Source organism: Papaver somniferum, chromosome 2 (genome assembly GCF_003573695.1).
Source record: "Papaver somniferum cultivar HN1 chromosome 2, ASM357369v1, whole genome shotgun sequence".
NCBI classification, from domain to species: domain Eukaryota; kingdom Viridiplantae; phylum Streptophyta; class Magnoliopsida; order Ranunculales; family Papaveraceae; genus Papaver; species Papaver somniferum.
The window spans coordinates 202,505,178-202,577,266 of record NC_039359.1 but is presented as its reverse complement, the minus strand read 5'-3'; the positions used below and the strand labels follow the sequence as shown (position 1 = coordinate 202,577,266).

Below are 72,089 nucleotides of genomic sequence, written 5' to 3'. Positions count from 1 at the left end.
TTCATGCAAAGCATATCTACGGCTAGGATTCATACCAACACAGAAGAACAATATTTCTACAAGTTCATGAAAAGGTACGACTACGGCTAGGGTTTGCACTAACACAAGAAAACAAGAAAAACGAGTTAAAAAGGAAGTGCTGGAAGACATACCTGGGATTCGCTCGTCCGCTTTAATACTACCACACTGCTAGAATAAAAAAAAACAACAAAGGTGTGAAATAAAAGGAGAGGCCGGCCCCTTTTATAGACGTAACACTTAGGAGTTTGAATAAGGAAAGGACTTCCTATTTGAGTCAAGTAAGGAAAAGAGGCAATCGGGCCCGTAGAGACAAATCACCACCATGCCAAGACGTCCGCGCATGCCTTGCCAAGCCGTCCGCGCCATTGCCTTGGCCCCACCATGCCAAGTCATCCGCGCAATTGCCTTGGCCCCACCATGCCAAGCCGTCCGCGCAATTGCCTTGGCCCCACCATGCCAAGTCGTCCGCGCCATTTCCTTGGCCTCACCATGCCATGCCGTCCGAGCCATGCCTGCCTCACCAAGCCGCGTCATGCCTAGCACCACCGTTCCGCGCCATGACTTGCCGCGCCAACACCAACAACTCGCCAAGCCAGCGTCACGATGTTCCCTAACCCGACCAAGGTGATGCATGGCCAGAATAAGCCGACAATCTTCACCGCACCACTTTACGGTCTACACCACAAATAGAATCTATGCAAGGCCGCCAGACACGAGGATCATGAACTCTCCTCGAAAAAGGTTAACCAGACCTTCCTGACCATCTTTTCACGACTTGTCGTTTCCGTTTTGTCCTAGCCTGTCATCATCTTATGCTTACCTCACAACAATGCTCCCGTTCCGAGCTAAGCAGGGGACTTAATATTGATGTTGGTTTTTAACTTAGGATTAAAATCGTAAAACCGCACATCTGACATGACGTCACTATGACCATTAGAACATTTATTGAATCGATCAGCATGCCTACGCAAGAATTACCAGGGTACCTTTTTTTTATGTGTCATGTTCCACGACAGAACCCTTAATATTGACCGACATAATCTATGCCAAATCCTAATTCCCATGCTACCGTGCCAAGGCATGCCAACCATGTCAGCCGCACCTCTGTGCCAATGGCATGCCATTCCAGCCACGTATACCGTGCCAAGGCATTACAACCATGTTAGACGCACCATGGTGCCAATGGCATGCCATGCCAGCCACGTCTACCGCGCTAAGGCATGCCAACCATGCCAGCCGCACCACTGTGCCAATGGCATGCCATGCCAGCCACGTCTACCGCGCCAAGGCATGCAAACCATGCCAGCCGCACCACTTTGTCAATGACATGCCATGCCAGCCACGTCTATCGTGCCAAGGCATGCCAACCATGTCAGCCGCACCATTGTGCCAATGGCATACCATGCCAGCCACGGTTATCGCGCCAAGGCATGCCAACCATGCCAGCCGCACCACTATGCCAATGCAATGCCATGCCAGCCACGTCTACCGCGCCAAGGCATGTCAACCATGTCAGCCGCACCACTGTGTCAATGGCATGACATGCCAGCCACGTTTACCGTGCTAAGGCATGCCAACGATGCCAGCCGCACCACTATGCCAATGGCATGCCATGCCAGCCACGTCTACCGCGCCAAGGCATACCAACCATGCCAGCGGCACCACTTTGTCAATGGCATGCCATGCCATCCACGCCTACCGTGCCAAGGAGTGCCAACCATGTCAGTTGCACCACTGTGCCAATGGAATGCCATGCCATCCACGGCTACCGCGCCAAGGCATTCCAACCATGCCAGCCGCACATCTATACCAATGGCATGCCATGCCAGCCACGTCTACCGCGCCAAGGAATGCCAACCATGCCAGCCGCACCACTATGCCAATGGCATGCCATGCCAGCCACGTCTATCGTGCCAAGGCATGCCAACCATGCCAGCCGCACCACTGTGCCAATGGCATGCCATGTCAGCCACGACGCACCATACCATGTCGGCCTTCCCTATGCGGATACAAAAACGAAGGCGTGCGACGATCAACTGCCACCCTTCGACCTTAGATGCAAATCTTAGCCGTCCAAGGTCGCCAACCAACGCATGGTAACCTTTGGCCCAAAACTCTAGTTTTGGCCACGCCAAACCGCGCCAAGGCATGCCATGCCACATGTGCCAATGGCATGCCAACCACCTTGCCGCACCATACCATGACGACATTCCCTATGCGGCTACCAAAACGAAGGCGTGTGACGATCAACGGCCACCCTTCCACCTTAGATGCAAACCTTAGCCGTCCAAGGTCGCCAACCAACGCATGGTAACCTTTGGCCCAAAACCCTAGTTTTGGCCACGCCAAACCGCGCCAAGGCATGCCATGCCACATGTTCCAATGGCATGCCATGCCACATGTTCCAATGGCATGCCAACCACCTTGCCGCACCATACCATGTCGGCCTTCCCTATGCGGCTACCAAAACGAAGGCGTGTGACGATCAACGACCACCCTTCCACCTTGGATTCAAATCTTAGCCGTCCAAGGTCGCCAACCAACGCATGGTAACCTTTGGCCCAAAACCCTAGTTTTGGCCACGCCAAACCGTGCCAATGGCATGCCAACCACCTCCTCGCGCCATACCATGCCGGCCTTCCCTATGCGGCTACCAAAACGAAGGCGTGCGACTATCAACGGCCACCCTTCCACCTTAGATGCAAATCTTAGCCGTCCGAGGTCGCTAACCAACACAGGGTAACCTTTGGCCCAAAACCCTAGTTTTGGCCACGCCAAACCACGCCAAGGCATGTCATGCCACATGTTCCAATGGCATGCCAACCACCTTGCCGCACTATACCATGCCGGCCTTCCCTCTGCGTCTGCCAAAACGAAGGCGTGCGACGATCAAAGACCACCCTTCCACCTTAGATACAAATCTTAGCCATCCAAAGGTCGCCAACCAACGCATGGTAACCTTTGGCCCAAAACCCTAGTTTTTTCCCGCGCCAAACAGCGTCAAGGCATGCCATGCCTAATCTTCCAATGGCATGCCAACCACCTTGCCGCACCATACCATGCCGGTATTACCTTTGCGGCTACAAAAACGAAGTCGTGCGACGATCAACGGCCACCCTTCCTCCTTAGATGCAAATCTTATCCGTCCAATGTCGTCAACCAACGCATGGTAACCTTTGGCCCAAAACCCTAGTTTTGGCCACGCCAAACCGTGCCAAGGAATGCCATGCCACATGTGCCAATGGCATGTCAACCATCTCGCCGCGCCATACCATGCTGGGATTCCCTATGCGGCTACCAAAACGAACGTGTGTGACGATCAACGACCACCCTTCCACCTTAAATGAAAATCTTAGTCGTCAGAGGTCGCCAACCAACACATGGTAACCTTTGGCCCAAAACCCTTGTTTTGGCCACGCCAAGGAATGACATGCCACATGTGCCAATGGCATGTAAACCACCTTGCCGCACCATACCATGTCGGCCTTCCCTATGCGGCTACCAAAATGAAGGCGTGCGATGATCAACAACCACCCTTCCACCTTATATGCAAATCTTAGCCGTCCAAGGTCGCCAACCAACGCATGGTAACCATTGGCCCAAAACCCTAGTTTTGGCCACGCCAAGGCATGCCATGCCACATGTGCCAATGACATGCCAACCACCTTTCCGCACCATACCATGACGGCCTTCCCTATGCGGCTACCAAAACGAAGGCGTGTGATGATCAACGGCCACCCTTCCACCTTAGAGGCAAATCTTAGCCGTCCAAGGTCGCCAACCAACGCATAGTAACCTTTGGCCCAAAACCCTAGTTTTGGCCACGCCAAACCGCGCCAAGGCATGCCTTTCCATATGTGCCAATGGCATGCCAACTACCTTGCCGCACCATACCATGCCGGCCTTCCCTATGCGGCTACCAAAACGAAAGCGTGCGACGATCAACGGTCACCCTTCCACCTTAGATGCAAATCTTACCCGTTCAAGGTTACCAGCTAATGCATGGAAACTTTTTGCCCTAGTTTGGTCGCGCCTAAAGTAAGCCAAAACCCTAACTTTTGGTTGCGCCTAAACCAGGCCATATTAAAGCCATACCGAGCATGATTTCATGCCACTGGCTACCAAGCGAAGGTTTGCAATAATAAACGACTACCTTTCCTCTTAAGATGCAAAATCTCGACCTTCGAAGGTCACCACCGAGCCGGCAAGTCTCACAACCTCAACTTTCCAGACAACAAGAACATGCTACATGTTTTCCACGAAAACACTCGAGACATCAGCACATGTCACAAACTGGGGGATGCTCATGGGGTATTGGTTTGGCGGTTTACAACGTGCGGCGTACACTATGCCCGTTATAAGACAGTGTCATAAGGATGAGGCGGTTAGTAAATACAGGGGGTAATGATGAAATGCTTTCTTTTACGGAACATCAATTCCAGGCGTTACCGGTTACCACCTCCTCCCATTTACTCATCTGTTTTCCATTTCTTAATGAGACCAGAGTACGTTTCACTTCGACTTGTATAAATAGGTCTTACCTATTTCCACCGAACAACAAGTTCAGGTCAGGAGGATACAACACTCAGAAAATATTTGCTAGCTTTCCATCTGTTAGCTTCCCACTTTCTGATACAAGTCATGAAACAACTACTCTTCCAAAATCAACTATTCTGGTCTCAACACTCTCTTCGCTTCCCTGCCCAAAACCAACCCTTCTCCTTCACTTTGTGACTGAAGCAAGTCTAGAACGGCCATTTCTTGGTTTAGGCCGGATATGTACATATTGATCTCTCGATTCTAAAGTAATCCCTTGCATTACATTATTTAGGGTTTAAACTCGTTTCTCACCCACACACCCGAAATTACCAAAATCAGCAGAAATCGTTTTCACCCTCAAACAAGCGGATATCTTTTATTTCACTGTATAACGACTACTTTAGACTATCTTAACGGCATATCTTTTGTTTACTGGTAATATTTACTGTATAACATTTTTTTTTTATCTTTTTTGAATTCTATATCCTCTCATCATATCTCTATATATAGCAAATCACTATCCAAAGTGAAGCTAACCAAACATTCTATCATACTTGTGTTTTATAAAAATGGTAAGATTCAGCAAAAAAAAAAGAAGATATTGCTCTTATGCAAGCATGGATTGAAGAAAAAAACAATATTCTTAATGTAGTTCAGGCCCAGGCAACCAATTCTGGAAGAATGTTTTTGAAATGTTTGATAACATATACGGAAATCCAAATGCCAGAGACAAAGGAGGTCTTAGAGATAGGTGGAGCAAGATGAACAAGGCGATCATCACTTATGTCACTATTCAGGCTGATGTTAACATACGCAGTCCTGGAATGTCATATGAACAAAGGGTAACAAAATTTTACAGATTTCCTTTATTTTGTGAAATTATAACTATATTAAGCTAAATTTTTTTTATAAATTTCATAAAAGTGATGCTCGTTTAGGCTATCTTAACCAGACAGGCGACAATTTTCCGCATGATGAATGTTATCAGCCATTGAAAGCAACTTACGATACCTACAATCCAGACGAAATGTAGCTATATCGCCCAGATGTTGTTGTATCATATGTTGATCAAGTTTTCAGAATACTAATCCTGTAGAATGATTAAATTTGGATGTTTTATCTTATATTTATGTAATTTTCCGTATTTGTGTGGGTGTTTCAACATCAGATGTTAATCAAGTCTTCGAAACAACAATCCTGAAGAATGATTATATTTGAATGTTTTATCTTATATATCTGCAATATTTTATCCTTAAGTCTTCTTGCAATCCATATATGATCTGATGTTCTAGTTTTAAATTAAGATAAGTTTAACATAAATAAAACTAAAATAAACAAAATAAACAAAAATTTCGATTGCACTTAGCACGTGCAACAAGCCTTTAAACCCCTAGGTGACCCCAGTGGACGAGTTATAGTCTCGTGAGGGTTTACACAGAGATTTACCCACAAAATCTACACAAACATTTATTAAAATTTCAATCTGAAGCAGAAGAATTGTCCGGAGATTGATACTCTGGGATTTTGTATACCATGAAATTATAACTTTCATCAAATGTGAAGGCTTCATCCTTTTCCTCAAAATAACGCGATTTAACGACTTCGTGCTATAATAACACAGGGCAATATACTTATTGTTTTAATTTCAAATCAATCAATTTAGCTTTGGATGGAAGCAATTCTAAAATACTTACAAATTGTTGAGAGACATGCTAATATGGCTGGCGTTGAAGATCCTTTGTTCAATGGTTATGTGGCTTTTTGGATAATCTGGTACCTATCATGAATTTTTTGAAGACTTCTTCTCTCTGGATTCCCATAATCTCGTCTATATTGGTTATATATCTTCGCCCAAAAGGTTTCGGGCTCTGGCATTACAGGAGAGATATTTGCTACTCGAGATTCTTTGTACCATGTTTTGGTGATTGCCAAATCTTAAATTTAATCAAATGATCCCATGGTTGTGTTCGTATAAAGAGTTATAAGAGGTATTGAAGTATTTTAGAAAATTTGCAAAGTGTATGAAAATAGGTGTTTGTTGTTTGGAGATAGATAACACATTTTATAATAACCGTCAAAAGTAGCCGTTATAAAGTATCCGTTATAAACTAGCCGTTGCGATAGAGTCGTTTGAAAATAGTCGTTATGAAGTTGCCGTTACGATATAGTCGTTTGAAAAAATAGGTGTTATAAAGTAGCCGTTATAAACTAGCCGTTGCGATTTCCTTTATAAAAGTACATTACAATTATTGAATAAAAACCTAGGTTACTTGTCGTAGTATTAGTGGACGAGTTATAGTCTCGTGAAGGTTTACACAAGATGTACCCACAAAATCTTAAAAAACAGACGCATATACTATTCGTCGGGTCCATCTTCTAGAGGACCGCCGACATTCATTTCCGGATTGTAATAATCCTTGTCAGCCAGCTTAGCTTTAAAGATTAAGTAGCAATCAAAACATGTAACTTTTGTACGAGTATTTATTTGGTACACAAATTTGTCCATTTCCTCCTGCGCAAAACAAACATAAAGCAATAGGTTAGTGTGTATAAGTAAACAACATTTCAAATATCATAAACATTGTAGATTAACGTACGGTAATCGCAACTGTCATGTGCTGTGGGGCGTAACCATGAATCTTTTTTTTGAACTTCGACGTACTTGCGAACCATTATATCAATCCGAGAAAGCCGTTGTTGAACTTGTTGTCTTGTTCGGTTATTAACGTTTCCAAATGCTTGTACAAAGCCTTCGAACACCAGCGTCCATTGTTCATGGTAAGAGAGGGATTGAATATCTTCAATAGGAAGATTAGCAGCATTTACAAACGCTGTTGTGATTGCAACATCTTCTTCTACGGTATACCCAACCATTACCATGTTATCTTCAAAACCCAAAAAGAAATAGAGACACTAAGGATACTAAGACAACTATTTTGGATTGTTTTTGTTGAGGAAGATTATGAAAATTTATAATAGGCATTGAAAGTAGTCGTTGGAATTTAGCCGTTACTAAAAATACGTTGGTATAACAAAATATAATTCAAATTTTCATGATTAGAAATATATAAATTAATGTTACTGAGAAACAGAAAACTACATTACCGGAACTGAAATGCGGCCTTACTTATAAAAAAACAACAATTAAACTAAGCTATTACAAATTGAACGGATTACCAGAACTGAAATACGACCTTACTTGGAAAAAAAATATTAAGCTAAGTTATTACAAACTGAACGGATTATCTTGTTGGCTCTGCATCTTCCTGGCCAATATGACATTCTGTTGAGATTCAAAGTACTTTCTTGCATTTGGAGGCATCTTTTCGAGATCCATTCGCATTATTTCTCTTTCTTCTTTCATTTGAGCAGCCAGAATTTGTTATTGTGTTGTCTCTATCAACTTTTCCATAATTTGGTTTTGTTGTAGCTGATGAGGTGGGACTACCGTTCGGGATTATTTTAGATAGTCAACAAGTTTACTGCCCGCGTCACTCATCTGGGAGTCTTGCGAAGATGGTGTGGCGGGTTTACTTGTCCCAGCCAATTTTTTATTAATTTGGGATTTTTTCGCTGCTCTCGAAATGCGTTTATCTCCTATAAATCCACCAGACGAGGTTCCAGGTATTGTGGTCGGGTTCGTACTAGGGGTATATCCTGATGGAAAAGGGATACCGCTAGGGACATTATAAGAGCTTGGAAATTGATTTGCAAATGGAGTCTCGAAGAATTGGCTTGAAGGTTGGGAACATGGGGTTGGAGAACTAAACATATTAGAGAAATTTACATGAATTTGAGATGACAAAGGATTGAAATCTTGGTCCATATCTTCAGTTATACCTACTTGTGCGATTAGAACATCTTTAATCATGTCATACTCAACATCTCGTTCAAACGGTGTTTTGTGTATATCAATGTGTAAGCTTTTCGCAATTACGATCTACATCAATGTAAACAAACCGTAAATAAAATACGCGTAAATTAAACTATTTACAAACAACATATACAACAACTATAATAAATATATTTAAATAACATACCCGGTTAATATAGTCAATGCCCGGATTAGCTATTACGACTTTTGCAACACAAGATGAAAAGTTATCCACTTCATTCTTGATTTTGCTAAACCGATTATGAACGCTTTTTAAAGTACGGTCGTTTCTATTCCCACCACAAGCTTCCACAATTTTTTTAAAAAACACATACAAAAACTCTTCCTTATCTTCATAACTGCTATAACCAACAGAAAGATACTGAGTAATAATGTGATGATCTTCCAAAGTACTAAATCTGGCTCTATGTTTCCTTTTTTGCCTTTGAGTCTCCGACATTGATGAGCAAAACAAAATTTAAAACTATTAATTAAACAAGAATAAAATTGGAAAGATTTTAACGAAGAAATCAATTGATGTAGGAAGAAGAAATTGATTTGGTGTGATTTGAGTAGAGAATTAGAGTGGTATTTATAGAGGATTTTGAAAAAATGGCCATTGGGATCCGACAGTCTGGAAAATAGAGCCGTTATTAGTGATGGATGGTTAGGATCGGGTGTGAGAGAGGTGTAAACCAAAAAAGGTCAAACAAATATAATTTCCGAAAGGGGTACTCAGTAGCCGTGTAAAAAGCTACGGCTACTGAGTAGTCGTATCAACGGTAATACGGCTACTCAGTACGCGTAAAGCGTAAAAATATACGGGTACTGAGTACCCGTGTGATTTCCCTTCCCTATAACTGGTATCAGATGTGATCCTCCTTCTAGGGAAAGGGGGTGATTTCCTACTCGTGTAGGGATTTAGGAGACCATAGTAGATGGATTTTTGGGGTTTTGAGGGATAAAGAGGGATAGGGAAGGGAAAACTAACACCATAGTGCTAGCTCTAAAATATCATCATCCATTAGACACTCACTCCTAAGAATAATGTTAGTAATATACATAAATATTAACGTTATTACAGGAAATTGGTAGGTAATATACAGTTTCCTATCTATTAGGGTTTAGTTTTTTCCTTTTCTCTTTAAAACTGCCTAGTAAATTTTAGTTCTTTTTGTACATATACAAAAGAGATTTTCATCTTTGCAGATGCATTGGAGGTCCTAAAAAAATATTTCAGAAGTATCAATCTTGAACTGATCAGAGGCTTACATATCGATAAATGTTTTAATTTGGCAGTTAGAAAGACATCTTGTTACTCTTGTTATCATGTAATTACTTAGATTTCACTAGTCCAAGTTTTAAAATTTACTAATCTAAGTCTTTAAACTAGGTTATATTCTCTTTTTGAATATGTACCTATTTTGTTTTTTTCCTTCTAAATATGCAAATCCATCTGCATCCAATCCGTTCATCCGCCGGTGTCCAATCTGACGGATAATGGATCGGACCGTGAAAATATCAAACCCGTTATTAAACGGACCGGACATGCGTGATACCAAATCCCCATCCATCCCTATGTTGTTCACTCCTAGCTAGGAGTGAGAAATTATCGTCATTCATGGTATTGATTGTTTTCCCATGCTCAGTTGATGCCATAATCTTCTCCGCTTGTTATGCCACACATTTGCATGAACTAAAGGAATCAAATCTCCGTTTGAAGCGGATGTTATTGCTTGTTTACATCCACAGACCAAAAAACTGCTAGTTGCTTAATTTACGTATTTGTAGTTTTATTTTATGTCATTCTTCTTTTGTAAGAAGAGATGATAACTAAGTTGCAGATGATATTCCTCGTTTAGTTAGAGATAATATGCTCAACATTGAAACTTATTGAAACTGTGCATCTGTTATTTGCAACTTGTTATCCATAGATCATAACTTAATTATCTTTTATCAAAAAACAAACAAACATGTTTTTAGTGTTAAATTCATACTTGTCTTTGTTATATTTCTTGCATTTTACCTTATATTACTCTTAGTTTCTATTTTATATCTCATGTTAGATGAATCATTATAAATCAATGGAAATAGATTAAAAAAACACTAGATAAATGAAGTATTATTCTCGTGGAATAAACCAAGACCAAGTTGAACGACGAGTTTGCGACAAAAGGAAAAAAAAAAGAAACAACTTTCTCGACCCACCTGGACCAAGCATATGAGGAATCGTTATTTGCATCTTGTAGAGAACGAAAAGACGATTCCAACGAGCCAAGAATTATTCAACTCAATATATAACGAAAATATTATGAGCAAAACACTGGAACCAGCTTAGAATTGGTTTTTGTAGGCTTTCGGGCCTTCTTTGGGCCCGCGAGAAGGAAATAAGGAGTAGTATATTGGGCTTGTCTTGGGAGAGTTTTTTTTTTTCCTATGTTTGAGTTTCCAGCGAGATTTCAGATATATACAATTATATACTTGGTACTAAGGTTGTATATGGTACAATTCAGTTTAGTTTTCTTTAAAACCATAATCGCAACCATGAGACTCAGTTTAGGGAGATTTGAAATTGTCTCACACCTTTACATTAACGAAAACGAACCATATCGTTTCGATTTTTAGCTGTCGGTTTTTCAAAAAAACGATACTTTTTTTAGTCACATAGATCTGACAGTTTAAACTTTTTTCTTTATATATATATTAAAAATTTGATAAACTTCGGTTTTCATTAACTAAGTTTCGGTCTCATATTGACTTGTCTTTTTATGATTTTGTGGCTTATCGATTTAGCGGATTTCATATTTAACCTTCTGCATTGCTTTATTAAAGAATCATAAAAAGATGATGTGGTTTAAATTATATGTGAGTTAGATAAATACTAATATTGAATTATGTTCTATAAGTTGTGTATTCGGTATACATATGAGTTTTTTCGGTTTTAGTTTTTCTGTTGTGGCAAGTGATGACTAAGATCATGTGATCTTTCTCTGGTAAAGGTTGTTTTTATGTTACTCTTTTTTTTACAGGGAATAACATACACAAGGTGTATTCTACTTTGAACTGGTGCTTAATAATATATCTTTGTAGGGAGTGTGGTTGTGAAAATCGGGGGGAAGAACTATTTATGATAATCTCTTTCCTGATAAGTAGCTAGATCGATTCTGAATCTAGTTTGGCTTATCGAGGTTAGGTAACGATTATTCTGGTTAATCGTTTTCCTAATAACAAAAAAAACTTAGTTAATTCTGATCTTAGTTTGCCTTATCAAAATAGATACAAATATTTGAGTATAATTGGTTCCTGGTAAGAAACTAGTTATCTAACCTAGTTTTCCTTATCGAAATAAGGTACAATTATTTTTTTTTTATAATTGGATCCCGATAAGTAACTTAGTTAGTTATGATCTTAGTTGGACTTATCAAAATAAGGAAAAATTACTTCGATAAGAGTCTAAGCTAATTACTTTGGTGGTTTTGCTTAGGGTTGATTATCAAAAGTGGTATATTAGACCTTGGATTTTCTTAAGCTCTTATAGGTTGTATCGAGTTCTTATGAAATTGAGGGAGAAATATATGGAGTATACGGTGATTTAACTATCGTTGAGAAAGGATATTGATAGACGCATTTATGTGTCTAAATTGTCCTCATTGTTTCGTATTGTTAGTACTCGTTTTCGTCCTTATTATGGTGTTTTGTGTGTTTGTAGGTATTTTTTGTAAATAAATAATTTTGGAAAAATCGGCTCGAAAAATTATGCGGAGCATCCCCAGAGGACATTTGTTATTCGGACTCTCATTTTGGTTAAGGGGCAACCCAATTACTAAGGGGCATCTCAGTTGGGCATTTGCTATTTGCACTCCAGAGACGGATAGGGGGCAGTCTTCTTCAAAATTCAAATTTTGATTTTTGGCGGGAAACTTGTTTTCGATCGAAGAAATGAAGCAGTTATACGTCGATTCAATGTCTGAATTTTGGCATACAGATGTGATATGGAATAGATAACATGTTTTGGGCATCAGGTTTGATCAAATTTGGCTAGAATTCCTGGTTCGATTCACCAAACCAAAACAGAGCAACACGCACTGTAAGCAAGAATAATTGGAGTTAGAGCGTGCATGGGGGAGTTCTGCTAGCTAAGGAAGAGTTCTGAGGCGTGGATAAGGCAATTGGGAGCGTTAAGGGAGAGAGTTGACGTGAAAATCTTCTAAAATTGGTAACTATCGTTTATTTTTGGACAGCGGGTTTAATGAGAATTATGTCGAGTTATGGCGAGATTAAACGCGCCTGTTGGGTATAAAAGTACCCCTTGGGTTTAGTAGAGAGGTTGTCGTGAGTTGGGAGTCGAAAGGAGGGCCAGAGGAGCAGAAATCAGAGTTTTCAGAACTCTGTTGCTGCTGCTGCTGCCCGTGAAGAACAAGGAATCGGCCACGGTTTCTTCATCCGAATCGCAACAGTTTCTTCATCCTCGCAATAGTTTCTTCAACCGATTTGCAACAGCATATTCAGCCACAGAACCTTATTTTCCGTCACCATTTGTTTCTCTGTAACAGTCCAACATCGTCTTCGCAACAGGAACTGCTGTTGCGATTTCTCTGTTGCATTGTTTACTCAATTGTAATCAACTTTGGAGCAATAATAAAACATTTTGAGATTATGATTAATATGAGGAGCTAAACCCAACATTGGGACGACGGAGGGAGTCTATTTTCGTCATTGTGGTAAATTTAATTTATTCTTTTTATGACTTTTGCACTGATTAAAAATTGAAAAATGATTTTAATTAATTAGTTATCATTTTATTTGATGCGGCATGCTTGCTTAAATGTTTGATTTCCCATGCTTACGATTTATAACTAATATTCTGAGAATCTATTTTGGCAAAATAAGAGTCCATATATTTATGTTTTGAGCAGTAATTGTTAAGAATAAATAAAATATACCACATGCATGAAGAATTGGCCAAGTCCTTAGTCCCAATACCTCTCGAACATCTTGTGACAAATTTGTACATATATTTTCGTTTTAAAATCTTTACAAGTCCGAGCAACGAACTTTTACTACCACTTTCAAAACTCCAACAAAATGGCGCCGCCGACGCGGACTTGTATATAGATTGATTTATTTTTTTAGGTTTATTATTTATTTTTTTTAGAATTGTTTGTTCCTTTTTACGTTTCTTTTTGTCTTTATTGTGCAGGTTCAAAGTGAAAACTAAGGACTTGGAGAGGAAAAATCTTAAAGCGAAAAGCGAAAAGAGAAGAAAAAAGGACAATTTTAGGATTTAATTTATAATTTTTTTTTTTAATTTTTTTTTAGAGTGTGTGAGGAAAACTGTAATTTTTTTTATTTTATTTTGGACTTTGGACTATAAACAATTGGACTTTATTTATTTTTTTTTAACCCTACGGAAGGGTATTATTATTAAAAAAAATAAATATATTATATAAACTGTGTGCAGGGAAGGACGACGATTACTATATCGTCTCGGCCCCTCGGGTTCGCACACGGCATAGGAGTCGTGGCCCGAGTCGACGACAACGGTTCATCGCCCGTCTGGTACAGGAGGTAAGTACAATCGAAACACCCGCAAATCTCCTGCAAGCGGGTTACTGTCTGCCTTAAGGTGATCATTGATTGAGGACGAATTTGGACTGTCTTTATTTTCCTAGTAAAGGGCAAGGCCTGGCCTAAACAAGATAAGGGTTCGGATTTTATCACCGCTCCCTTCTTGCCCGCCTTAGGAAAACAAAACCTAACCCGAACCCAAGCTTAAAATTTGGAATAGAACGAGACCGATAGGGTAACGAGCTTAATAGGAAACTCGTTCGAAAAAATATTGGTTGCTCTTTAAGCACACTCCAAAGTTCATGATGGTTTCTGTGAGTTGAATTCGTGACTGCGCCGCCTTGTGATAGAGGTGAGGCCTTGGGTATCAAAGCTCCACTGAGCTTCCCTCGCCTCAATTCAACTTACTTTGACTCGGATTGTTCCATAGGGGTTTTCTCAAATTGCAACGAATTCCCTTTCGAAAGATAGAAGCTGGTCTAGAAACAATCTAAGTGGAGCCATCATGCTTTTTGTTTGCTAGAAATCTTTAGGTTTGTTTTGGTGGAGTCGAGTCGGCCTTGTTTGTGGTTGTGTAGAATTCCCTTGCAATTAAGAATGTCGAATTGGTATGATAGAAGCCAATACAATGAGTATCGACCTGAATTTGAATATGGACATCATCATTTTTATGACCATGTTGGGAATAGTGGTTGGGAACGCCATCCTTTGGAAGGATATGGGTCATACCCTGGTGATCCCAATTACTATCCACACATGCATCAGTCTTACGAGCAAGAAGATTATAGTACTAGTTCTTCGTCTTTAGAGGATACAATCAAACTATTGAAAAGTAGTCCTTTTTATGATCTTTCTGATAATTCCTCTTTACTAGAGTCAACACGTAAATTAGCTGAGTCAACACGTAAGTTAGCAGAAATGAATAACTTAGTTTTTGACGAAAGAGAACTTTCTATAGTGGAATCCCTCAAGTTGATGGCTGAGACGAACGAAAGACTTGCTCGAAATAATCTAAATTTCCAAAATAGTGTTTCTAATTTTACCCTTGATATCAATAGTGAATATTTGCCTAATTTAGAGGACGAGGTTAGAATAAAAGACACTACTTATTTAGATAAGGTTCAATCATTTTCGTACTATGATGATGAGGATAGCAGTAATGAAGAATCTGAAATATGTAGGCATAGTGATCAGGAATCTAGTAATCCAATTGAGCTTTATAGTGATTATATTATTTCTACTTCAAATCCAAATAATTTTTATGATTATTCACCTATTCAAGAGGACGAGGATTTGATTAGGAATACCACCGTTTTAGACGATGTAGTATTTCCTTTTGATTACGAAGCCGATAGTGGTTTAGAGGAACGGGTTTATTCTGAAAATGCTGTTTTAGAGTCTAGCGACTCAGAAACAATAATCTTGAATGAAGAACATAGACTCGTAGAGATGAGTAAAGATGCACTATCTGATAAAAACTTAGAAGAATCAATTGACCACTTCCAAGAATCTGATGATCTAGAAATAAGGGAGATTGTGACTAGTCTATCTAGAGACACTGAAAACTCTAAGTTTGGGGGTGATTATCACTTTCCTAGTGCTTTACCTTTAACTCTCAGAAAGTCCCCTCACATAGGACTTAATATCCATGCCTCAACCATCTTACAAGATTATCTTCATACTAGGTTTCCCGAACCTAATGATGTCCTGAAAAAAGTTCAGTCGTTAGAAACCCATCCTCAGGTTGATGTGGTTTGCCCAGGCTATGATACCCAGATTGACTTTGTTTTCCCACCAAATAGTTTTCTTCCAATTGTGGGAACGTATAGATTTCAAATGTGTCACTTATTAAGTTCTGAGACTAAGCCTAAGTACTTTAGGTTAATGGAATCGACACATTTTCCTAAGAATGACCACTACTCTCACTGTGGTCAACTATGTAAGTCATATCTGATTGACTTAGAGGATCCGCAATTATTTAGGTTATTACTTCGTGATTCTAAGTTCGTATTTGAGTTTTTACAGACTCTAAGACCTAGTGATTCGGATCCCATATATGAAGAAACGCAGCCAATGAAAATATTCTATCAAGATCCTTTCATAGAACCTGAACCTGAACCACAATGGGACATATGTATCTTCATCAAGAAACTAGATAAGGGTATGCAGTACATGTTCACTTTCTTGGGTTATTGTAGTTTCCTTTGGTCAGCTCTTTTTGGTTTTAAAGACCCGCAGTTATTCCGGCTACTGTTATACGGTTCGAGTTGACTAAACCTTTTCTAAGTCTGGCTGAAGACTTTAAACTTAGCACTTCTTGGGAGGTAACCCAATCTCATGCAACACGGTAATATCCTTCCTTAACTCTTTTGCTTCAAATGGCAACAGTTTCTCCTTATTCATGCTTTTAGTTTCATCTTTTGAACATTGAGGACAATGTTAGATTTAAGTTTGGGGGTATGGGAGAAACTTTTTAGTTGCAATAAATAAACTCCAGAGCCTAGAAATTTACGCCTATTAAGGATAGCACTAACCAATCTAAGTGGATGGAGTCATTTTTGTTTTAGGAGCTGAGGAACCAATCTGACTAGATGGAAACATCTATAGAGTATATTCATAAAAGCACAAAGCTCAGGTGTTAGAATTAACATGATAGTTTCGCCATATCTCGTCGAGTCCTTTTCACTTTCTATTTTTAGTTTTCTTTTATTTCAAGTGATTTGGTGGGGCACACGATTCAAGTTGTTACCGCTACTAGGATAAAATAGAGTAACTGAGTATTGAAAAAAAAAAATGAATGAAAAAAAAATGAGAAAAAAAATGAAAAAAAATGAAAAAAAAAAAGAAAAAAAAAAAGAAGAAGTTTTAGACCAGACCATTTGACCAAACAGAATAAAATTCAATAAAGTCGACCACTGGTACCCTTGTATATGCCAGTTGTGTTGACCTAGAGTTAGGATTATTGACCACTGGTTCCCTTGTATATGCCAGTGTGTTAATATTAGTCAGACCGGTATCTCAGTCATTTAGGTTAGGTTCACCTTGGCAGAGGCCTTCAGACAGATATGGGAAACACCGTTCGCTTTTCAACCATCTACATTTTTCTTTTTCCATCTTCTTAATCTTTCCATGTGATTAGTCTGACTCCGAGTATGATTTCCATCGTGAAACTATCTTAGTAGAGCTCTGTCACTTATATGAATTTTAGTATGCTTGAGTGCAAACTCGTATACAACAATTGGAATTTCGCGTCAGGGTACTTCCTCCTGTAATTAATAAGTATGCCAACCAAGGAGGTTCTTTAGTGCTTTCCAAGGTTCTGCGTAGATAGCTAGGGTCTGGAGTATTGGTTTTTGTGGGTACACCTCTGATAAACCCACCCGAGATTAACTCGGTCACTTTTCAAGAATAAATTTGCTCGAGGACTAGCAAATAATAAGTTTGGGGGTATTTGATAGACGCATTTATGTGTCTAAATTGTCCTCATTGTTTCGTATTGTTAGTACTCGTTTTCGTCCTTATTATGGTGTTTTGTGTGTTTGTAGGTATTTTTTGGAAATAAATAATTTTGGAAAAATCGGCTCGAAAAATTATGCGGAGCATCTCCAGAGGACATTTGTTATTCGGACTCTCATTTTGGTTAAGGGGCAACCCAATTACCAAGGGGCATCTCAGTTGGGCATTTGCTATTTGCACTCCAGAGACGGATAGGGGGCAGTCTTCTTCAAAATTCAAATTTTGATTTTTGGCGGGAAACTTGTTTTCGATCGAAGAAATGAAGCAGTTATACGTCGATTCAATGGCTTAATTTTGGCATAGAGATGTGATATGGAATAGAGAACATGTTTTGGGCATCAGGTTTGATCAAATTTGGCTAGAATTCCTGGTTCGATTCACCAAACCAAAACAGAGCAACACGCACTGTAATCAAGAATAATTGGAGTTAGAGCGTGCATGGGGGAGTTCTGCTAGCTAAGGAAGAGTTCTGAGGCGTGGAGAAGGCAATTGGGAGCGTTAAGGGAGAGAGTTGACGTGAAAATCTTCTAAAATTGGTAACTATCGTTTATTTTTGGACAGCGGGTTTAATGAGAATTATGTCGAGTTATGGCGAGATTAAACGCGCCTGTTGGGTATAAAAGTACCCCTTTGGTTTAGTAGAGAGGTTGTCGTGAGTTGGGAGTCGAAAGGAGGGCCAGAGGAGCAGAAATCAGAGTTTTCAGAACTCTGTTGCTGCTGCTGCTGCCCGTGAAGAACAAGGAATCGGCCACGGTTTCTTCATCCGAATCGCAACAGTTTCTTCATCCTCGCAATAGTTTCTTCAACCTATTTGCAAGAGCATATTCAGCCACAGAACCTTATTTTCCGTCACCATTTGTTTCTCTGTAACAGTCCAACATCGTCTTCGCAACAGGAACTGCTGTTGCGATTTCTCTGTTGCATTGTTTACTCAATTGTAATCAACTTTGGAGCAATAATAAAACATTTTGAGATTATGATTAATATGAGGAGCTAAACCCAACATTGGGACGACGGAGGGAGTCTATTTTCGTCATTGTGGTAAATTTAATTTATTCTTTTTATGACTTTTGTACTGATTAAAAATTGAAAAATGATTTTAATTAATTAGTTATCATTTTATTTGATGCGGCATGCTTGCTTAAATGTTTGATGTCCCATGCTTACGATTTATAACTAATATTCTGAGAATCTATTTTGGCAAAATAAGAGTCCATATATTTATGTTTTGAGCAGTAATTGTTAAGAATAAATAAAATATACCACATGCATGAAGAATTGGCCAAGTCCTTAGTCCCAATACCTCTCGAACATCTTGTGACAAATTTGTACATATATTTTCGTTTTAAAATCTTTACAAGTCCGAGCAACGAACTTTTACTACCACTTTCAACTCCAACAAATATATGTGCTTAAAAGTATATCTACACATGAAAGAGTAGAGCATTGATCAAGGGGGAGAAACATATCATGTTGTGTAGTATTACATAATACGAAATTGAATATCATATATGTTCGGATTGAATATATGACTAGATCTTTTGGCGGAGTAAAGTTATTGTTATACAAATACTTCAATAACGACACTTATTTTTGAATATTTGCAGGACTTTGTGCTTTTGGAAACTTGGAATCGAACGTATGAAGATAGAGTTAAGAGATTGTTATGTAATGTAATATCTTTGTCTTTTAATTCTTGTACTCTCCATATATAAAAGTTCTGTCACTAAAATTATATTGACAAAGGAGAGACTGTTAGAGCGTTGCTCGGTAAAATTCACCAAGTGTTGGTATGTCAAGTTTGGTTGTCATATTTTAGTTCCATAACTCGAAGCTGCTTGATTTGATTATTCGATTCAACTTCGTTGGGTAAGATTATGGACATAAACATATTGAGACTTGTTCTTGTTACTCTGAAGAACCTGAAGACGTATCGATATGAACGAATACATCATCCTCCCGTTTGAGGTTGGTAACACAGACTTGACTTGTTCCGTTTTTATCTATGATTCTTTCAAGTCAGTTTATATTGAAAACATAAAAATACGAAGTTTGTTTTCGTGTCTCTAGTATGACTTGATCATTTGATTCTGATCAAAGTGTTAAGGAATGATATACTAGTTCTTTTATACAAGTACAACTTTGTGAAATGACAAGGGTACCAAGTACACCAAAATCTTTTCGATATCAACCGATATGACCGGTACCATGCGTGATCTAATATTGATTGAGACTGTCAAGAAGATGGGAACCAAAAGGTATACCTCTGGTATATAGTACAAGTCCGAAACTGAACCTAACTACAGGGATCAACCAAAGTATTTTGACTAATGTACAAGTGAAATTACTTTATTATAACTAAAAAAATAATTATAATGCGGAAAGTAAAGTAAAAGCACGCAACAAGATTTTGTTGACGAGAAAACCACAAATGTAGGAAAACCCCGGGACCTAGTCCAGTTTTGAATATTCACAAAAGTAAGCCGATATACAAATACCACTACCAACTTAATATGGTTGAGATCAAGTAATCTACCCCTAGTTACCTAGTTCCCTCAGTATCCATACACCTACAACCAATTTTTCCAATACACGTGAATCCTAAGATATCTTAAGTTGTTTCACCAACCATGAAGACTTCTTGCACTCAACTTCTTTGGATCGTATTATGAAATAGTAAAGGACTAAACTGTATTTGACAACTGCTCTCCCTATATCAAGAAGTAAATCAGAGATTTGTATTGAGTCAAACAAAGGCTCTTCCGTTTAATCTAATAAAATCTTTGTTTGGTTAGATCTAACAAGATCTAGATTATCAAGATAACCAGATCTAAGTCTACAAATTATCAAATTCGGATACTAAAGAATACCATCAAATGATAGTTTACCGATCTAATACGACTAGCAATAAGATGTCTATCAAAAGATAAATGACTCTAAGTCGGATCCTAGCCGATCTAGTATGTGCACGAAGTAAATCAGAAAGATACAAAACAAATAAGAAATCTTCTTGTTTTCAAATATTTAATGTCTTCAATGTACCTGCATAAATAAACTTGATTCCAACTTATGATCGATCATGCACATAAATGAGTCTATTAATAATGGATGATTACAAGTCTATCGTCAGATCTAAAAAAATATTTGAACTACTGTTGATCTCATATAGTTTGGGTGACCTTATACCAGAAGAGAAGGTTCTCAATATAAACAAACTAAGTGAAATCAAGGTTTAATAACCGTTAGTCAATCAAATCAATAATCAAAAACTAAAATAACAATTGAAATTCTAGTTTTCAACCAATGATACTATCTAGATGCTTCTTGATCCCACATAAGTATTTAAACTAGCGAATGTAAGAGATTTCGCCTGATTGGGTTACTGTCCTCTCTAATATAGTATTACAAGTAATATTATTAGTCGGTTATATCAACGACTACAAAATGAAGTGCCCGCCTCAGGATAAGTTTGTAAGAAGAATAAACTTCACTATTTATCGACCAAGGTAGTTTAGACACCAAGGAATTCCCATAATCGAAAATTTATGTAATAAGCTCCAATTTTCGGTTTTGTCTAATTCCAAACAATATCCAACCTTAATATCGAAACCCCTCATGGATGACAATTCAATATTAGTTGGTATACAAGTATACTTTACTAATATATCTTCCATGAATATGTTTTACTTACTGGAAAAAAATAAAACATATACATTCGGAAATCTTAGTAGAAGATTCTCAAATTTTGGTTTGGGATCTCACCTTGAGTACCAAGGAATATCTTTGAATAATAAGAGATCGCACATGTTCAAATTTATCACTATATCGACATCTTGAACTTTCCTATTTAGCAAAACAAACATTCCCAAAATCACACAAACCCTAGAGAATACGTGAAACTAGAAATAGGATTTTTCTATGGAGATTGGTTCTGCTAGAGATCCTTAATAGCGATCGATCCTACAATAGAACCCCAATAGACAGGGATCGGTTCTGCTATAGATCACTAATAGGGACTGGTCCTTCTATAGATCCCCAATAGGAACCGGACCACCAATCCCATTAATTCTTTCAACTACGAAACAAGTTTTGCAAGTCTACTTCCTTAACTCATGTGATTAAACATAGCTGGTACCCAATATTTGAAATATTATCGGTCGGTACCTTGACAAGTTAGAGACCGTCAAATAAAACCATTGACTTAACAAGCTGTTACTTGAATAATTAAAATTAATAATAAAAAAGAACATCTCAATTTATATATTCACATGTTATGGAAAACCTTTATCTTCTCCCCCCATCTGAGAAACAAAAAAACAAATCTAACTTTTTTTTCGAAGGATTTGGGGTAGGCTGTAGTGATAGCGTCTTCACAATCCTATGCACCGGAGTAATCAAACAAAAGACATTTTTTTCTGCAACGTAATTGGAGGATTCTTTTTTGTTCACAATTTGATGATGATCATCATCCCTGCTTACAGATTCAATTGATTTGGGTCGCACGTTCTTGAGCTTCTGAGGTAACTACGAGACATGGATCAACTTGTCATTCTTCAATGTTAAGTGATTTTGAGAAGTTCCAATGTTTAGATGTATCAATTGATGGAAATGGGATTGTTTCGAATGTGGGTTTTTGGTATGTTCTTCTATTGTTATCAAGTATTCATTGATAACTATAAGAAACCCCATTTATTTTTAATAACATGTTTGTATTTGTAAAGACATCTTTGGTGATGGATGTGAAGCGGGAAGAGGTGGTGCTTGCTGAAACTAGTGTTCATAATATGTGAGATTTCTTTTAGTATCTTTTACAAACACCCTGTGGACGTGAGGTTGATGATGGGGAGATATGTTAGCTTTGTATTTTTCCTCAAAGATAAACTCTTCTTCCCTGCAAATTTGTATTCAACCAAACCCACTACCCCTAATCATTCACGAGTCCAAATATCTTCGAAATTTACAACACTCATCAACCTAAACCAGCAACAGACACATCAGTTTTCAATTGATTTTTAGGTCCAGTGCTTCACTATTTCGTTGCTTAGATTCGAGTTAAAACCAAATCCAAAACTCTAATTAACCCAAATAATACATTTCTTTCAGTTTCCTTTCATTTCATCCGAGATTTGTTACAGATAAAAGTTGCAGTGGCGGTCGCTGGTTCAATGGTGGTGAAAGGGTGTACATGAGCTTGTTGTTATGTTCCTCCTTTATTTTTGTAACAAGTTTGACGTGAAATCATTGTAATGGAATGTATTTTATAAAAATGTTGTTGGTGATAAAGATCTGAATATGCGGAAGAAGATGAAGATTGAAGAAAGTTCTTGGTATATCCATTTATCGCGCCTTTATATATATTTCTGGAAAAAAAATTGATTTTAATTATTTAGTTACCTGAACGTTTGGTCAATGCATTGACTTAACGGTCTCTAACCGGTCAAGGTACCAACCGATAATATTTCAAATGTTGGGTACCAAAGCTAGGTGTTGGACATTTGTTGGGTACCAAACGTTAAATAACCCTTTTTTAGGTATGGAATCAATCCTAAGTTCAATACACAATCTAGTAACAAGTTACAGAGATAGTGTCTATGTTGCAGTTACGAAGTTCAAAAGATAAGCGTTATACTTCGTAATTTAATATAAAAAAGTTGTGATGTAAATTGTATATTTTTCCTTAACACTTTGATCATAATAAGGTGATCAAGTCTCTAATACTAGAGTTTCATATATATATATATATATATATATATATATATATATATATATATATATATATAACTTCGCGTGTTATATTTTCAATCTATACAACTTGAAAGTAATGAAGATAGAAATGGGAACAACTCAAGTTTTGTATTACTAACCTTGAACACAAGGATGATGTGTTTGTTGATGTCGATACGTCTTCGGATTCTTTACGTCTTCATAGTAATACTTATATATATGTCTAACCCGACAAATTTGACTATAGTAATCTAATCAAGCGACTTTGATTTTGAAACGAAAATATGACAATCAATCTTGACAAACCAACACTTAGGGAGTTCAACCGAGCAGCGCTCTAACACTTTTATATATGGAGTTACGAAGTATAATTTATCTATTGAACTTCGTATATTCGACATAACATTATTTGGTAATTCGTTATTATCTAGTGTGTTGAACTTTCAGGTTGGTTCCATACCTTGAAAACTACTTTATCATAGTTTAAGGAAGTATACTTGTGAAACTTGTTTTTTAGTTGAAAAGGAGTCAAAATATTTATTTTAGGACCGATCCCTTAAACATGGAGCTTTACTAGGACCGATCCTAAGGATCTCTAGGAGGACCAATCCATTACCAAGGATCTCTACTAGGACCGGTCTCAACGATCTCTACTAGGAACAATCTTATAGATATCTAGTAGAACCGATCTTTAATTAACCAATATTGCGTTATTGCTTTAGGGTAATTGCATAGCTACCGAAAATGTATTTGGTTAAAAAGGAAAGTTCACAATGTTGACATAGTGTCTTGAACATGTATTAAACTCTTATTACTTAATGTTCAAGTATTATCCTTGATACTCAATGCGAGATCCCAAAACAAAAAAATATTCAAGTATCTTTTTGACATTCGGAATTATATGATTTCCATATCCCAAAGCATAAGCATATCTCTTGTTGCTATATTAGTAAAGTATATGTTGTATGCTAGCTAATATTAGTTGTCATCCAAGAGAGATTTCGATATATATATGTTGGATAACAGTTGGAAAATAACAAAATCGAAAACATATTATCGTTTGAAGATCTGAAGATAAGACTAGTGATCATTCGTTGTTAACAGACTTCGTTCTGTGTTAATGGGAATTAAGTTCTTTGTGCAGGTTCTCCGAAGTTTGAAAGTTGAAGACTAGAAGATTTTTTTTTTTTTTTTGGTATTCTGATGTTGGTGATGTTTACGATATCCTTGTCTTAGTTGATTTGCGACCGTCAAAGGGGTTTATATTGATTAAGCAAAAGAACCTTTGTACTCAATTTATTTCTTGAGATTGATTGACAGGTTACCGAAACAGGTTAGTGTTTTATTATTTCGGATTATAATACAAAGGAGTTGAGTTTTTTAAGTATTCACGGCAGGTGAACAACTTGAGATAGTGAACTCTATCTTGGGATTCATGTGCTTAGACCAGATTGGTTGTAGGCGCAGGGATACTGAAGGAGCTGAGTAAATAGGGTAGTTAACTTGGTCTCAACTATACGAAGTTGATGTAGTCAATTTGTATTTTCGGCTTAATTCTGAGACTTTTCAAAATTGGACTAGGTCCCGAGATTTTTCTGCCTTGTAGTTTTACTCATTAACAAAATCTCGTGTGTCGTGTGATTTACTTTACTTTCGCGTTATATTGCTTTGTCTTTATAATTTAAGTAACTACACTTGTAGCTTAATCAAACACTTGGTACGTTAATCTTTTGACATGTTCTGGCTTTATAAGATTATACAAGGTGTGTCTGTAGTAGGTGGATATCGAAAAGCTTGTCGTGTACAACTATGTACACATCTACAAGATCCAGAAATGGCTAGAACTGATCATCTATTCCGATTAAATTTCTTATCAAATTCGTTAACAAATTCGATCATCTAAGACGTTCACTAACAGTGTCTCCATCATTGAAATTGCAAAATTTTAATACCCAAAAAATTAGGCAGGACAATGGTGTATAACTATGTATACACCTACAAAGTCCATAAAATAGATAGAATTGATTCATCCATTTTTATTAAAATTCTTATCAAATACAAATTCGAGCAGCTAAGACGTTTCACTAACAGTGTTTGCATCCTTGCAATTGTAAAATCTTAAGACCTAAAAATGGTAACACTTTTCAAGTCGTAAAATATCATAAAGACTTTGCTTTTATTTAAGTGAAAATTATAAAAATTTAAGATTAAAGGTACTATAGGATTCAATTATCACATGTATCATCAATTTCGTTGAATTCAGATCTATGTGCCAACATCGAGTCAACTTCTTCTTATTCTCCCTTTTTTCTTCTCTAACCTATTAACATGCTCCTCAATTTTGCCGGAGAAAATTATCTTCCTCGTGACCTAAAGGAAAAGTAAAATCAAAGCGAAAATTCGACGAATTATTATAGCAGCAATAAAAAGATGCATGAACTTATGATGATCAATTTATCTTAAATAAATATTTTCAAAAATCCAACCGAAATCAAAAAATCTGTAAATTATTAAAATTAGACATCAAAACCCATAACTATGATAAAACATATGACTATATGAGGAATGAAAAGATTGAGAAGAAAATGAAAATCTACAAGAAGAAATCCTAAACATCGATTCATGTTTATCATGTTAAATCTATATTGATGAAATCGCTCCTCTTTCTCTTAAAATCTCAGATTTGGAAGTGAAATAACCTGTGATGAAAAAGTTGAGGAATGAAATGGATGAGGATGAAAAATTTGAGAAGAAAATGAAAATCCACATAAAGAAATCGCCTATGATAAAATCGCCACTCTCTCTCTCTCCTAAAATCTCAAATTTGGAAGTGAAATAACTTATGTCTGTGTATCAAATCATTTGCAGGGGATTTAGGGTATTATGAAAATATATATTTTTTGGATCGGGAAAAAAAAGATTAACTCGTCCAAAATTTGGACTAAACTGTCTACCTGGAGAAAATTTGGACTAACAAGTACTAGGCTTGGGAACACAATACTAGAGAATCTAAAGCCCGCAGAAAACGAGATTAATCGACTTCTACTATCACTTGTTGACTGGGCTTTTAAAGTTTTTTGACTAAAAAGGGTAAAATATATTAAAGAAGAGAGTCACTCAAGGTGACAAGAATACAACAGCTCAAAGAAGAGCATACAAAAGTGTTGTGATCAAGGCAGTTTACAAAAGCATCCCAATTACAAATTAAAGTTGAAAGAGGGAAACCATCAAAAATCTTGGTATAAATCAACCAATTGAATATAGTGCACTTAACTGCAATGATAAGTTGCTTACTACTCCTAAATTTATTCGTGAAGCACCTGTTATTCCCTTGTTGCTAAAGAATCCACCAAACTGCGAAATATAAAAGAAACCAAATTTTCTGATTTCTTGTTTTTTGTTTTGCAACTATCAAATTCCAGATTGTTGTTTTAATGGATTCTGTAAAAACCCAATTTTATCATAGGCAATCAAAAAAATAGTTCCAAACTTTACTAGTACACTTGCAATGAAGAAATAAGTGCGAGTTTGTTTCCTGTTCAGAAACACAAAAAAGAAAAAAAAAAGACAAAGAGGAGATTGCACCTTTCCACTCGTTACAGAAAATCTGTTGTTAGCGTGCCTTTGTAGCACAAGGTCTAACAAAGAAAGACACTTTCAACGGAATGAGAGCATTCCAAACTTGCTTATAAGGAAACGCAATGGGCCCATCATTATCAAAAGTATCGTAAGCTGCAACTACAATGCTCTTACCATTTAGCCAAGTCCTTTCACCCGCGCCTTCAGATAAGTGATCACTCGGGGAACCGATTAATTGGAATAACTGCATTGAATAGCCAGGTTCAAATTCTTTAAGGTTCCTTGAGAAATTCAGATTCCATCCATCTTAATTAGTAGACAACTCAGCTACAGAGGCATTCTTCCATCTTGATTATTCGAATCAGTAAGGAAACAAAGTCTGCAAAGGAGTATTACCGACCCAAATATCTTTCCAGAACAAGATACCAACACCATTATTGAGTTTCAAGTTTGAGAAATTGACTACTAACTCTCTAGAATTCAAAATGCCTGCCCACAAACTAGAAACAACATATTGTGTAGAAGTATTGGGGAAGAAAGAATTTATATTACCTCCAAACTTTTGATGTACAATTTTCTCCAAAGCGCAGTCTATCCAAACCATACCTCCAAATCCATTTTGGATGTAGAGCTGAATTCACGAGCTTCAGTTTCTTGATTCACACGCGTCCTCTTTTCTTTGAACGCGTCACTCTGGCCAAGCCACCTAACTAACCTCTCCTCGTAAAAACACTAGTAGATCCTGAAAGAAAATTCCTCATTACTTTTTCCAACACCTTGTTTGTTTGCACCTGACTCGGCGTCTGGGTCTGAGTCAACCCCTGACTCGCACCGAGTCAGCAGTCAGACTGTTTGTTTTGCATTTTCTATAACTCCTGACTCACAAGCTGACTCGCTGCCAACCCCTGAATCGGTACCTATAGAGTCAGGTGTGAAGAGGCAACTGACTCAATCACTCAAACCACTGAGTCGTAAGAATGTACAAAAAGACCCTTGATCCTTTAAATCAGAGATTCATTTTTTCTCGTCTTTTCTTTCTCGTTTCTTCCGTGGTTTTCCTTCGAGAGCAGAAATGGAGGATTGTGGTGGAAAAACGTAGATCTCCTTCTCAGAGAGTTATCTTCTTCATCCTCTCTTAACAGATCTCGTTTATTGATCGTTTGATTTATCACTCGCAACTAATTTCTCAACTTATCACTTTCAACTCATCAACTTGTTTTAGAAGAATCAACCTCAGGTATAATTTCGACATCCATATACTTTCTATCATTTTCATATGGTTTGATTTTGGAATATTGGGTTTCTTTTTTGATATCCTAATTTGAGTATTTCATTTTTCCTTTAAATCAGATATTCCTTTTTTCTCGTCTTTTCTTTCTCGTTTCTTCCGTCAAGGTTTTCCTTCGAGAGCAGAAATGGAGGATTGTGGAAAAACGTAGATCTTCTTCTCAGAGAGTTATCTTCTTCATCCTCTCTTAACAGATCTTGTTTACTGATTGTTTGCTTCATCACTCGCAACTAATTTCTCAACTTATCACTTTCAACTCATCAACTTGTTTTAGAAGAATCGACATCAGGTATAATTTTGACATCCATATACTTTCTATCATTTTCATATGGGTTTTTGATGATTTTGGAATATTGGGTTTCTTTTTTGATATCCTAATTTGAGTATTTGATGGTTGTTTTTGTTAGCTTTTTGTTGTTTGGGAAAATGCCAAAGAGAGGACTGTTTTACTTGATCATTATGCATGATAGAATATATCATCTTATATGGATTTTGATGTCATGTCCTACCTTTCAAAGATTATTGAGAGTTTTGAGTCAAGATCAGTTAGCTTTACCCAGAAATTGTTGATGTCGTTTTTTATGACTTCCATTATTGGATTTGTTACATTTGTATATCTAGTTATAAGTTAAAAGCAATTGGAGTAGTATTTTCTATATTATTTAGTTGATATACAGGTGTATATGTACTTGAATGAGTGAAAAACTCTAAAATATACATGTTTGTGTTTCGCAGTAACATAAAAGAACATTTTAATTTGTTGCTACATAGTAATTGGTTTCGTGCATGAACACAATATAACATCTAATTGTTGTGTCAATGATATCTAAGAAAGGGTGCTGGGTAAAGGTGTGCTAATACCTTTTTTGCTTTCTGTCATGTCAGTTTCTTCATACATTTTCAAGCTAGTGATTTTAGTAGGCATATACTGTCAAAGTAGGAAGGAAAAACTGAGTTAATGGTCAGCAGTTGTGATTTTAGTTGCATTCTTTTGGAGAATCTCTCTTTTGATATTAGGAAAGTAATGAGGATCTGGTGCCAACCATTGCTTTTACTTTTCGCTGTCAAATATTCTATCTTCATTTTAAACCCGTATATCCTGAATGCATAAAGATCATGCCTAGTGGTAAATTACTTTGTATGGTAATTCTCAAAAGTTATCACACTCTTTTTGTTTCAATTACCGACGTCTTGTATTTGTTTTACTTTATGCTAGTTCTCTATGGAGAAAAAGGAAGATGAGAAAGCAAATAAGATAACTTTTAGGAGCATCCCAGAATTTAGAGGGCTATTTATTGACCAGTGTTTGGCACAAGCTACTGAGTATGGATTTTCTGGAACTTCTTTGAAGAAAACTTCGTGGGGAAATTTGTGTAAGTTCTTTTCTGAGAAGTATGACTGTACCATCACACAAAAAAAAGTTGAGAAACCACTGGGATTACTTGCGAACCCAATATGTCACTTGGTCCCGTCTCTTAGCAAGAACCGGCCATGGGTATAACGCAGAGACGAACACATTTGATTGGAGCGAAGAGCAATGGATTGAATTAGACAAGGTAAGAGACTATTTCAGTTTTGTTTGGACTTTATGATTGAATTAAATTTATGCTTGTAATCCCTGGTCTGGCTTACTTCTATCGTTGTTTTTCTTTAAATGCCGCTCTGCCATCAGGTTAAGCCAGTTAAGGCAATGTGTTTTGGCTTTAGGGCCAGTTAGCCACTTCAATTAGACCAATTAGTTGTTAGTTCTCTTGCTTTAAGTCTAAATTAAAATTATACCTTGTCATGTGATTTTAGGTTTATGTGCTCCTTTAGATCATCAATAACAAGGGTATATCCATATATGTGAAAAGGGCAAATGTTTAAGGGTCTTTGCTTGGTACTAATTTTATTTTGCGCATCCTCCGTGTTAAATGTTTCCATAACCTTAATGAACCGGTAATGTTCTGTTTGGTGCATCTAATTATAACTTTGATTGTATAAACAGCTGAACATATTTATTGATTTTTACTTTCTAATTGATGCAGACAATCAAAAACGCTAGTCAATTCAAGAACAAGGGGCTGGAAGATGCAGAGAAGTTGCAGAATTTATTTGATGGGAAATTCTCCACTGGAGCTAATAGAGATACGCCTGGAAGAGTGGAACCGCCTTGTTCAGCTGGAACTTATACAACTGCAGGGGTTTCAAATAATGGATCTGAATCTCGTACAAGTCATGGAAAAGAAAAAAATCATGAGGATGACAACGAGGTTGATTCTAATCTCAATGCAAAGGGGAGTGGCAGGAAAAGGAAGAAGGAAATGGAGGAAGAATCAAGTGATCTATTAACTGAGAAAGTTTGTTCTATTGTAACATCGATGGAGACTCATCTTCAACATAAGAAACTTGCTCTAGAAAAGGATAGCGCAGCCGAATTCATGAAAGCTTTGGATAATTTACTTGAGATTGATTGCATCACAATGGATGAGTATTTGAGCATAACTCTAAAAGCTTCAGAGATGCCTGGTTGGCAGAAATTTTTTGTCAGTTTGAAAAGCGATGAGCGTCGTGTTGCCTTTGTACACAAACTTTTAAAAGAACGTTGAGAAATCTTGAATACTCATCCACTGAGATGTTGAGAAATTAGGAAATAGTTAGAGATGTTAGGGTTGCAAAACATTCGTGTTTGTTACTTACGTACTCGAGTTTTATTTTATGTTGAATGTTGAATGAGTATTTTTGAAGTTAATGGATGAATCAGTATTATTTGTGCTTATTTGTGCTTAATGAGTGAATGTTGAATGAATGAATACGTATTTTCTTATTGGTTACATTCAATTGCTTGCTGGTTATTTTCTTATTTAAGCTTTTAACCTTTTTCTTTCATTTCATTGCAGATTGAAAGGCTACAAGGAAGAGGGTTTAGAGAAGGGGAGAACTTAAATACAGGCAAGTACTCATTTTCTTATATAGGTTTGTGAATGAATGCTTGTATTGTATTGAAATTGAGTTTGCTGGATTCCTTAAAAGTATATGTGCAATTGGGTATTGGGTATTGTTTGAGTACACCAATCTCTACTAAATATTGTATTGAAATTGATTTTCTTTCATCTACTTGGTCTTTTCAGGAAAATGAAAACGTTATTATCTCAACTAGTAGTTTTATGTTTGTTAGTGAAGAAACTTAAGAAGGCTAAACGGCGTGTACGCCCGAAGTACAAGAAGTCAATTTTAACGGGAAAGGCTTTCACCCAAGACCTGTTAGATGGAAATCCGAGGAATATGTACAACCTATTGAGAATGAGTAAGGTTCCTTTTACCCTATTATGCAATGAGTTCTGAGCCAAAGGACTTTTAGAGGATAGTATATATATAGAAGTAGAGGAGAAGATGGAAATGTTCTTATATACAATTGGGCACAACTGTAGGAATCGTGTAATTTTGTATCACTTTCAACATTCGGGTGAAATGGTTAGTAAGTATTTTCATGAAGTGTTGGCTGCTATGAAGATTTGGACTGCTGAAGTTTTAGTTCCTCCGTCTAATGTATTTGACAAGCCAGCTATAACTAAAAGGCATAAACGTCTCAGAGAAGGTGCTTTCAAAGGTGTTGTTGGTGCATTGAATGGCACTCTAATTAGTGCGAGCATTCCAGTCGAGAAGCAAACACCGTATAGAGGAAGGGGAAGAGGAGAATGTACCCAAAACGTGCTTGCGATATGTGATTGGGATATGTACTTTTTGTATGTAGTGGTTGGATGGGAAGGCACTGCTCATGACTCGAGAGTGTTGACTGAGGCAGTGCGTGATCCATATTTCAAGTTTCCTTTACCTCCACCAGGTAATATCTCTATTTTAAGTCCCATTTTTCTGCATTGGGTTTGTTTTCTTTACTCAATTTTATTTAGATTCTTGTGCACTGCGTTCTTATATATTTGAATTATAGGAAAAATAAACTGTGCTGCCATATAACTAGGAAATTGATCACAATACCGAACTCTACTTAGGAATTAGGATCATTCTTTTTGGGTTTGGCATAGATTGGATTGTTCGAATTCAGTAAACATTACATTGGCCATGCCATGAATAAGTTAATATGAGGGTGTGAAGTCCTGGTTCCCCTCTTTTGCCACATAATATTGCTCAATGTGGTTGACAGGGATTCTTGTTTTACACTTTGGTCATTCGCATTGTCATACCTTATTGATTTACGCTTCAGTTTCATTTTTCTTTCCTTACTTTGGACTAGCATATATGTTACCTCTTGCTGCAGTTTCATCAGCATGACTTCATAATGTTTTTGTTGAAAATTTGCAGACAAATACTATTTATGTGATGCTGCGTACTCTCATACACAAGGGTTTATGTGTCCGTATCGCAACATAAGGTATTGGATAGGTGATTACCGAAGAGTACCTCCAACGGCAAAAGAGGAGAAGTTTAATCAAGCCCATGCTCGATTGAGGAATGTGATTGAGAGAGCATTCAGGGTATTGAAAGTAAGATTTCCCGTCTTAAGTAAAATGCCTTCTTACTCATTTGAGACTCAAAGAGATATCGTTATTGCTTGCATGTCAATACATAACTTTCTACGTCGTAATGCATTGGATGATTGGCTATTTAAAGAATATGAGAATGAGACATTTGATATGAATGAGACACAGGTGGAAGTCGAAGTGGAAGCGGAAACGGAAGAAAATGCACCTCGTCTGTTTGGACGACAAGAGCAGATATATATGAACAACTTACGTGATGAGATAGCTAGTCTCCTTTAGATTTTGTTGCTTCTTTTATGTTTGTAGGACTTTAATCTTTAGATTTTATTGTTTTATGATGTTTAATATGTTTAATTCCATCGAAAAGGGAAGTTGTTTAGACTGGAATGGAACAATTTGTGATGTTTCAGTAGTGATAAATGTTATGGTTTGAAACGTGCACAAGGGCATTTTATGTCCAAAAAAATCCAGTCAGCTGAGTCAGGTCTGACTCATAAAACAAACATATTTTCTGACTCAGACCATAGTGAGTCAGATCCAGATGAGTCAGGTGATTTCACTCAGATCCAGATGACTCAGATGAGTCAGTTGCAAACAAACAAGGTGCAATTCTTAATTCTTTTACAACCAAGATTGGAATCTGAAACATAGGTAGGAAGACTGGATAAGGCTTTTACAGTGTTGTTTTTCCTATCAATAAAATTTAAACCCTTACCGTTGGAAACTTGGAATCACATGTTATTTGACAGGTTACTAGGAAATTGTATGGTTCTGTCAGAACTTCCCTAATCTCTCTCTCTTATTCTTGAACGTCATCAGTTAGCTGTGAGGTTGCTGTCACTACAGAACGAGATCTAGCATTGTAACTCAAACATTCGGCATTTCACTGACTTTTTGCAATCTATGACATAATATAATAAGATGCGCTCATAGTAAACCGTTCTTTCTTCAGCAACAGCTCCATCGACAATGAATCCAGAACGCGGTCCAAAAAGCCACCAACCAAAGAGATTACACAAAAGGAGGACATCAGCATATTCCAATTGACATACCCACTCATGGTGGAGCCTAAACATAAAGGTTATAGTTTACTAGAGAACATAAAAGTATTGGTGCCAATTTTTACTAGTAGAGTTAAAGTTTTCCTATTATACTTCCAACTTCTCTGACAAATTCATACACTTAAAACGCCATATCTTGCAACTTGTTGCAGAATTTAGTATACCATTTCCATAGCAACCGATTACAGATATGAAAATGACAAGATCCGATCTAATTCCATAGTCTTTTAATTTGTTATCTCCTTGGAAAGTGGAGACAACAACTCTACCCATACTTTGAACCGCTATGTCATCACGTCTGTCACGGATTGCCAGCAGCAACCTTAACCTGACCTGCTCAATACTTAATTACCCTGCATACATCACATTTTTTGAATTGTTCAACTGAGACAGTTAGACAGGCGAGTAAACCACAAGAAATGAAAAAAAGGGATGAATCTTCATTTTCTAATCCACCAACAATTTGAATTCTAAATCTGGTTGCAATCAAAGAAAGACCATTACAAAGAAATTGTAGTTCTTGGAGACAATTAAAGCAGTGAAAGATATACATGGTCATCAAGCATTTTATCATTCAAAACCCTACATAAAACTTGAACTTAATAAAACCCATAAACTATATCTACCCCATAACATTCCCACACATTAGACTACTATAAGCTTCTTCATAACTACTTGGTAACAACTTCACTTTCGTTATCAGATGATGAAGCAGAAGAAACAGATGACCCACTCTGGTTAACTGCTTCACTTTCACCAAAAACCTTGGCAATCCTCTCAGTAGGAACAAGTGGGAGAAAAGATGAAACCATAAACCCTTTCTCAGCTGTGCAACACACGGTTTGATTGTATTTTTCTGACCAATAAGCAGCTGTAGGTACCATAACATGAGCCACTTGGGGAAACAATGGCAAGGTGTTCAGTTTACGCCAAGCCGTTACTGCATACTGCTCAGCAACTGGTTCATACTTGGTGTACATTTCTTTGGCAGTAGGTTCATAACTTGTGTAAAGAGTCTTCACTATAGCCTTCCCTGTATCAATCAAACCACTTTGTTGTACCTCCGAAGCTACAGCTCGTGCCAGTCCTGGTGCCTTTTGAGCAGCTGTATAAGCTTGGTTAGTCGCTTCTTTCACGAGATTGGGCACATGACGATCTAATTCCCCAACTGAATCATCTACCTGGAAATCACGTGAGAAACAAACATTAAACAATAATCAACGACAAAATTGGGTCATGAGAGGGAAGAATGTGAGTGGGAAAACACTAAGTAATGCTAGTTAATTAACTACAGTACACGCAATGTACTTGGGCATTGTAACTTCAAGAAACAAACAGTAGCATATTAGTTGAACCTTGGCATCTAAAATATTTTAATCACTCTGATTCTGTAAAAGAGTAGAAACATTGGTTTTTTATTACGGTTTCGATCTGAGTCCAGAGTTCTCAGATACATTTGACAATCTATCACAACAGATTTCCCAAGAAATAGGAGGGAATAAACAAAAGTAAGCAGTTCATGACAGGAACTGATTTCCTTCTGAATCTGATGTCATTTGCAGAATTCTCCAATAAATGGGACATTCTAAGAATAAATCTACCCAAGGATTGAAAAGCAAAACCCTAAAGTAACCAGTGAATGATTCATAAAGGAGCAAATTCAATTAATAAAACATAACAGTAAGAATATTGCAAAATCAAGAAGCACTGCAATTCATAAGGCACAATATCTAAAAGTACAGATTCTATTAATCAAGGAAATCCAATATAATTCGCCAGAACAAAAATTGAAAAACCCCGACACATAAAATTTGGCAAGGATACTCATCATTTCTAACAATTAATCTTAGAGCCTGAAATTATACCTTACAATCAACGAATTTGAGGAGTTCAAAAGGAACATCGTGAAATTTCTCATAGACAGGACCAATAACAGTCTTTACAGTATCTTCGACCGTCTGTACACCAGGTTTCAAAGGACCAGAGTTATCTTTAGCGTAATCATAGACGCTTGCAAAACACACAATCACATGAAGAACTGCAACTCGTACAAAATCAAGATACTTCAGCTTCTGGTGTTCATATTCCTGATTAGTACTATTAGTACTCTGAAATCAACAAAATCAACAAAACCTCTATCAGTAATTAATAAGAGTGATTATGAATAATCAAGAAAATTGCAGATTGAGAGAGGAATTACCATGTTCAGGTGCTCTGTTTCAGCCATGAGAGAATCTTTACCGTCTTCAGGGATAAAAATGGAAATTTTGTTTTCGGAGATTTTAGAGAGAGGAGGAAAGGAAAGATTGTGTTTTATATAGATCTGCGAAGGAAATACTGTAGTAACCGACTCCCTTTTATAGAGGATCCAAATTGTTCCAAGTAAGAAATAAAACTATGACGACATAACATCTGACGGTTCATCTAGGTGAGAGGATATTGATTACATCAGATTGTGAAGATGTGATCTTGACCGTGTAATGTGCCATTGATTGACTCGACCGACTGATTACATGTGACCCTTCTTTTTTGAAGGAACGGAAATCGAAGCAGACAGTGTCATTTAGGTTACCAAGGAGATATTTCGATTGCTGGACAATTACGAACGAGGGCAGCCAAGTGGATGCAAGCAACGGCCATAATCCATCCTACCTTTTCACCGCATTAGAACTAGCCAGAAGACAAGCATCATGTTTGTTTTCCGGGTACTCGCGTTTATAGTTAGTCCATTAAATGACTTGGCTCGAATCAGATGTCATTGAGTTTCTAGTTTGAGTTAGATCTGACTCAATACATGACCCGAATCTAATATTTGAGTCGAATCCGTTTGAATCAGGGAACATCATGTTCATGATTCAAAGGACTAAGTCAATGACTCATATGTTTTTGAGTTAATTAAATCGGATCTGACTCCAAAAACAAACACATTGAATTAGATTCAGGAAATCGAGGGATTTCAGTTGCATATATATGAGTCAGAACCAGAAAAAAATAAAAAAAATAATATATTAGTAACTCAAGACATTACCAAGTACATGTATTGTAGTGGTAATGTCATGCATAAGAACTACACGTAATTCAACGTTAAGTATTTGGCATAATAATTAAATGGATGTAATTCTAAAATGAAATTCTAACTAAAAGCTAATTATAAGAAAATTAAAAATTATGTACAAATAAGATGGAAGAATTTATTAAAAAATATTTGAATTTTCAAAAAATTAAAAAAAAAAAGAAAAATTATAAAAAGAAAAAGAAGCATTTTTTACATAATAAGAAAACAAACCATAATATAATAATAGATAATAGGAAAGAAAAAAAGGGTCACCTAGCTGAGCTGGTCATCCCTGTTCCACAGAGGTTTCATGCGTTCCAGAAGATCCCAGGTTCGAGTCCCCGATGACGCAATAATACAGAGTTTGACATGGAAGATAGAGTTAGCTTGCCCCCCTTACGACATAATCACAACTCCCATATCCGCTTCGGCTCCCTTGGTTTGGTTCCTTGTGAGGCTCGCTGATAGGTTAGCACGACAACCTGTTCAACGTATGTAGTTGTACGTTGTTGGAGTTTAGCTTGTTCGGCTTCCAACTAGTTAATGTAATAATATTCTTTATCCAATTATAATAAAATAGATAAGTAAATAATGATTAAATTAAAAAAGAATCAAAATGAATTAATAATAGTGATAAAAAAATTAAAAAAAAAAAACAGACCATTTAATAGTCAAAAAAATGATGTTCAAAAAGAATAAAATAAAAAATATATCTGATTGTAAACGAAATAAATACAATACAATATGAAATATATTTGTATGTAAATAGAATAAGTAGTCAATAATGGTCAACATTGTAGTAGGAGCGCGTAGGAACATGTAGTACAGAGTCAATTCAATGCACACCTCAAGAAGTGAGTTTTTTTTTCTTTTTTTGAAACAGAAAAAAAAAAATTTTGAAGTAGAAAAAAAAACACTCATTCATCAGTTATTATGACATAACTTCATGGTAACTATATCCTCTCTAACAGCATCTGCATATTCAGGTGGGACTTTTTCCATGAAATCAAAAGAGGCTCTTTTAAATCTAGTTTTATTAGCTACTTGATAAGCTGCATTGTTTCCTGACCTTTTAACATGACACACTTTAGTATTACATAGAAACTAGAAATGAGGTGTTTTATTTCATATACAATCCCCTGATTCATCCAGTGAACATAATGGGTAGCATAATTGAAAGAGTTAACTACATTTAAACTATCTAATTCAAACAACACATTATTTGCATTCAAATCCTTGGGCCCATAAGGTAGCTTCTTTTTCCGCCAAGCATTCTACGGATCTAGTCCTCCATTAAAGTTTATGCCTATGATGCCTCTGCGCGAACTTGTATGATCTATTATGATTAATCCAACAACAAAAGTTTTAGTAAACTCATCAAAACAAGCATCTATGTTAATTTTAATCTAATTGATTTCAGGAGGGCACCACTTCTTGAGCTTGTTGTTTTCTTCAATATTGTAATCTTGGTTCCAGCTTTACATGCAGCAATGGTGTATTAGGTTTTTAACGTTGTTAATAGTTATCATGTTGTTGACTATTTTGTTTTGAAAGATTTTTGTGCATATGTTTTTCCAGAGATACCAAGTGGTTATTAACATAATGAGAATCCAGTGATTCCATTGTTCAGCATCTGTGTGAGAATAGTTAATGTACCAACTGGTAACCCAGGATATTGTTGTAGTGTGTTGAGCCTGAATGTTTGAAATACATTCATCACCAGCCAGATATATCTAGAGTGGTCACACCTAATGAGGAGATGCTCCATTCTCGCAGTTCCACAAAGAGGACATAATATATATATATATATATATATATATATATATATATTATTTATTTTTCTTGTAGTGACTCAATTTTACTAGAGTTGGAACTATCCCTTTTAAGCATTTCCATATGAACAATTTCGCTCGATGTGGAGCTTTGATCTTCCATAGTTTCTTCTAGACTACCTTAGGCACAATCTGTTATTATTGGTTTCTTTAATGAGCATCAGAAGTTAAGGTGTTGTAAGTAGATTTGACAATGAAAGTTCATGTTCTACTTGGTTCCCACACTTTTTTATCTTCTCCATGCTGAGCTAGATACATGTTTAGAATAAGATCAGCTATATGTGACGGAAATAAGGATATGATAAGATTAGAGTTCCATCTTTTTGGATTTCGAAGCATGAGATCTGAGACATAGACAATTATGGTTGGTTATGCATAATTATTATTTGGGATTGGTGGCCTATCCAAACCTGTCACCCACTTATCGTACCAAAATAGAATTTTTGTGCCACTTCTTACCTGTCATTAATAATATTTTCTCATATTCTCCAACCCTTTTTTCAATTCCTTTCCAGATCCAAAAAGAATTATAACGTTCACTTTGAAGATGGATGAAATCACAATAAGGTGAGTATTTTGGATTCAAAATTTAACCCATAGTTGGTCAGACTCGGTGCACATTCTCCATGCCAGTTTTGTGATCAATGTATCATTGTATTGCTCTAACTTCCTGAAAGCCAATCCTCTATCATTCTTTGAGAATCATAAAGAATCTCAAGCTATCATATTAATTCCTATTTCAGTGTTATGCCCTCACCAAAATTTCCTTTGTATTGTATCCAATTGTCTAAGATTGTGTTTTGGTATTCTGAAGTTACTCATATGATGCCCTGGGATAAAGTTTAAAACTAATTTTGTTAAGGTAGTTCTAGCTGATTGATTTAAGATTTTAGAATTTCATCCATGCAATATGTTAGCAAAAGCATCAGAGATAGAATTAAAAGATTCAGATTTGGATTTACCGAGAAGAATCGGTAGACCCAGATATTTATCAGAGGAGCAGAGTTGTTAAACTCCCATGCTTTGAACAATGTTTAATTTATTTTTGTTTATCAATTCATTTGAGATGAAAGCTGCAGACTTGGATAAATTAATCATTTGTCCATAAAGGTCTCCAAACTCTTTTAACACTCTAAGAACATGAGGAATACTGTTTTGGTCAGCTTCAAAAAATAACAAGCAGTCGTCTGCAAACAGAAGATGATTAATATAAGGGGAATATTTTTCAACTTTAATTCCTCCGATAAGATTTCCTCTTCTGCCATATTAAGAGATCTAGTTATGTATTTCATTGCCATGATGAAGAGATGGGTGGGTGGGGGTGGGGGGTGGGGGGGAGGTAGGTCCTCCTGTCTAACCTCTAGTAGGAGTATATGATTCACAAGGATAACCATTTAATCTAATGGAGACAGAGGTTGTGGTAATATATTGTTGAATCAAGTTTCTCCAGCCTTCACAGAAGCCGAAGGAATGTAACATCTTGTCTCGAAAGGTCCACTCTAGTCTGTCAAATAATTTCGTCATATCTAACTTTAGAGCAATAAGCCCTGATTTTTTTTCTTAGATTTCTTCATTATTTGGATAACTTCATGGGCTATGATAATATTATCATTGATAAATCTCTTAGAGACATATGTTGCTTGGGATGGAGATATGATTCTTTCCATGAGAGGTTTCATTCGACTAACCAATAACTTAGAGATAATTTTATATGTGTTATTGCATAAACTTATTGGTCGAAAGTCATTGGGTGTTACTGGATTTGTAATTTTAGGTATAAGACGGATTGAAGTTTGGTTTAGGTGAGTAGGAAGGGTTTTGGTTAAGAAAAAATCTTGCACCATTTGAATGATATCATTCCCAACAGTTTCCCATTGGGTTTGATAAACTCCTTCTGGGGATCCATGAGGACCTAGTGAGCTCTAGCTTACTGAACCTTTGACGACATCATATATTTCATGATTGGATGACACTTTCATTAGAGCTTTATTCTCTGCTAGAATGGTAACTAGTTGAATATGATATAAGGAAGAGTCTTGCACTAATGGAGAAGTAAAGGAAGCTCTGCTAGAAAAACGAGTTGTGATAAAATTAGCAAGATCTTCTCAACTATGATGCCAAACTCCATTTGAGTCTCTTAGAGCTAGAATATTATTTCTAGATCTCTTTTATTAGGATGGAATAAAAATAAGTTGTTTATTATCTGCATATTTTATGCATCTATCGCCTGATTTTTGTTGCCAGTATTCAGCCTTCATTTTCCTCAAATACTGTAAGTTTTGGATAGTATATTGAATTTGTAAACTGGTATGATCACTATAGGGAAGAGATTGAAGTTGTGTAAGCTGGTTTTTAAGTTTCTTTATGTGGTTGTCTATGTTCCCAAATTGCACTCTATTTTATTCCACCAGGCTAAGCTTTTAGCATGTTGAGATAAACTTCAAATTTATGCTAGATGTCAAGGATTGTTCAGATGAAGATTTCCATGTGCTAGAGATGAGCTGAGCGCATGGATGATCATTTGACCAACATCTGTAGAATTTCCCGACATTCTTAGGTTGAGAACCTCTAGACTGGGTACTCTCTACATCTGTTTTTAAAAGAATAAGACAATGACCTGATCCTAGAAAAGGCAAGTGAAAAACTTTTGAATTTGGATAATTAGTATGTCATTTGGAGTTATGAAGAGCCATGTTAATTCTGGATCTTTTATAACCTTTGACATTGGTTTGATTAGTACAAGTAAAGTTGCTTCTTATAAATCCTATATTGATAAGGCCGCTCTACAAACTCTCATATCGTCGACCGATACTTTTAGATGATCTTTATCATGTTTAGGACTTCCCTTAACCCTTTACTATCATGATCAACTTGGAGAAAAACTAAACTCTTAACAAATTAGGATTTGGCCTAATCCTCCTAGACACACAAAATTTTGAGAGTTGACCTAAACTCTTGATGTCTAAATTATAGTCAAAGCTTCGTCAAGCTTCCAACTATGCCTCTATTCTACATAGCTCAAGCATGAAGATCTATTCTCAATTTCCAGTATATTTTGATATCACAAGCCTGTATATGTAAGTTTTGGTAAAATAAATTATAAATATTTCCCCATAAAGTATAGAGGCCAATCTTACGATTGGGCGGTTGATGGGTGCCTAACACCTTCCCACCTCGTACTAGAATCTTCTTACTCAGACTCTCTGATGGTAGACCATGAACATGTAAGTCATAACCAGTTTTGTTTTCCCGAAAGAATTCAAACTAGTTAAAAAGGGTCATGACTCCTCTTAGTCAGGTGGCGACTTCAACATATCTCTTTTTTTTTTGGAAAGTTAACTCTTATATTAACGAACTAGTAAGAAGTTATCCCGGTACGACTTGTGCAATAAACATTCACGAACGAATGAGCACATCCTACATACCTCACCCCTCGACCATACCACACGCCTTAATAAGAGATCATATCTATACATCTTTTGCATGATGTGCCAGATCTACAATTTGGGTTGGAAGTTTGTTAACTATCATAAAGTAAATTCCTAAATGGAGACATGTGTGAAGGTGTCTGTATATATTAACATCTCACTTAGGGGTTTAGTTATCTACTTTTTATTCTCTTCTTAGATAGCTTTTTCATCCCAAACAAAGTTTAGGGATCTTTTACACGTGGATCCTTACTTATCAAGTCGTTATATTAGACATCATTTATGAGATTTTTGGCAGATATGATGTGATTAGGTATGTATGTATTTAGCTTATTAGAAGTTTTTGTTCAGTAAACCTTGTAACAACAGGTCACTAATCGATGATGAATATGTTTAAAGGATATTTCATTATTTCTTGGTTCTACCTCCATCTTTTTTACTTAACAATTAACAAAAATAAATTGGACCGACCTGCATACAACCCGTTCATCCATTAGATTCAAATCCATTGAACGCTGGATTAGATATGGAAGCCAAATTTAAAATCCACAATAAATTGAGCTGAGTTGTATGTGGATGAGTCTAAGTATCTTACGCTGCTCATGTTGGAAATTGGGTACCAAAGGATGAAAATTTTAAGAACGAAAAGAATGTTGTATCTTCGACTTCAAGGTATTGCGATTCTTTTCAGTAAATATTTCGACCCTTCCCAAAATTTACGAGTATAATCGGTCAACAAAATAATTCTTCCAGGATCCCTAACAACGTTTTTGGATTCAAGAGTTGTAATCCCTTGTCTCAACCAAGAATACACAGGTTATGAATTTTGGTCATGCTTAGAGAGAAAAGAAATCAGAGAATTTTGATGTGTTGAAATGGGAGTGTAGTACCAAATAACTGATGATAACAGGTGCAGCAATCCTAGTCCATGATCCACTGAAGAAGCAAAGCACTGAATCACCTCTTACATCATAGGCGTAAGAAAAGAGATATCTGCAGAAGCACGTGCGAGGCGAGCACGTGTAAAGTACAAACTAGGATGTGACAGAAAGATACCAATCGGGAATCAAGGCATTAAATACACTGACAAGGTAGATGGGTAGTACAGAGGAATCTAGTCAAAGTGGGGTCAGGAACCAAAATCAACCAACTCGTATCAGAAGAAGAGGCGAGGTCGGGGCAAGGATTACCAAAGCCATCAATATCGGGAGGAATACTCACTGATATAACATGAGATCGGGTAGCAATATAGGATAGACTGTGACTCATATTGTAACTATGTTGTATGAGCGTGTTATCCTATAAATAGAGAACCTTGTCAAGAGAGAAAGGAGGCGGGTAATCTGTGAGTAGAGAAGGGAGAAGAGAGAGTATTGTTGAAAGCATTTTACCTTATAATCTTGTGTGAAGTAATAAAATCATCATTTCACCCCCGTGGACGTAGGTCAAACTCTCGGAGGAGAAAGTGGACCCGATCTAATGGCCAGCACTTCGGGAACTGGTAGGATTCTGAGGAACCGAACAATAGCAGGAACTAGCATGCAAGAGGGAGTGACCGACTCGCGGCAGGAGAGCGATCGATGACAACAACCCAAGGAGAACCGAGCACCTGCGGGGGGTATGGAAACCGTCGATGAGGAAGTCAACTTGGTCCAGAATGATGACCACACCTTTCTAAGTCACATCGATCCGAGTCATAGAAGACCCGAGAATATGATAGACGGGCTTACCGCATCAGATACCGAGGACGATGAAGAGGCAATAATGATGCAAGAGGATCGTAGACGTGCCAGGCAGTATGTTGAATATTAAAATGCTTTGGACCGAGAGGAGGAAAGAATCAGACAAATCCGGTTAGGAAAGAGGAATGGAACCAGAAATCTTCCACCTGCTACACCATTAGTGGCACAACCTATTGCACCACCGGTAGCACAAGGAAACCACCTAAATGGTCATTCTATCCATGAGATTACGGACCCAACATTGATGGCGATTCTGGCAAACCATAGAAGGCAGGAAGAATTTATGAGAGAGCTACATAGAAGGAACTTGGCACTTGAGCACGAGAATTATCAACTCCGAAACCAAGGGCCCGGGTCGCGAGGATTTTCAAGCCGAGGAACGTCAATTAATCGAACCCGATTAGGGTATACCCTAACACCACCACCACACCGAGGACGTGTACCCGACCCCAACCGTACAAGAGGTGGGTATGGTCCTCCCGAGAATTCATCAACCGAAGAAGAAATACCTGAACAAAGTGGGAGGTCTGATAATGCAACTGAAGCTAATCTCAGGCAACCCGAAGAGATGGTTAAAAAACTTGCTGGAGATGGCGAGGATGACAATTTAGCGGAAGTAATCAGTGAAGCTGCAAAGACTCCCTTCACCCGAGGACTAGAGCAAGCACCGTTCCCTCCAAAATGTACGCTTCCAAAATTCCCATCAAGGTTCGACGACACTGGAGATGCAGTGGAACATGTAAAAATGTGCATGATGTCATTATTACAGTGGAAGAGCAATGGCGTAGTTATGTGTAAGTTCTTCCCTGCTAGTCTAGAAGGGGAAGCAAGGTATTGGTTCTACACCCTACCAGTGGGATCTATCGGGAACTATGGAGTCTTGGTAGAAACTTTTCTCGAAACCTATATGTACAATAACATTTCCAGACCCAGGGTAAACAAGTTTTTCACTTTGGCAAAAGGTTCAGAGAACCTTTGAGATCTTTAACCTACGGGTGGAGGAAGCTATGCACCGATATCGGGAAAGTACCAGTTGACCAACAAATATTCGAGTTTGAGAATTCCCTCGGGAAATCAGGCTCTTCTGGATAGCCATGTTCATCGAAAAACCGCAGACACTAAAGGAAATGAGGAAAATGGAAGAACATTACATTTCCTTGGAGGATATACAAGAAGGAGCACGATACAGGGGAGTGCGAGAAGCTAGCGCAGCACCAGAAGCCGATCTCCAAGAGGTCTCGAAGCGACCCAAAAAGAGATCAGGCCCACAACACAAAGTTTAGGGAAGAAGGAGTGGGTCGAAAAAAGAAAAAAACCTCGACACGAACCAAGAACATATACGCCTTTAAATGCACCACTGGAGGAAATTTTCAAGGAGGTAGAAAAGAGAAACGATATCAGGTAGCCGAAGACTAGAGGAATACAGTTTGACGAGACGAAGAACTATCCCGAATTCTGTCATCATCATCAATTCCGAGGACACTCCACCAATGACTTCCGATAGGTAAAAGACATAGTTCAACATTTGATCTGAGACGGATACTTGAGGTAGTTCGTCAAGCAGGCAGTACCAGCACCCGACGTGCCAATACACCAAGTCAGGATCGATCGGGGAACCCAATTTGTGTGCAATATAATCTCACATTCCGCGACCCAAGGTATAGACTTAGGGGCGGGAATCACGTCAAAGATCCATAAGAGAGATCGAGTCGGGAAGGAGATCTTCAGCGTGGCCAGAACCTTGCCCATGGAGGCATGGATGATGCAACCAATCACATTCTCATATAAAGATATCCTAATAAATGGTCATGCACATGGAGACCCACTAGTTATCACCTTACTGATCGAAGAATGGGGTGTGAAAAGGATACTGGTGGATAGTGGGGGTTCGGTCGAAGTCCTCTTCTACGACACATTCAAAAGAATGGAACTATCCGAAGATATCCTAATCCCCTCGTCCTATAGGATTTATGGTTTTAACGGTATAAAACTGTACCAAAGGGAGAGGTTATACTCAGGGTTTCGAACGGGGAAGGATACCTAGATATCCTAACCACCTTCTGCGTAGTTGATGTTGTGTTACCATACGAGGTGATCATCGGGAGACCATCAATCGCAGGCATCAAAGGAATAACATCAGCTTACCACCAAATAATGAGGTTTACTACCTACATGGGCGTGGTAGAAGTCTTGGGAGATCCACAAGCCGCAAGTAAATGCATACATATGGATATCCAGCAAAACGAAGATGAGCGAGCTTAATTACGCCGAGAAAAGAATAAAGCTAAGGAAATCAAGGTCGGACTAGAGTTAGAAAAAGTAATTTCGCAAGAAGTTATGTCCTACGAAGCAGGAGAGGACATAATCTTATAGCAATCAAAGGTAGCAACACCGATCAAAGATCCAAAGCCGAACTTCACAGCTCTAGAGCCCACTCAGGAGGTTAACCTAGGGACTGAAGAAGAACCAAAGATACCGAAGATCGGGTCGTTGTTATCAGAGGAGGAGTCAAATCGATTAATTGTTTTACTACGAGAACATATGGACGCGATCGCCTGGAAGATGCACGACATGGAAGGGATTGATCCAGAAGTGTGCTGCCACTACCTAAGAATAAATCCAAAGTTCATGCCAGTCCGACAGAAAATGCGGAGGATTTCTTCCGAGTTACAAGCGTCAGTAGAGGTGGAGATGAAGAAGCTACAGTCATAGGGAATCATCCGAAAGGCACAATATCCGCAGTGGATTTCGAACATGGTGATAATTCCTAAAAAGAATGGAGGGGTTAGAATCTGCATCGACTTTAGTAACCTGAACAAATCCTGTCCGAAGAATAGCTTTCCCCTCCCAAATATCGATCAGCTGGTAGAGTCGATAGTGGGACATAAGGCGATAACCTTAATTAATGGATACTCGAGATACAACCAGATCCCATTGGCTCCCGAGGATCAAGAAAACACATTCTTCTTTACACCTAGAGGACTGTACTGCTACACCAAAATGCCGTTTGGCCTAAAGAACGCAGGTGCCACCTATCAAAGGTTGGTGGAGGACATGTTTGAGGACAAAATCCACAACACCATCGAGGTATATGCAGATGACATGTTAGTTAAAATTAAGGTGGCAACCAACCACATCAACGACCTTCAGGACATTTTTCAAACCATGAAGAAATAGAAAATGAGGGTTAACCCGACCAAATGCACCTTTTGGGTAACTTTGGGCAAAATTTTAGGATACATAATCACATATAAAGGAATTGAAGAAGATCCCGATAAAGTCAAGGCCATCTTGGAGATGCCGTCTCCGGTAATAGTAAAAGATGTGCAAAATTTAAATGGAAGCTTGGCGGCATTAGGACGATTCATCTCGCGATCGTCACACAAATGTAAAGACTTCTTCGGAACGCTAAGAAAGGGAGAAAAGTTCAAATGGAGCGACGAATGTGAGAAGCCATTCCAAAAGATTAAACAACATCTCGCGAGCTTACCCGTATTACAAAGACCCGAGCCCTAAGAAGTGCTTACCTTGTATCTCGGAGCTACAGTTTGTGCTATTAATGCAGTACTGGTCAAAAATGATGGGACAGAAGAAAAACCAGTATACTTCATCAGTAAAACCATGAATCCAACGGAGAAGAACTACACCAAAATTGAACAACTAATACTCGCGTTGGTATTTGCAACACAGAAATTGCGGACATACTTCCAGACTCATAGGATTAGGGTACTAACAAAGTCCTCTATCGAGTCAGTACTTTACAGTGCAGCGAGATCGGGACGAACATCCAAGTGGAGCGCTCAGATTAAGCAGTTTAACATTTTTTATGAAATGAGGACAGCCGTAAAAGCACAGGCGGTAGCATATTTCCTTGCTGATTTTCCCCTTTGTGAGGAGGAACAAGTAGAGGATATCCTCGGGCATGGAAGAATATAGGGATGATCCACCTGACCTTCTTGAGACCTGCAGCCCGACGTGGTGCGAAGTATTCACTGATGGATCATCGAACAAGGAAGGTTCGGGGCTAGGGTTGGTCATCACAACAACGAAAGGGAAGAAGATAGTACACTCATTTAGACTCGAGTTCAAAGCAACAAACAACGTCACTAAATATGAAGCAGTGATACATGTTTTACGACTGATTGTAGAACTAGGTTTGAGGAGGTGAGACTAACCAGTGATTCATAATTGGTGATTCGACAACTTAGCGGAGAATTTTCTATTCATGACCCGATACTTCAGAAATATTGGGAATTAGCAAAGTTCTACATCGACCAGATTCCCAACATCAAACTCCGACATATTTGCAGAAAGGACAACCGACATTCGGATGCCTTGGATTATATCGCCTCTATGTTAACAGACCTAAGCATTGAAGCCATACGAATTGGGAGAGTACTAATGCCATCTATACCCGAGGAAAGAGATATGAAAATACAAGTGTTAGTTGCTACAGCCGATAGGTATGAAGCAGGATATTGGAGAAAACTCATTCACTAATATTTGGAGTCGGGTGAATTACCCAAAGGACGAGACGAGGCTAACAAGATCAAAAGCAAGGCAGCAGGGTACGAACTACGAGAGAGCATCTTTTACAGAATATCATACTTGAGACCACTTCTAAGATGCTTAAGCAAAGAAGAAGGGCACTCGATCTTGAATGAACTACACTATGGTGGCACAAGAAATCATAGCTCGGGTCGAAGACTATCGTCCAGAGCCAAGAAATTGGGGTATTTCTGTCCCTACATGAATGAGGATGCAAAGCACATGGCATTTATTTGTGACGAATGCCAAAATTTTGGGAAGAAGATACACGCACCATCAATTTCCTTGAACTCGGTAGTGAGTTCATGGCCCTTCGCCAAGTGGGGTATCGATATTATGGGACCAATACATGTCGGGTCGGGACAGAGAAAGTACTTGATAGTAGCGATAGACTATTTCACCAAATGGGTCGAAGATGCCGCCTTGAAACATATTCGGGACAAAGACGTATTTTGGTTCATCTTCGAGCATATTATTTGTCGCTTTGGTATTCCTGCAGCTATCATCTCGGATAACGGAAAACAACTACAAGGGAAGAAGATCGACCTATTGTTGAACACCCATAACATCAGAAAAAATAAAGCTACACCCTTTTACCCACAAAGTAATGGGCAGGCCGAGATCACCAATAAGACAATAGCATATAATCTAAAAAAATAAGTTAGATGGGAAGTATGGTGAATGGTGTGAATAGCTGTACAATGTACTGTGGGCCTATCGAACCACCCGAAGGGAAGCTACATGTCTTTCACCTTTCATGCTTACGTATGGGACTGAGAAAATTCTTCCAACCGAGGCGATGATACCTACCACGAGAACCGAAGCATGGAAACGAAATTTATCGTCAGATTTGATCTTGGACAAGCTTGATGACTTGGAAGAAACTATAGAGATGACTCTGCAAAAGATGGAGAACTATCAGAGACGGTTACAACGCGAGTACAACAAAAGGTTTCTCCCAAGATAATTCCACCCGGAGCAATTAGTGCTGAAAGAACTACCTAGCTACGAACGTGACAAGAAGGGAGGAAAATTGGCAGCTAAATGGGCCGGACCATATACCATTGTGTCAAAAGTGGGATAATGAGCGTATAAGATACTAAACCTGATGGAACTCCGGAAGCACGGCCATGGAACGCACAACATTTGAAACTATATCACCCATGATAGGTGGATATGCAGGTATGATACCTTGTCATTCGAATCCTTTAAATATCCACGAGATATGGATAAGGAAAATGACATATGCGACTAATGATCATTCGAACTCGGGGAGATGGTATTGTGCAAGTGCCGAAGTGACTTACACTCGAATGGTCGTTTCGAACTCGGGGCGACGGAAATGTGCAAGTGCCGAGGCGACTTACACCATTCGAACTCGGGGCGACGGCAGTGTGCAAGTGCCGAGGTAGCCTAAGGGTTTTGGTGGTTGGAAATCAGTTACCAGAGACTGTCAAGGCACGGGTCCTTGACAGCTAGGCAACCTACCTACATCTGAAAGGTTACACCCATCGCAAGTGACCAGATTCACTTTCCCGGGATAGTTGGTTGATAACTAACTCGAGGTAATCGGGACCTAGAATCTAGGAATGACTTAATACACTTCCATTGGTTCGACATACCATTGATGAGATACCTCGATCAGGACATGGCATTGAGCCCGATGACCCTCCCTTTTGAGTGTGTTCGACATAAACGGAATTTCTACTAACACATAAATGTTGATATGAAACGCAGAAAATAGAAAGGCTATTGGTTATGAACGATCAAGCACAATATGAACAAATAAAAAACATTGTCAAAGAGTAACAAACCTTAGAACAAAAAAACCAATTGGTGACACAACACCCCATAAAATAAGTTGTCCAAAAACTATAGGTGTTCAAGCGAAAAGAAAATTACATCCCGAGAGAAGGGGCAAAATAGTGAAGCAGCAATACAAAAGACATGAACTACTCGTTCGGAGGAATCGACCCCGAGTCCGACTTCTTGGCAGCAACTTGAGCCCTCCTCTTCTCAATGAGCTCTTTCACAACCTCCTTGATCTTCACGGCGAGCTCGGCCTCATACTTTTCTTTCGCCTCGACGAGTTGGCGGGTCAGCTCGGTAGTAGCAGCATCCGCATTGGTGATCCTCGCATTCAGCTGAGCCTCATTGTTCTTCAGCCGGAGATTTGACCTTCTCTTGATCGACTTCATGGACAAAAAGAACAACTAGTTAGCACTTTAACAAATGGAACGGAAAAGCAAGGAGGAATATTGGGACAACACAAGACATGCACAAAGACCTGAAAGAGCGGGCAAAACTAATTTTAAAGTCTCTTCGAATTTATAAAGACTGATCTCAAGCTCAGACATCTTTTGTACCAACTCGTTATATAGTTGTTTGTTCAACTTATTGGAGGGGAAGTATTTCTTATGTTCACCCCAAGAATCTTTCTACCGATCATGTGCTATTTGAAGACCCGACAACTGGGCACGAGTCGATTCCAAGTCCCGAGATACCTGGTCAAACCCGAGAAGTTTCCCTTCTAACTCTTGAACAGACTTTTAAGCATCATCTCTCAACTGAGACAGACGCTTACGATCAGAATGAAGATCTCTATTCTGAAGCCTCAGAGAATTGCACTAACCTTCTAAGGATTCAATCAATAACCCCCTATCCGCAGCAACTCTTTAGACCCGAGATAGCTTGGCCCGAAGATTATTTATTTCCTCGGGTAAATATGCAAACCTTTGATAGCGAAGTAACTCGGCCTGAAGACTCTCGACCTCGGCAGCCTGACGGTCAATCTTGTCGTCTTTATTGAATATCTTCTGTTAAAGTGTAGCAACGTGCTCTTTCACAATGTTTAACTTCTTTGACATACGGCGGTATTCGGAAATAGAGTCTCTGTTTAGACTAGATATCTTGTCTAGGAAGACAACACTAGACTCAGGATATTGGCACTACATTATCAATCAAAAAACAACAAAGTTTGACTAAAGTACCTTTGGCATCAGCTAGTTGCCTCTCTAGTCCTCGGACGCGCTTCTACTCCTCTTGAAGTTGAGTCCGAAGGCTCGCCATGTCCGCCAACTCCCTCCGACGAATAGTAGCTTCAAGAAGCCTTTGGTTCGCGGACTAAAAGGATTAACTCGGGTTGAATCACTAATAAAAGCAAAAGCATCATAGCTAATGTTGATACATGAAAAATAGTCTCCCTTAACTAGGCTGGGGTGCCCCAAAGAGGGGAAAGGCCACACACGAAACATAGGGACTAAGGCCCAAGTCCACCAAGGAAGTATCCGTAAGATGGAAGGGACAGTGAAGGAATTAACAAGAAAGAAAGAGAAGGGATGTCATTCATAGTAATTAAGGAGGTTTAAGACACATGGCAAGATGTCATAAAAAAAAAGGGGCTTTTGGAAAGTTTATATAAGAAGGACAAAGTACAATGGAAAGACAACTCTCCCTCATACTATTCTAAGAAAAAGGAGGTCATCTTGGTGCACTAGGACGGGTAGGACCTAACGAGAATTCCGGTACTAACAGCTAACTACACGATTAAAACGAAGCAACTCACCACGATGTTGAGGGAATCCCTCATAGCAGAACCATACAGGGGAATAACCTTGAGCATCTCGGAAGCGGAAAGAGAACTAAAGCTAAAGGAAGTAAGGGCACCCAAAGAATCGCATACAGGGCCCGAGAAAATAAAAACAGAACTCCCGACCGTTCCTTCGTTGAGAGGATTCTTATTCAAATTCTCCATTAGATCATTTCGGGAGGAATTGTTATCCTCGGGGGCATGAATCTCGGTTTCCTTATGCTCCTGACCCCCAGCCGACCATTCGGTCTCAGCATCAGAACCGAAGAAATCTTTATCACCATCATCATCCGTCATCACCAAAACCACGTCAGCGTTCTAAAGAGCAATTCCCTTTCCAGAAGAGGGTACTTTAGAGGAGGGGGGCGCATTCTTCCTCGTAGCAGTCCTATCACCTTTAGATCCTTTTCCACTACCATCAGCCTTATCACCTACAACGGTAGACGAAACATCAGAAGACTTCTTGGGCGACTTTCTCAGGAATTGAGATAAAGGAAGCCGATCATCGGGATCTCACCGTCTTTCCTGTACGAAATATCGACACCTTCCTCACCAGCTGTGGACTTCTGCACAAGCATCATCATCATACCCATTAAAGGAAACAAATAGGGGCAAGTATATGTACTGAGAATAGAGAAATGTATTTGTTACCTTCATTGTCTCTTACTCAGTCCTTGTGCCAGAACCTCTTTCTCTTTTCCGAGTGTTTTGAGCCTTAGGCTGATTATCTGAGACTTGGGCTACAAAGGAGCGGAACAGTTAAAAACTCTTCTGGTTACCCGATATCAAAAGTAATAAACCCGAGCCGAGCAAGAGGATGAAATCCTTACTTGATCAGCATTAACTACCCAGAATTGATAGGGTTCAGCAGGAAAATCAGGAGGAGGAAAGCTGTCACTCAAGATAGGACCGCGAATAGCAAGAGGAACCCGATCCCAGACGGAGTCACTAGTGTGGAGAGCATGCTTGTTACTGTTAACACCACCCTCGGGATCCTCATCCAGCATCTGCTTTTCAAAACCATCAGCGAGAACCTTGTTACGATGAGGAATGGAAGCAAAACCAGGGAGATCCCCAAGAGAGACAGTCTCACTCCGAGTTATTCACAAAGCTAGCCGAAGTATATTTGCTCGCATGCGAAGGGTCATATGTCGACCAAGCGGTCTTGGTACACTCGCATCTTCCTCACCTCTCCCACTCCTCCTTCTTCAACGTACCTTTTTGACCCGATATGAGGCGAATATCGTAACCGTGGAGGTTGTAGTCATCTTTCAGTTGGTTGATGAACTGGTCATCAGTCAAGTTCTTGTTGGATATCTTGTCAACCCTACATGAAAAAGAGGAAGAACTGTCAGAAAAGATAAAATCAAGAGCGCGTTGATCATGATGGGAAGGGCTATCAACGATAAACAGAGAATCAACGAGATTTCTATCTTCATCAAAAAACGTGTGACTTACGCACCTTTTCTCTGTCATGGAGGGAGTTGAAGAAGCCATGAAACTCAGTTGAGAAATAAGGGTTGGTCACAAGAAAAGTTAGGAGAACAACGAATAGCAAGATCCGCAACAGTGGCGGAGCAAAAGTGACAAAGGAACTAAGGCAGTAGAACGAAGAAGAAATGCAGAGGAAGAATTGCAGAAGATGTTGATTCTCGAATGGAGAGAGAAGGACAAAACAAAGGAATAAAAACCCAAGGATTTATTACTCGCATTTATAGCCCTAGCGGTTGCAACCGTCAAACGAGATAACAGGTCATAAATAAGGAAAAACTGGCAGACAACGTTAGGGAATCTTCGGCATGCCAAGAACCGTCGGAGGCGAAGCAGTTTCTTCCCCTCGTGTAAGGCACACGAGTGAAAGAAGGGGCATAAATGTAGTACCAAATAATTGATGATAACATGTGGAGCAATCCTAGGCCATGATCCACTGAAGAAGGCACGAAACAAAGCACTGAATCACCTCTTACAGCATAGGCGTAAGAAAAGAGATATCTGCCGAAGCACGTGCGAGGTGAGCACGTGTAAAGTACGAACTCCGATGTGACGGAAAGATACCAATCAGGAATCGAGGCATTAAATACACTGACAAGGTAGATGGTAGCACATAGGAATCTAGTCAAAGTGGGGTCAGGAACCAAAAGCAACCAACTCGAATCAGAAGAAGAGGCGAGGTCGTGGCAAGGATTACCAAAGCCATCAATATCGGGAGGAATACTTACTGATATAACATGAGATCGGGTAGCAGATATCGGGAAGGATGCTACCTAACACCCGACAAGAACATCGAATAGGATAGACTGTGACTCACACTGTAACTCTGTTGTATGAGCGTGTTAGCCTATAAATAGAGAACCTTGTCAAGAGAAAAAGGGGGCGGGTAATCTGTGAGTAGAGAAGGGAGAAGAGAGAGTATTGTTGAAAGTATTTTACCTTGTAATCTTGTGTGAAGTAATAAAATCATCCTTTCACCCCTGTGGACGTAGGTAATCATACCGAACCACGTATATCTTATGTTTTTATGAGTCACTTACACACTTTCTATACTTCAATTTTCATGTTGATTGTTGGATGAAGTTGTATGATTTTCTACACCTACAGGAAGAAAGTCATCGCAATTTATAGAGATTTCATGTCTTTTGGAGATGTTTCTTCCTACCCAACAAACGGTTTGTAAAGACATCCATTAATGATATCTCATGGAGAACACCTTATGGGAATAGACGCGTTTGTAGAAATTTCTGGAAAACCGAATTAGGTTTTCAAATTCAAAAACAGAAGACAAAAAAATACGAGACGTTGTCTCGTACTCTGCTAGACTCACCCCCCTAGACCCCCGTAACTTGACTTTCTTGACGACAAGCATTGACGAAAATATCCAACATTTTCCCCCTGGATATGAGTATTGTGACATACTAGAATGTGTGATAAAAACGAAAATCCCTTCCAAGGGCGCCTATAAGAATCGGTTGAGTTGCACACATTTTTGGCCAGAGTCATATACCCTGATTAGGCTTGATTTCTTTTTCCTCAGATTCGTAAAATCATAATCATTTTGAAAGAAAGGGCTTAGTTTCGGCTTAAGTCGCATTCTTCGACTGCACAGCTTTGGGAAATTATATGAGTTTCAAAATTTGGATCACTGCTTGTCTCCTTCTAAAATGGTGAATAATCATGTTAATAGTCTAGGCCAATATAACTCGCAACCAGCTAATGTATTTAATTTTACTAAGATTGATCGACGATGCAAGGCATGAGAAAAGAAAAATGTGACATGCCACCGCCATGTGATCTCAAGGACATAAAACAAAGAGGTGAGTCACATGCTGTTGCTGATAAATTACTCAATCTGTGAAGAAACGGATAGCTAGAAAACCACTACAGAGCATTTAGCTACCGAGAGTGTAGTAATTGTAGTATACGCAATTGCCTGAGGTATAAAGAGACAGCAAATCCAAAAAGAGTCTGTTGAATCATTTACTCATTTTATTGATTGACAAATTCTCTACTAGTCAAGTTCCACATGACAAACTCATTTACTCGTTTTACTCTTTTGTTCCAACTACAAAGCAATTTGTGGAGACCCAAAGGAGTGCCTCTAACACCAAGTTCATTTCGCATCGTATTCACTTTTTTGCGTTGTTTATCATTATTCTTCTCTTAAAGAATGGCATAAGTAAGGAATGGTACAAAAGAGATTCCTCGTGCAATCAACTTTCTTCGGCGCCATGAATTCTCCTCCTGCGGCCGGCACAAATTCATTGCTAGAGACGAATAAGAAAAAAAATATAAAACACCTTAACGAATGCCTGCAAACATCGGCATATGATCCTTTGTTATAATCCAACCATTATTCTCCACTTTTACTGAAATGAAGCTTACTCTTTTTTTAATTGTTACTTCAATTGTCCATCATATTACAGGTTAAAGTTGACGCTGCAGTGGGTTTCTTCCGTCACAGCACGAAATCAACGACCCTTTCAGGCTACAATCACAAACAAGGGATCGGAATGTGCAAAATTTCTGCATGGCAAAAACACAAAATAAATTACTGTCCACAGTCTCTTTATCGGGTTCAAACCCCAAACTAGCATGTCTTTTTTTTTTTGCAAGGGGTTAAAGCATTACTGCTTGCAATATTAAGGCATTGGTTCTCCTTCAACATCATGTACATGCTTATACGTTATACGGATACCAATTACTCCGTATTACAATTTGTTTACTTTGTTTTGTTGACTGTAAGTTTGCAACGTACTGTGATTTTTATTTGAGTTGCAACAAAATTAGTTACATCTGTTCACTAGGCAATCTGTTTTGTTTATCAGAAGCATAAACTCATTTTGTTTACTGATATGTCATAAATTACCCATTAGGCATGAAACCAGAAGAGGTGACACCCATTGCTGTAGCGGAGATGATTAGACTGCATCATGCACAATCGTCTCCAAAACCTTCCAAGAGATTAAGAGAATAACACGAGGTATACATACAGGTACATGATTTTACAGTGTCACAAATTTATAAATATCGACCTAGGTACATCTTTGGCTCCCATCGAAAACAGTGTGCAGTTTTGGTATATGTTCCCATGGATCCTTCACTAATGTGTATATTCTTCATATCGGGAGGGAAAAAACAAAACAGTCAAACAGGTTACCATGTGCCTCAACAACCATCCCTACATTGACCTTAATTCTCCTTGTATCAAAAATTCCAGAAACATGCATTTAAGATTCAGACTCGATCAAATTTACCAAGTCATCTGGTGATATACACAAAGTGAAATAGTTTTACCGAAACAATTATGCATTTTGTCAATAAATGACTGGCTAAGAAAGGTTGAAAACCTTTAACAAACTTCCCCACATGCTTTATCAGGCAGGGTGAATGCCATTTTTCATATGTTACAAACACGGAGAGAGAATGATAGTCGCAATCTATAGAGCTGAAACAAAATTGCCGCTACAGGGGAACACCCGAGTTCTGCATTGGTTCTCCCATAAAACCAGGTCCTACAGCATCCTGAGATTGAAAATTGGAACATATTTCGTTAGAAGGAAAAACAATTAGCTTATGGCCCGTCCAGGATCCGAGAATAATACGCATTACACATGCACGTAAAACCATGCACTTCACAATAAAAAAATCACTAAGAACATTCTAATAAAATGCTCGTCTTTTGGATGTTGACTCGTGTTCATGGAGTCTACTTTGACAATCTGAACTGTAATAGTTTCTAGAATATGAATCACCTTGGCAATTATAAATAATCTTTTGAGATGATGGACTACAGAAAAGCTTGAAGTGAAGCTGCTAAAAGTAAACGTTCAATAAATTGTCTGGGCAATGTGTATACAAGATATCATTTTTAGTTAGTTTGAAGAATGTAGTTTCACATGAGACATTAAGCCATACCTGTCCTTGAATTTGCTGATGTGGCTGCTGATCTTGCGCCCATGCGTAGGGTTGTGGTTGAGACATTCGATAGTAAGGCTCTTTCAGATCAAGTTTGCATGAAGATGTTTGAAGTATTCCTCCTTGTTCCGCACCAGCACCCCACATTTTAGCTTCAGAAAGTTACAAATGCCAGAGTTAGGGTTAAGTTTTTTGACAACACTGAAAGGAGAGTAAAGATGATTTTAGTGCCTCACCTGACATGGTTAAGTACATGGTATAACTCTGTGCATTGTGAGCAACCATACGAAGAGTTCCAGTAATCTCTTGTCCAGCCATGACATATATTGGCTGAGATAAAACACAACGGAGTTGGTACCAGTGGGTTGTGGGTGCACCAGGAGCTGTGGTGAGCCATCGTTTTACAGTACTGCACATTCACTTTAGTTGTTAGCATCAGCCTCACTATCGAACCTTCTCAAGAAGAATTAGCAAAAACCACGGCATAGTGAATATGAAAGAAGAACAAGAATACAGAAATCCATGTCCTTGAGAAAAGAAAGTGGTACCTTCCATCAAACAAAACATCAAACCAACAAGCCAACCCATGCACTCTAGTGCCAACAGAGGCAACAAAGCTTAGTGGAATTTCAATTTCATAAAGCTCTTCTTCCTAGAAGATAAAGAATGTAAGTAATAGCGGTTGACAAGATAAAAGCTTCAGAACCAGCTATACTCCATCAAAACAATGAGTTAAATAAAGCAGGGCACTGATAAAAAAAATAAAAATACAACCTCGTTATACATTCACAAATGACGGAAGAAAGCAAATTGAGATTGGACCATAAGAACAAAAGAGAGACTGGACCATAATAGAATCTGCCCTACGTGTTAAATAATACCTTGAGAGAAAGAAAATCTAGTGGGTGGCATGTAGATGGAGCGACCAAAAATCTTGGATCAAAAGCATCAACAACAGGCTGCACGAAAAGCAAGTGAGAATCCATACTGAGGTTAGGAACTACGAATATCACAAAAAATATGATTTATCAGCATAGTATGACCACGAGCTACCGCAGAAATATTAACACAGGGTCCTGTACTCCATTTCAAATCTTGTTAGCATTGAACTACCAGTCTTGGCAATATACTAGTTCAAGTGGTTTCTAGTCCACCATCTAAACAGACCATCTTAACTTTGAGAAACCATTCCCAAATAGAAAATCTATCTTCTAATCTAATGTGAAAACATACATAATTTGGTTTTTGATATAAGAAAATTTCATAGGTCAAAAGTAAAACCTGAGAAAAGTATCCTTGAAATGCAGATCCATACAGAGATGTAAGATCAACTCCATAATAGTTTTGCTGCTGCCAGAAGAGAGCCTAGAACAGAAACAACAGGTACAATCAGAAAAATCTAACAGAAGATGTTGAAGATCAACAGAAACAGCCAAACGAACAAGAATAGGGAAAAGGTACAAACTGTGTTGCACCACAGACGAGCCAAATAAACGTACGGAACTTAAAGAAGACTGTATAAAAGAAGAACTGGGTACCTTATTTGCTATTTCAACATACAAATACTCATCGCTGAATGGAGCCAAGTGTATCCTACAGCAGTTACCGAAAAGAAAATGAATGCACAAAACTAGAGAACCATCAAATACAGAGATCAATATCCTCAAAGTACTTTAGATCAATCCCACGATGCTCAAAAGCTATGAAATACCACAAATGAAATGAATAACTTCTAAAATGGGATTCTCGAGAAAAAGCGCATCACTAAGTCGAAAGTGCAATGCAAATACTAGTCTTGATACCATGATGATAGTTATCAAAAATTTGTAATATGCTGAAGTACAGGAGACAAAACTGACGAATGCTGGTGGAAGGACCAACAAATTGCTTAAAATAAGACAGAGAACTGATGCCAAGATACAGTTTATACTAGAATTGAGGGAGGGAGAGGGAGAAGTGAAATCGACCTACCAGTATAGACGAAGAAACAAAAACTGCAAATGATAGAAACCATTCCAATCAAGGGGTAAGTGGTAAGTGAATGTCATGCAAGCAAATTTATTAAGTACCCAATATATCAATCTACATCAGCAAAACGAGTCTTCTAATAGATATAGCAGTCACCTTCCATTTGTTGGAAACATTTTTCCATTTGGAACAAGGAATCTATCTCTAGCAATAACATATGACTCCAGCATTCTTTCATTAACCAGTAAGGTACCTAGAAAAATCAATTGACATATAAATTATTAAGAAATTGAAACGTAATAGAAGCTGACACATACTTCTCCTTGCCAATAATCTGAGTTGGTGAGCCAAGAAACTTACCCATGGGTTCAGAGATCAAAATATCTGCCTTCTCAGGCAGTTCTACTTCCTCAACTTTGCCTTTGATCACCTGTAATTTCAGCCAAAGGGTAACCCCACGGGGAAAACAGAATAGGATATGCTCTTAGGCAGAAGGTAGATAGAAAGTAAGTAACCAGCCTGCTGCTTTCGAAGGAATACACATACCGTAATTCGGTCTCTGAGTGATGGATTTCCAGCAATAAGCCTACGCGCAGATTCAGCCATGTCAGATGCCTCCACAGCATACACATGTTTCGCACCAGCCTAACCAAGATGGCATACAAGAAATTCAATCCCAGTCAGAGAATTCCGCATAAGAAACACAAAACATTGCCAGATGTGACTGTACATGAAACAGAAATGGGAGTAGCGCACATAATAGTTATTGTCTTAAAAATTTGAGGTACCTGAGCAGCAAATAGTGAAAGAATACCACTACCAGCACCAACATCTACCACCACCCGGCCGGTAAAGTCTGCACGATTCTCAAGGACTGCTGCATAATATGTTCCTGAAGCAAGCACAGCAATTTACCATGTCAACAATAGTACCACAATGCCTACAAGCTGTAAAGGTAAGTAATAATACATGTTCATTGAGAAACTGTTGATCCTTAAGAAAACAATGTGACTTCTTGAAAGTATATTTTATTTCGATATTACAAAAGACACAGTAATTCGGTAGAGAAAAGCTTATTCAGGAACCAATCAGCAGGTAATAAGCACCTGATGCAGTACAAGTATGAAAGGAAGCAAAGAGTCAGTTTGTTGATATAACCTGTCCTCACGTAATCCTGCAACATATTTTGTTGGTGGAGCAATTGACTGTAGTAATGGAAGTACATTTTAGCAGAAGCTGCCTCTATTTTGTCATCAAACTTGCTTCTATGAGCTAAAGCTGTTCCATTTTCCAACTGGGATCCTGAAAAAGATACACATTATGAAAAGAATCAGTGCTAATACAAGTTTGCATAATAAGAATGATGCCGAAATAATCTTCTGTAACTAATGCCTTGAACTACCCATCACTTTGGGTTTTGTCTTATGACACGTGATTCTAACTATATACATCACTCTCCCTTTATGATATTACTCAGAAGATCTTTTATAGCCACGCCATCTCATCCTACGTCTTCCTCTTTTCAATTTAGAGACTTCGACCTTGACTAGGGATCTTCATCACCAAGGGTACCACTTTAAAGTACTCGTAATCAATTTCACTTGGTTTTGGTTTGCTTCTGACGTACTAATTAAGTTCCCAATCACATGATCGACTATAAATTTCTGATTTAGTCTTTCCTACTATAAAAACGATCAATAATGCAACACACTCTGCTGGGAAGGGTGACACAAGATGATATGATAAAACTAAATACAAGATTTGTCTCCAAGAAATATCCTGCAGGGATATTTTGGGATTTAGGGTGAACTTGCTTATTAACATCAAACCATGACATAAAACTTATCTGAATTATTAGTACAAACACGACATAGTAGAGCACGCATTACCTGTATGTACATCATGTGAATCACTCCTCCACTTATCAAAAGCACAGTGAAAAGCTTCACTTTCTTTCTCCGTCTTGAATCGAATAGTAATTGCTCTCGAGTAAGAATTCTAAACCCAAAAAAAATGAAACATAAAAACGCAAGTTTTATACTTACTTCGACAACAATAAAATTACAGAAAAAGATGCAATTTTCTAGTTACCACTTCCAAATTGCTACTTTCGGAGCCTCTGTTTATACAAATAGATTGAACAGGACTTAACCTAAAAAGCTGAAAAATCACACACAATAAGAAACCACCGTCAGCATCACTATCAACAATGTATAACCAGACAAGAACAACTTCGGGAATGAATCAGGAAATCAATTAACTAAATAAAGTACCTCAGCTGTCCGAAGATCAACAAAAATAACATCATTAGGTTTAGATTCTTGGTGAAATCTAAGCTGTGAATAACCAGATTCAACATTAAAACGAGCGATAACACCAGAACCAGTATTATCCGTAGAATCAGACGAAGACGATGAAATTTGAGAAACAGAAACTAAAAGGAACTCATTTTGTTTCTGTTTTTGCCCTAACGAGACTTCCATTCTGAGAATACGAGAAAACTAGGGTTTTCTCTGATTTAGGGTTCTTGGCTGAGGTTGCGTTATAAAAGCGCGAATTTTGGATGGAATCTGAAGCCGCCAAAGAGACTAAGCTACTAGAATAGAGAGTTTAGGGAGAGTGAGAGCTTTATTTATGTTCGGGTTTACACGTTTTTATGTATCTGTCAAATGCCTGTTTTATCGGAACTGGATTCTTTGTACTACTTTTACTACTCGTCTTTGATTGAGGGAACTGTTTTTAAGTACTACTTGAGTTTGAGTAAGCTGTTTTTAATTGGAATGTGCGACTGCTGTTACATCATTGTGACCTAAAAATAACACATCAGTCTAATTCTCTTTTATTTATCGGGAATACGGATGACCCAGTTTTGAATTAGGGTAAAAAAAATGTCCCCTTTTTTTATGCACTTTTCTAAACTGCCCCGTCTTTTTTCCAAATAACGCTTTCCATCCCATTAAATGCAAGGTAGCAGTTATCTCAACTGTTAAAAAATCATATTTACCCATAAACTATGTCTGAACTATGAACCCTAACCATGAACCGTAACCCTTAACCATGAACCCTAGACCCCTAACCCTGAACTATATCGTGAACCATGAACCATGAACAATGAAGCCTGAACTATGAACCCCGAACTCTGAACTATATCGTGAACCATGAACTTTTAACCCTGAACCTTAAACCCCGAACCCTAAATTCATGAGCCGAGCTCGACGAACCTGAAAAAATGAAGTAGAAGATAAACGTGACAAGTAAAGGGTAAATAAGTAAAAAATTGGATGGAAAACTAAATTAGATGGAAAAGTTAACAGTGGGGGCTGTTTTGAAAAGTTGAAAAAAACGGGGACAATTTATTAAACCGAAATTAAGAGTGGGGAAATTTATCAATATTCCCTTATTTATTTACTCTTTCATTTTTTTTAAGCATTTCTGTTCATGGCTGCTGTTAGGGGTAACTTTTCTTCAGAATATATCATTTGGAAGGTGCAAAATGATTTCCTCCAAGTAAATTGGTACCTTTATTACTTAAACTTGCTCTTTTTCGTTTGGCTTATAATGAGTTATTTTTCTGTCACCGTCACTTTGTTCCGTATCTGTTTTTAGTTTAGGATGGTATAAATCATTTATACTTTCTATTTTTTGATCATATAATCTTTTCTTTGCCGATCAAAAAAAGAAAATTATTCATTGTCAACAATGATAGTAGATTATATAACGGAAAATGGGTCATTTGTCCAAATATTTATAAAACATGATTTTAATGAACGAGTAAAAATTATTATGGGTGAAATGGACACCAAAAAAATTGCAAGAATGAAACTGGATTCATCCTGGTTTAAACTTAAAAAAAAGCGAGGATGAAATTGGATGCATCCTGATGTAAATTAAAAATAAGAAAAAGTATTTGAAAATGGGTATGATGAAACTGTATACATCATGTCTATTTTTACATTCCCGTCCATTTAAACAGTGTCAAATTTTACATGTCTTTTTCACCCAGGAATTGTTGTTTTTGGTCTTTTAAACCAATTTTGTGATTATATAACCTTCATATTTTTAAAGTTGAGTTATATATTTTAAAATTTTGTTTTATAAAAGTTAAGGTACTTTAATAAGACACTGATTAAATAAACAACATATTGATTAAATACAACGAAATTCAATTTTTAAAGCTTTCTATATATTTTATTCTTAAAATAACTGAATGCACGAGTCAAACCCTAAAAAAATGTACATAAATCCGTACAATTTTATTGCCATTTTATTCATAGAGTTTTCATCTTCACTAAATCAACTATTATTCAACCCCTAGTTTAACACTTATTCTTTAATATGCTAAAATTATCTATCTTTGCATATCTTAAGTTTTCCATGGAACTACTTAACAGAATAAATTACTTGTTAGGCAACTATTATTCAAACTATTAAACAAGGAAGTACTTTATTTATTTATTTCTCTTATTCACTGCAGTATTTCTGACTTGGTCATTATACGTTGATCAAAGTATTAATAAGGAATGTTATACCAGTTGTTCATGTAAATTGAGTATATGGAGTTACGAAGTATAGTTTATTTATGAAGTTTGTGTTGCCGACACTGCACTAATAGGTAATTCTTTATTATTTAGTGTGTTGAACTTCCAAATGAATTCAAACTTTGGAATTATGTTTAAAAGAAATTTAAGAAATATTAAGGAAGTAGACTTGCGAAACTTGTTTTGTAGTTGAAATATGAAATCAAGACATATCCCAGAAGGTGATCGATCTCTTGTTGAAAGGACCGATCCAGAAACGATCCCATGTCAGGCCCCATCCTGATAATGTTTAACTTGGTTTTATATTTTCGAGATGCTTGATATCTTCGGGTTTCTGCAAACATCGAGATATATACGGGTTAAATGGTAAATGTTCATAAGTCTCGACATAGTGATTTGAACGTATACTGGACTCCAATATCTTATTGTTCAATCATATTCCTTTGATACTCAAGGCAAGATCTTGTAACCGATTTTTCAATATCTTTTAGATATCGAAATATATGCTTACGATATCCCATAAATTTGCATATATCTAGTTACTATATTATTAAAATATGTGTGGATGTATACTAGCTAATATTAGTTGTCTACCATGAGAGATTTCGGTTTATTGGTTGCAATACAATTTGTATTTATAAAATTCGGAAATAAACATTCGGGATTTGGTAATACCTTGTCTTCCCCTCTAGCCTTGATCATAATACTATAGATACTGGATCTTGTATACCTCAAAACTCATCAGTCGACACAAATCTTGATTGATCTTGTGGGAACCAACTTGCTAAGATATAAGACTAATATAATTAGGTGAAACACCTTGCGTTCCCTTGTTTAAAGTATTATTTGCGATCAAGAGTGTAATAGCCTATTTTCTTAATCTATATATTCATAGATGGTTTTGGGGTGCAGGATAGTCCCTTAGTGAAATTTGGTATTTTACTTAGCTTTGTCGTAGGTTATTATTAGATAAATATGAATTTAGGGATTTGACCTTTTCCCTCTTGGTACCTATTCGTGGGGGGAGTATATGCATGAGAAAGAGAAACATTAATCAAGGAAAGTGACGGTAGTAGTTCCCATTAAGTATGTAAGAGAGGATAAAATCTTGTTTTAGATGCCAATCAGTAAAGGGATAACTTAGTATTGGTAAGTATTCTTAGTTTTATCAGGTATTAACGTGTTTGCCTGCTATGATACCAATTGAAAACACGGGGGTACCAAAGTACACCACCACTTTTTTGTTAGGCAATCTGTATGGACAAACTCAATACAACTCCGAGAGTTAAACTGAATCAAGGAATAATATCTAGAGTTATATATTTATCTCTTGCGATTAGAACGTTTACAAAATCAAATTTGTGAACCTAATCACAAAGAGATTACTTTGACGGTACCAAAGACCAATGTCCAAAAATCAATCAAGTCGTATCCAACAAACTAGGTCGGGTGTTCTACTATGATTGATCCACACACAACCTGTGATATTTCAATTATAAAGATAAACAATACAATGCGGAAAAATAAATAACACGGGCACCAGAAGTTTTGTTAACGAGAAAACCGCAAATGCAGAAAAAAAATCGGGACCTAGTCCAGAATGAACACCAAATTGTATTAAGCCGCTACAGACACTAGCGTACTACCAATTAACTTCTGACTGGAATGTAATTGATCCCTAAAAGGTATCCACCCGATTAAGGTACAGCTGTGCTCCTTACGCCTCTTGAATCCCATCAGGACTCCGCGCAATTGATTCGCTTAGCTGACGTCACACCAACTAAGAGTTGCTTCAATTAAATTGAATACTTTGAACCAATGTGCCTCCCATAGGTTAATCATATATATGATTTCCTTTTGCAGTCAAATAATTTGATCAAAGGTGTGGAAATCGATAGCAATAGACAAAGTCTAGCTAACCTCAAAATCCGGACTTATGCAACCCGAAGTGCAACTTAGATTATTATTCACCTCACAAGTATAAAACCTGTGGAATAAAAAAAAATTGAGATGAAGAGAACTTTGATGATTTATATTTATCTTGATCAAGTGAAAGACTCAACAATCTATCAAGATCAGGATACACGAGTTATCAAGGAAAGATAACTGGACCTGGCTTCATGAATCCTTATGAAGACTTTATAGTCACTAAACCCTAAAAGGGTTGAGAAGAGGACGGCTCTAGATACAACTAGGACACACCAAAAAGTAATGTCGGTATTCAAAGATCCCAGTTGCTTGAAGTTCCCCTTTTATAGACATTCAAAGCATAGGTTGCTTTAGGCTTAAGCTAAGATAGCTTTGGAACCAAACAAACAATATCCATCGTTAGATGAATCTTCAAATATGATTTACATAAACAATATATATACTCTGGTTAGGTGAAACCGTAATCGAACCGTGTATAAATACTATGTTCAACATGGTTAGCCGAAACTAGCCGATTTGAAATTAAAAGCTTAATATTCATTTTCATGAACACATAAGACATTAACCTTGATTCACATACATGTGATCAAATAAGTCTAGAGTTTTAGAGAATTAATCAAATGGAAATTATCTCATAGAAATAATTTAATCACACTTGAAAATATAATTGACATGGTTAATAGGTGTACAAGGTACAAATACCGTTGTCTTTCGTGAGTCGGTTCAGTCACAGTACGTGTACCAGTTTGTAAACATTTAACCAAACTAACTTCCGGGATTAACATGAGCATTTAGGTTTGCGTACCGGTTTGGAAACCTTAAGACTGTCACCGGTTCCGGAGTTCACATAACTAAATTGGTTTGTGTACCGGTTTGGATACACAGCCGAGTTCGGGAACACAGAACTGTTTTAGTTTGCATACCAGTTTGGATACTAATCCCGGTTCCGTTACCACAGTTCCAAAATGATTTGCATACGAGTATGCATACCTATCCGGTTCACGAGTTAAACATATTTTCACATGATATGCATAAGAATATGCATACCACGGATATGCAAGTCGATATATAGATACTATGCTACGTGTACGAGTACATGTAACATGAGTTCACACTTATAGCAATTTTCCCAGTTTGTAAGACTGATAACACTGTCTTATATCTGAATATATAGTAGTTCTACATTTTTCTCTAAATCGATGTGAAACATTCACGAATATCATCAATGACACATATCTCCATATTATTTTCAAATGATAAAACTTGAATCATGATTTTGATTCCGAAAAATAAATTGTCCTTAACCGAAATTCATCAAGTATGAACAAATGTTCATTAAGCTTAGTCATTATATTTCGAGAATTAATTATCAAGATAAACTTGACTCGAAATTATTGTATATGCATAGTAGTCTAATTAGTTATCATCATCGTCTCAAATGATAGAAAAATGAACATAACTTGAGTAATAGGTGGTTCAGTCTTCACTTACCTTTTGTTGATGAAGTTATCGTAATCCACTGTTTCTCAACTACATTTCTATCCTAGTCCGAGACTTAACTAATTGTAGACTAGAAATCAAGATATAGTTTTGACAATTAAATTTGACAACATGCTTGACTACCCCCCTATTAATGTTTTCTTCTATGAACATTTGTTGATAGTTATCTCTTTTTTTTCCTGCCTTTAGGGCTTGACAATTGAAGGAACTTCAGCCTAAAGGTTCAATCAGGCTTCTTGCAGGCATTGGGGCAAGTTTATTCGGTCTCTTAATATGGGTTAGATGTAAAACTAGCTAATAAATATCTCGTGGACTCTTTTGTGTGTGAATTCGTGTACCATAATCTCCTTATGATCTAATCAAACGACTTTAGCTTATTTTAATTATCTGTTAGGTGAGTACATAGCTTTTCGATGGATAAAAGGACGAACATGATAAGCAATTAGTTAAATCTGGACATTTATTACATGTCAAAACCTGTAACTTTCTTAGTGAATAGGGTGTTGTGTGCTTATTATATGTGTGAAATTTTGATTATTTTTTGTAAGTGTCGTGATGGCTTCTCATGGATTATCCACTTAAATCTGATTTTTAGGGTCTCAGGCTAGCTACATAGTTAATAATAAACTAATTTTCTTGAGTGAATTGTTTGTTTTCTAAGATGTATTGGACGTGGTGTTAATGGTAGCAAAGTTAGTGGTAGTAGGTATAAATATTATTGATTAAGTATTGGATCCTACCACACTATGATGTTAATACCTATTGCATACACTAAATGGAGTTTCAGTGAGCATTAATCTAGTAATGTTAGTGGAATTTGTAGAATGTCAGACTATAATGTTACCTATTAGTAGATATAGATATTGTTGTGAACTTAATATATTTAGCCAGTAGAGATTGTTGGTGTAACTGGCAGTACCGCTAGTACGTCTTAGTGCAATGAGAAGCACTATGCTCGATTGTTAGCTAGTCGAGACTTTGTATGTCAGTATATAAAGGCCTTGTTTAATGTGATCACTTTCATAATCCATTTGTTGGTATTCTGTCATATTCATGGGCTCACAAGTGGGGATTGTAATTGTGTAGTGAGACACTTAACTAGGTGGTTTTGAGTAGGCCACTAAAGGCAGTGAGAAAGATCCAATTCCCAATAGAGTAGATGGGGTATGGATACACTCCTACTATATTTATATATGTACTAAGAGTACATCTGTATATACCAATATTTTATGTGTGTTAGTCGTTGCGTATATGTTTCGGACAAAGTATATTACGTGTGTTATACGTTGTGGATGTGTCCCGGACACATCTAATGTGATTGCGAATGGGTTCCGATATCGCATTGAGGTATAAGCTTTCATTAGAAATGAGTTCTTTTAGTATTATACTGTTAAGATTGTTAAACGAGGAGGCTTTAGATTCTTTACGCAGTTGACTGCTCTAATTGTAATTATTTTTCTTGTGTCATTTTGGTTCGCGATATATTTGTACACCATTTTTATATATCTTCGTGACTCGGTGATTGAGTGAACTTGCTTGGAGTTTAACTTATGTTGATTATCTTTTCAGGTGTTGTTAGGGATCATGAAGGAGTTTGATTGATTCAAGTTTCAGTGGATATTCTGAAGATATGTAACTGGGGGTGGACATCTATACTTCTTATATTATTTATTTTAGTTATGTAGTGGTGAGGCAGTGGGGATAATTGAACTTGGGTAGCTTCTATCATTTTTCGTCAATTCAAAATTTTGCTTATTTGTGGATCATTTAAGCGTTGTTAAGTACAACATACCTATTTTATAGCAATAAATAAAATTTCCTTTTGAATATACAATTACACCTTTAATGGTAGTAATGAAACTGTGTTCCTAGTTTTCTGTGGTTATGTACCTTGTTGCAACAATTTAACGACATCTTTTTTGTTTAATCATCGGCCGGGGTTATATATAAAGTAGCGGCGTTACTGTTTGTATCAGAGCTTAGGTTAGAGTAACTCTAGGACTTGGGGGGAGTGAGTTTAGGACGTTTCGTTGTGTATATCCATGGTTTGGATATGCTAAATATTAGTATATATCTTAAAATACTTTAGTATTCGTATTATTTTTTAAGATTATCGTTGACTTATATAGGAATGTCAAGGTGTGGTACTAGAAGTCGTAATGGTACTGAAAGAGGTGGTACCAGAAATGGTAGTCCTACTCATGGAGATGAACCACAATCAGGAAATCAGACCGTGAATGTGAGTATGACGCAGTTGACCCAGTTAATTGCTTAAGCAGTCGATGCTTCTATGAATCAACATGTTGGACAAGTTAACAATCAACCAGGGAAACGTAATCAAGGACCTATTGTTGAAACTGAGGAAGATAGGTATAAAAAGGTGCAGTTTCAATTCAAGAAGTTGAATCCAAAGGAGTTTTCTCGAAAGTATGACGATCCGATGATTGCACATGAATGGAAGGATGAGATGGCCAATATTTTTAGGTCCATAAGATCTTTTTGCACAGAGGTGTTTAAGTAGATATTATCTACTTTTTAGATCACTGGAGATGCTCATACTTGGTGGATTTCGGCTTCGCGTGGTTTGGATTATGCCACCATGACATGGACAGACTTCATTCACATGTTTGATGACAAATATATTCCTCAGAGTATTCGAAATGCTAAGGAGAGAGAGTTTCTTTCATTTAAGCAGGGTACCTTATCTGTTACGGAGTATGAGATTGAATACTCAAGATTGTCGATGTTTGTACCCCACCTGGTAGATACTAAAGAGAAAAATAGACGTAGGTTTGTGCAGGGTTTGAATGCAATGTATCAGAGGCATATTGTTAGAAATTATATGATCAACACATATGTTAGGGATGTTGAGTGTGCCAGAGAGTTTGAGCAAGACTAGTTGGCTCATAAGAGGGATGATGAATACCTGAAGAAGGAGATTAAGGTTGACAGTGCATCAAAGGATTCTTCGAGTCAACAGGGAAGTGGAAAAACTCAACAGACACAACACGAAACTCAACCAAATGGTCATCCAGGAAAGAAAATAAAAAAGGATTGGAATAAAGGGAATCGTGGTCAGAAGGTTGGTGGTAATTAAAAGATAGTAGTACCAGCTGAAATGAAGTCGCTGCTGCCAAAATGATTAACTTCTATGGGTTTTGCTAAAATTGTCGTTAAAGTGGGCATAAGGCATCAGAATGTACCAAATAGAAAGTTTAAACAGCAGACAGACGTGAGCATCCGAACACTGATGTTAGAAACCTTAATCTGCAGCCTCATGGACAGGGTCAACTTTTCAATGTGCAACCTCGTGAGAAAGTAAATGCTACTTTAGGAGGTACTTGAGCCTGTCAATATTTTATTTGATACCGGAGCTGCACATTTTTTCATTTCTGCTAAGTTAGTTCGCATGGTAAATCTTTCTATAAAAGTGTGTGATTTTCCTTTATGTGTTTCTACTCCTACAAGTAGTATGGTAGAGTTGAGTAACAAGGTTGATGCTTGTCCTATTATGATTGGAGATGTTGAGCATTTGGCAGATCTTTATGTGCTAGAGATGGATCCGTATGATTATAATATTAGGAACGGACTGGTTGGCTACTAATTTTTTGCAATTGGATTGTGTTAACAAGACAATCACTTTTGCAAAGACAGGTCAATCTAAGGTAGTGATTCAGACTACATATCGAAGTCTGTTTATAGAAGATTTCTTGAGCCATATTGAGGGTGAATAGTAGATAATGAGTCTTTGCAGATTACGAGTATACCAATGGTGTTTGATTTGGTGAATTTGTTTCGAGAGGTTCCTGGATTACCTCCAAATAGGCAAATGGAGTTATGCATTGAACTTTAACCAGGTACGACACCAATTGCTCGTGCTCCTTATAGAATGGCCCAAAAGGAAATGCAGAAATTGAAGTCTCAGATTGACCAGCTTTTAAGTCAAGGATTTATTCGACTTAGTTCTTCACCATGGGATGCTCCTGTTTTATTTGTGAAAAAAAATGGCTCTTTACGGATGTGTGTTGATTATCGTGAACTAAACAAGGTCACGATAAGAAATAAGTATCCTTTTCCTAGGATTAATGATCTTTTTGACCACTTGAAGGGGTCGAGATGGTTTTCGAAGATCGACTTGCGATCAGGTTATCATCAGCTTCGTGTTAGAGAACAAGATATTTCCAAGACTGCATTCCCGACTCGTTATGGTTTTTACGAGTTTGGGGTGCTGCCTTTTGGGCTTATGAATGCAGCAGCAGTATCCATGGACTTTTTGAATCGAGTATGGGAAAATTAGGCTAAGGCCCCACCCATGGGTAACACATAATATCATGCCCTTAATTAAATAAGTTTAAATCTAGGCCTCGAAATATTAAAAGACCTTGATACACTTATGCATCTTGTCAAACCCGTCATTAAATAAAATTTAAATTTAGGCCCAAAATTATTAAAATATTATGTGATGATGTTCCAACCACTTCCGACCACCACAGTCACCGCCAACCACCTCCGACCACCACCGCCAACCACCTTTGACCACCACCGCCAGTCAAACCACCTTCGACCACCACCGCCAGTCAAACCACCTCCGACAACCACCTCCAGCTACCCCGCCAGCCACCGCCGATGCCCGCCACCACTGATAACCGCCACCGCCTCCAACCACCTCCCTCCACCACTTCCGATCACCACCAACATATGGATGTGTACACTGAAGTTACACATGCATATGACATGTGTATCTAGAAGTTACACATTCATACAAAACGTGTAATGCAAAGTTACACTTGTACATAGATGTGTACTCTGTAGTTACACATGTGTATGCAGAAGTTACACATGCGTATGACATGTGTATCTACAAGTTACACATCCATATGCATGTGTAACTTTTTATTAC

The 72,089-nt window shown here is 37.7% G+C and overlaps 2 protein-coding genes across 2 annotated transcripts; both read right to left on the bottom strand.

Moving 5' to 3' along the window:
- Positions 1–34,091: 34,091 nt before the first annotated feature.
- On the bottom strand, positions 34,092–36,005 carry LOC113350252 (stress-related protein-like). Its single transcript, XM_026594366.1, has 3 exons — positions 35,849–36,005; positions 35,514–35,756; positions 34,092–34,829 (listed from the first exon to the last, which is right to left on the bottom strand). Exons 1-3 carry the CDS (start codon positions 35,873–35,875, stop codon positions 34,320–34,322), a joined length of 780 nt encoding a protein of 259 aa, XP_026450151.1. The 5' UTR covers positions 35,876–36,005; the 3' UTR covers positions 34,092–34,319.
- Positions 36,006–56,538: 20,533 nt separating this feature from the next.
- Positions 56,539–61,938, bottom strand: LOC113350251 (probable histone-arginine methyltransferase CARM1). Its single transcript, XM_026594365.1, has 15 exons — positions 61,496–61,938; positions 61,314–61,382; positions 61,112–61,220; positions 60,381–60,524; positions 60,011–60,114; positions 59,769–59,867; positions 59,583–59,652; positions 59,379–59,475; positions 58,793–58,847; positions 58,536–58,619; positions 58,136–58,213; positions 57,803–57,906; positions 57,491–57,663; positions 57,255–57,406; positions 56,539–56,861 (listed from the first exon to the last, which is right to left on the bottom strand). Exons 1-15 carry the CDS (start codon positions 61,703–61,705, stop codon positions 56,802–56,804), a joined length of 1,608 nt encoding a protein of 535 aa, XP_026450150.1. The 5' UTR covers positions 61,706–61,938; the 3' UTR covers positions 56,539–56,801.
- Positions 61,939–72,089: the final 10,151 nt, after the last annotated feature.

Excerpts from the sequence above, each read along its gene's own strand:
- LOC113350251 (XM_026594365.1), bottom strand. The coding sequence starts at position 61,705 with ATGGAAGTCTCGTTAGGGCAAAAACAGAAACAAAATGAGTTCCTTTTA. Across the intron at positions 61,383-61,495 it reads TTGATCTTCGGACAGCTGAG|CTTTTTAGGTTAAGTCCTGT; the intron begins GTACTTTATTTA and ends GTGATTTTTCAG. Across the intron at positions 57,907-58,135 it reads TAGATTTTCTTTCTCTCAAG|GAAGAAGAGCTTTATGAAAT; the intron begins GTATTATTTAAC and ends TTTATCTTCTAG.
- LOC113350252 (XM_026594366.1), bottom strand. The coding sequence starts at position 35,875 with ATGGCTGAAACAGAGCACCTGAACATG. Across the intron at positions 35,757-35,848 it reads AAACAGAGCACCTGAACATG|AGTACTAATAGTACTAATCA; the intron begins GTAATTCCTCTC and ends TGTTGATTTCAG. Across the intron at positions 34,830-35,513 it reads TCAAATTCGTTGATTGTAAG|GTAGATGATTCAGTTGGGGA; the intron begins GTATAATTTCAG and ends CGTGATTTCCAG.